This window comes from Aulonocara stuartgranti, assembly GCF_965226115.1.
Source record: "Aulonocara stuartgranti genome assembly, chromosome: 18".
NCBI classification, from domain to species: Eukaryota; Metazoa; Chordata; class Actinopteri; order Cichliformes; family Cichlidae; genus Aulonocara; species Aulonocara stuartgranti.
Genome location: NC_138954.1, coordinates 35,480,528 through 35,552,616, shown reverse-complemented (window position 1 = coordinate 35,552,616; position 72,089 = coordinate 35,480,528). Strand labels below are relative to the sequence as shown.

General features: G+C 42.1%; 2 protein-coding genes across 4 annotated transcripts in view; one reads left to right on the top strand and one right to left on the bottom strand.

Annotated features, from left to right (window-relative positions):
• The window catches only part of LOC309694162 (protein NLRC3-like), a 24,328-nt gene extending 23,927 nt beyond the window's left edge, over window positions 1-401 (top strand). For both annotated transcript variants that reach the window (XM_082513994.1, XM_082513993.1), the window contains one exon: window positions 1-401. This exon is cut by the window's left edge and continues 934 nt beyond it. The gene's annotated coding sequence lies outside the window, so the exon portion shown is untranslated.
• Window positions 402-25,948: 25,547 nt separating this feature from the next.
• On the bottom strand, window positions 25,949-62,738 carry LOC309694170 (cadherin-12-like). Of its 2 annotated transcripts, XM_082514012.1 has the most exons (14): window positions 62,630-62,738; window positions 55,747-55,816; window positions 54,983-55,573; window positions 47,616-47,740; window positions 45,978-46,147; window positions 42,704-42,823; window positions 40,255-40,422; window positions 39,934-40,121; window positions 35,640-35,893; window positions 35,047-35,183; window positions 33,524-33,645; window positions 33,001-33,115; window positions 29,422-29,673; window positions 25,949-27,638 (listed from the first exon to the last, which is right to left on the bottom strand). In XM_082514012.1, exons 3-14 carry the CDS (start codon window positions 55,289-55,291, stop codon window positions 27,046-27,048), a joined length of 2,553 nt encoding a protein of 850 aa, XP_082370138.1. In that variant the 5' UTR covers window positions 55,292-55,573; window positions 55,747-55,816; window positions 62,630-62,738; the 3' UTR covers window positions 25,949-27,045. The 2 variants fall into 2 exon arrangements, with proteins under 2 accessions (XP_082370138.1, XP_082370139.1); XM_082514013.1 differs by lacking the exons at window positions 47,616-47,740; window positions 55,747-55,816; window positions 62,630-62,738 and having other exon boundaries at window positions 54,983-55,037.
• Between the last annotated feature and the right edge of the window lie 9,351 nt (window positions 62,739-72,089).

Sequence of the window (72,089 nt, the reverse complement as noted above, 5' to 3'; positions counted from 1 at the left end):
AACATCTTAGTGGTGTGGCAGCCATGGAGTGAGCCAGCCCTGCAAACCTTGTGGATGGACGATGCAGTGGACAGTGGGAGGAAGCATGCTAAAGTTCTTTGCAGACAACCCTGTGAGATTCTACAATCACCGACCAGAAAAGACAAACCGCAGGTCTCAGTTGCAGCACCCCATCTATTTCTGATTTTGCTCCAGCAGATTCAGCAACACTGCCAGAGACTTCCTGTAATCTATTACAGTTGTTACAGAAATGATCCAGGAACAGGTCACTCAGGTTAATCCTGTGTAAACAATGGTAAATATTGTTTTTTCATCTTTACATACTGTGTATTTGAAATATTCTGGTTTAATTGTTGTTATTTATTTTATTGCTATCAAATAAATATCCATGTAATATTGTTCATAGTTAGCGTTATGTTCATCATGTTAAAAATGCCTGTAAATCAAATTGAGTTCAGTATCAATTATTGTTTGTGTTAATCAATTTATTAATAACATAAAACCTTTAAACTAATGCAACACATATAACAATGTAACAAATATATTCAAATACAATACAATACAATACAACTTTATTTGTATAGCACGTTTAAAAGACCGGCGGTACACCAAAGTGCTTTACAATAAAAACAGGAAAATTAATACATTAAATAAAAGACAATTAACAAAGTACCACATATGTCATCAGGTAAAGGACACTAATTATACGGCAATAGAAGGAAATATAAGAACAAAGTACTAAGAACAGATATAGCTGAAAGATAAAGTACATAACTAGGAAATTGAACCAAATATAAAATAGGGACACTAACTAGATGGAAAGGCTATGTTGAATAAATGCGTTTTTAAACGGGATTTAAGAGATAAAACGGAGTCTGACGCACAGGTAGTGATAGGAAGGTTGTTCCACAGATTCGGTGCAACCAGGGCAAAAGCACGGTCACCCCTAGATTTACGTCTAGATCTAGGCTGAGCCAGGAGTAATTGGGCTGAAGAACTGAGGGCTCGCCCAGGGACATATAGACTAAGAAGACTGACAAGATAACGAGGGGCTAAATTATTTATAATTTTAAAGGTGAGCAACAATATTTTAAATTCAATATGATATTTTATGGATAACCAATACAAATCAGCAAGAACAGGGGTGATAGAGGTATGCTTTCTAGTACCAGTCAGGAGGCGAGCCGCAGCATTCTGGACAAGCTGAAGTCTGTGAAGGAGAGCAGAGTGAAGACCAAATTAGAGAGAATTACAGTAACCCAATCTAAAAGTTATAAAAGCATGAATGAGTTTACAAGATCTTTATGAGGGACATAGTGCTTAGCCTTAGCAATAAGGCGCAGTTGATTTGATTACTGAAGACACTTGTTTGTTAAATTTGAAAGAGCTATCCAGCAGGACACCTAGGTCACTAACCGAGTCAGAGAAAGAAGTGGCAAAGGAACCAAAGGTATCAGTTAATAGGCCCCTAGGGATATGGTTGCCAAACACTACAATCTCCGTTTTCTTTTCATTCAGGATAAGGGAATTGCCTGAAAGCCATTCTCTAACTTCTCTCGTGCACTCAAGGAAGCAGTGCAACGAAGGAGCAATGTCGTGATAATGATGTATATGTATGATGTAATGTATACTTTATTGAGGGGCCGATGGCGCAATATGGCAGCCTCGCCTCTGTCAGTCTGCCCCAGGGCAGCTGTGGCTACAACTGTAGCTTGCCTTCACCAGTATATGAATGTGAGAGTGAATGAATAGTGGAATTGTAAAGCGCTTTGAGGGTCCCGAAAAGCGCTATATAAATGCAATCCATTATTATTATTATTATTGATCCCCGTGGGGAAATTCTTCTCTGCATTTAACCCATTTACTCAGTGAAGCAGTGGGCAGCCACCAGCGCGGTGCCCGGGGAGCAGTGTGTGGGGACGGTACCTTGCTCACGGGTACCTCAGGTTAGCCGTTCAGGGGATTCGAACCCCCGACCTTCCGATCATGGGTCGTCATCATCTAATTGAAAATATGGCCTTTGAAGTGGGTTGGCCCACTAACCCACTGAACAAGGTTAAAAGAGTCAGTTAAGGTAAGAAAGTCTGTGGCTAAAAGGTCATCCTTACAGCAAATATGAATGTTAAAATCACCAGTAATAAGAACACAGTCCTATTCAACAAAAATAGATCCTAACAGATCAGTAAAATCATGAATAAAGAATTTATTATACTTCGGCGGTCGATAAACCATGGCACACAAGGTTTTAGAAGAATTGACCAGTTCCACTAATTGAACTTCAAAGCTACCATAGGTAGGAGAAGGCTGCTGCCAAGCTTTATGTATATTTTAAAAAAATGAGGCTAAGCCACCACCTCCACCCGTAGCCCGTGAGCTAAAGAAGGAACAGTCAGGAGGAAGAAGTTCCGAGAAGGAGAAGGAGTCATCAGGGCAAATCCATGTCTTTGTCAGGAACAAGATGTCAAGCCCCGAAGAGAGGAAAAAGTAATTTAAAATAAAAGTCTTGTTCACCTGTGACCTTACATTTGGTAGAGCCATCCGCGTCATAGTTGTGTCTCTGCTCGTAGCACGGTGCAGATGACTTAGATTGTTGCGGCACACACCACCTCTGGAAGACGATATCCAGGTCCGAATAGGTAGGCATGCCTCTGGGAGGGAGGGGTAGTCTAAATTATTAAACTACCCCATTTTGGAACTAATCTTTCAAGAAGTGAAAACAGTCTGTCCATCCTCTCCCTGTTCTCCTGCGCTCTCCTCTCCTCAGCCTCTCTTTTCTGCCTCATGTACTCTTTGATGAGGTCTGGCAGTTCATTATTCCTGTCTCTTCTTCTGTTCCTCCCTGTCGTTGGTGGCTGTTTCACTTCCTCATCATTTTCATTTTGGTCACCCACTGCTGCGCTTGGCCCTGGAGTGTCCTCATGGAGAGAGAAAATTAGGACAGGAGGCCTAATGGAAGGCCTTCTTCCCGTGTTGCAATTGTGAGTCTTATTTTGAAAGAAATATTTACACGTTACCATAGCAACCGGGGCGCATTAAGAGGCAGAGAGGAGGATGTTACTCTGATGGCTTATTTTCAGGAGGACGCTTCTAATCAAGTTACACAATTACACAGTGAATTCGCGTTTATTAATATAATTTCAAAATACCAGTTTTTGTCTTGGTCAGATCATTTTATTTTGTTGTATTTTTCAGCGACACCTTAAATAATTTAGATTCTGATCAAGAATCCAATTCAAACTATAATGTAGAACAACATCGTTACAATTTCCAGCCTTCCAGGAAATGAATAATACTGTTAACAATACTTAAAAAAATAAACAGTCTGTTGACATAATTCCACAGATCTGTGAAGCGCTTTCCACCTGACAGCACTGCTACTAGCATCCAGGTCATAAGCGGTCACTGAGCCAGTGATGGTTCCTGGGGGAGTGTCCTCGTACACGTCCAAAGAATAGTAAGGCGTGGTGAAGACAGGAGGCTCGTCCACATCCAGTACGTTAATTTCGACTGTCACAGAGTCCTTGAAGGGCCCCAGATGGAGGAAACGGGGATCTAGCTCTGCATTAAATGCTTCCACCTTGAAAGTATAGGACGCTTGGGTTTCATAGTCAAGAGTCTGGAAAACATGGGAAGAAATCCACTGAGATGAAGCAAAAAATTCAGAGCAATCCTTATATTACCTCATGTCTGCAGAGAGAGGACGCCCACAGGCCGTCTACAGTGATTTTAACTAAAATACTTTCTGAAGTATAATTTTAGGACCATCTGGGAACTTTTTAAAAAGATAACTACGGAAATTTTTGTTTTTGCGGTCCAAACAAAAATATCAATCCAGCGCAAAGAAGACTATTACAAAGCAATGCTTCTGTCCTGACATTTGTATGGAATCATTCTGGAGACGATGTCTTATCCGTGTTATTGGTTTTGAACATACCACAGCAAAATTAAATAAAGCTCGACCCACGACTGTTGACGCTTGGAAAACCTTCTCATCCAGAGTTATCTCCTGGAAGAGGCAATAATTGGTTTTAACTTTGTGTTGTTGTGTCTTTTCTTTGCTGTCCCTATGCCTTGTTTGCTAATGTATGCTTTGCTACTGCAGTTTACAGTTGTACTGTATATGTCTGTACCCCCCCCCCCCCAAACCCCGTTTTAAATCAATAAAATGTTGATCACAAAAAAAATATCAATCCAGTGTGAAAGTTAAATAAAAATGACATTTTATTCATGTATGTGACTGTGATTGTTTAAAAGGTATTCTGCATGCTTTATTTCACAGTAATTGTGTTGTAAAATGAAACTATATGCCATTAAGAAAATGTTTTTACTTCCCTTTTGCAATGTGAAGTTTTTTATTACGTGTGCTCAAATATGGGAGCACTGAACTTCATTTTGATGGCATCAAAGACGAGTGAAAATCTCTGGCATTTATCTTTAAAATTTAAATTTAACAGTCCAATCAAATTCCTGTATTTTAAACCACAGTATATGTAGAATTAGTCAGTCGGCTGACATGTTTATCATCTCATTGTACAGGACCCCCATCAAGAGACTTATTGGGCTGGACCAGGTGACCCTGAATCCTCCCTTAGTGATGCTGCAACAGCTGTAGGCTGCTGGGGGATTCCCATGATGCATTGAGTGTTTCTTCTTCACTCACTATGTATTAACAGACCTCTCTGCATTGAATCATATCTGTTATTAACCTCTGTCTCTCTTCCACAGCATGTCTATATCCTGTCTTCCTTCTCTCACCCCAACCAATCACAGCAGATGGCCCCGCCCCTCCCTGAGCCTGGTTCTGCCGGAGGTTTCTTCCTGTTAAAAGGGAGTTTTTCCTTTCCACTGTCGCCAAAGTGCTTGTTCATAGGGGGTCACATGATTGTTGAGTTTTTCTCTGGATGTATTATTGTAGGGTCAACCTTACAGTATAAAGCTCCTTGAGGCGACTGATGTTGCGATTTGATGCTGTATAAATGTCTTTTTCTCTTTAAGACTCTCCTGTAGTTTAATTTAACTGGTACATGTTATTTTAGAATTTAGAACCACTAATTAGCCAAAAACCCACTAACTGCATATCTTTGGATTGTGGAAGGAAGCCAAAGTACTGGGAGAGATCCCAAACAACCGCAGGCATCACATTCAGGCTCCACACAGAAAGACCTTGGCCAGGTAGTAGAGCAGATCAGCTACTGATTGGAAGGTTGGAGGTTCGATCCTTGGCTTCCCCAGTCTGCATGCCAAATATCCTTACTAACCCCAAGTTGCTCTCCGATGCATCCATCAGAGTGTGAATGTTGGTTAGTTTACACTTGAGTTTAGAAGTGGGTGTAAATGAGGCTATACAGCGCTTTGAGTACTCCGGGAGAATAGAAAATGGCTATATAAAAATCAATTCATTTACCAAACGTGGTTCATAGTTCTAAATGCTTTAAATTGTCAGTGAGAATAGAGAAACGCTTTTGGCTGACACGAGTATTTGACCAGTCCACACACACCGTTGGCTGCTGCGGCTGCCTGCGTTTACCTGGGAGTACAAAAGGCTGAGGATTCTTCACTCATGTTCGACTCTCTTGAACAGACGTAGGCTGTCCCTCCTGCCTCTGCCTTTGTGCCGCTGCCTTTTGAGCCTCTGTTTTTTGAGTTGTGGCCTTTGAGATGACTCGTGTTCTATTAGTGTTCTTGTGTTATTTGAAAATTTGAGAGTTGTTTTTTTGTTTGAATTGCCTCAGTGCCTAGTGAGTCGTTTCACTATGTGTTTTCAGTTGTGGTAATAAACCTTGTGTTTTTTTAATCTGCCCCCCCTCGTCTCTGGGCTCATTTATGTTACCTCCCCTTGAAAAAGAGCCGAACACAAGCGCTCTGACATTTCCTGTGAGAGATAAAGAAATGGAGGCGTAGACGAAGTCAAAGAAACCAAATTAGAAATGATGCATCTGAGAGGGTAGTTGTTTTTTATGAACACCTGCCTTGACTGGTTGTGGAATAAATACAATGAACACAATGTGAAGAGCTTACAGATAGCTTTTAGGACTTAGGATTATTTAAAAGGGAATCAAAATGGTTCCATCCATAAATGCATGAACAATTTTTTTCAATATCACTCTTAGACACCGTGTTTTTAATTTTAGCAATATTATGCAGATCAAAAATGCAGTCTTAGACACAAAACAACTTCAAGGTTTCTAATGGTACTATAGATCCAGGTAATGACAACTATGATAAATTGACTGGTTCTTATATACACTAGCACTTCTCTGCTCTACTTAACCACTTTACACACAAGTGTATGTAACCCAGTAGCTTTTGTTGTTATTCTTTCTTGCTTTCTCTTTATTTGTATAAATGTATTTCCACTCTCTTATTTTGAAAAGACAAATTTATTTTGAAAGAAGTGTGATCCTCTATCAAACTTTATTTTTCTTTTTACGGATCACATTGGGTAATGGCCATTTCATTTGTTGGAAGCGGTTTCAGTCCCGCCTTCCAAGCACCGGACCACCATTACACACGAGCTTGGTTTTTCGCACGTGGAAGGTAGACGAGACAGGCTTCGGATGGTCTGTGCGGAATTTTCTATCATTTTGGCTAGGTGTTCTGTTCGTGTGATAAAGCAACTAAGATTTTGGATTCTCTCCGGATAGAGGTAGCGAGCCTGTGCCCAGACTAAACTAATCTCTCCCTCAAGAGAGGCATAAAAGTGGTAACACACAAACCACAAAACCAAGGAAAAAAGAACTAGACTAGTAAGAAACCCTGACTAGACTAATAAGGAATCCAGACCTGACAAATGACCAGAAATTGAAATATTGAGCTCAGTAGGTTATTTTTGTTATGCCGGCTTATCATTACTATTACTGCTGTTATTGTGGAATTTGTGTCTGATTTACTGGGGCGATCGTGGCTCAAGAGTTGGGAGTTCGCCTTGTAATCGGAAGGTTGCCGGTTTAAGCCCCGGCTTGGACAGTCTCGGTCGTTGTGTCCTTGGGCAAGACACTTCACCCGTTGCCTACTGGTGGTGGTCAGAGGGCCCGGTGGCGCCAGTGTCCAGCAGCCTCACCTCTGTCAGTGCGCCCCAGGGTGGCTGTGGCTACAATGTAGCTGCCATCACCAGTGTGTGAATGGGTGGATGACTGGATGTGTAAAGCGCTTTGGGGTCCTTAGGGACTAGTAAAGTGCTATACAAATACAGGCCATTTACCATTTAATTTTCAATTCTGTACAAAATAATAACCATTGTTGCTCATTTCCTGTCTCCAGCCATTTCACTCCACGGTCACCTCATTTCCTATTGTAATCCTGCTAAACCTAGTCTGTAGTTTTGGCTGTTCTAAACTATTTAAAGTGAGTCAGGGGTTACATATAATTGCTTTCTATCTAATGTTTTCAATCCATTTCATGTACACATCCATGTCTTTATCTCTCAAAGGAAAGTCAGAGAGTTTGTCCTGCACTCATCACTGTGAGGATTGTCCTGGTCAAATACTCGTGTCAGCCAAATGTGTCTTTTATTCAACAAAATAACAAAATTGTCACCAGAGCACAAAGTACGAAGGAATGAATACAGTACAAAGTACAATAGTCCCTTACATGGTATTACCCCAGTGACAGCAATTACAATGGACCAGCAATTACAATGGACCAGACAGTCAGTTAGTGTTTCTCTGTTCTCACTGACAATTTAACACATTTAGAACTATGAACCACATTTAACAATGTGGCTGTGAAGCAGTCTCAGGCTACGTTCACACTGCAGGCGAAAGCGCATCAAATCCGACTTTTTTGACCCTATGCGACCCATCTATCCGATCATGGCACAAATCCAATATTTTCAAATCTGACCTGGGTCACTTTCGTATGTGGTACTGAATCTGACACATATCCGAGGTTGTAGAAAGCGACTGCTGTTTGATGGTCACGTCGCATTAAATCCGTCTTTTACGTCACTGACACAAGACAGACGCCAATTATCAGAAGACAAACGAGAAAGCATGGCGGCCATTGTTAAAGCAAAGGCTCTTTTTTTTCTCAGTGTCTTTTCTTTAATTAATTTGTCAAAATTCTGTCGGTTACGACTGTGCAGAAATTGATCGACTGCTTCAACAACACCTACTAGCTCTGTAGCCGCCATTTTTACTTCTGTAAACAGAGCGTGTTGTGTGTGACGTCTTCTTTTGCGCACGTGTGACGCTTTGAGGGCCGTGAACCGTTCACACTGGAGCGCGTTTGCTGTCACATTTTATTCGTAGTGTGAAAAACAGACAAAAATTTTTTGGATTTGATCAAAAAATCAGAATTGAGCATTAAGACCTGCAGTGTGAACGTGGCCTAATTCATATGATTTAAAGAACTTTGCATCAGCATAAAACAATCTTTCCATCATCATCTTGAAGACATAAAATAAAGTGCTGTGTGAATGGATCAATGCTTTGCAGCAGGAAGCACTTAGAAAGCAACTAACGTGCACTAAAGGGTGAATTGACCTTTTTCAGAACAATTATCCCTTCTTGACTTTGACCATTACAGATGATGTCAAACATGTTGCCCTCATCTCCTGGAACAATGGCATACTCCACCCGTGCGTTGCTGCCTACATCCAAATCCTGGGCTTGAATTCGTCCCACAGCTGCACCCAATGATGCTGACTCTGGTACATGAAGATTAAAAATACCTTAAAGAGTAAGAAAGATCAGTAAAAAGGGACAACCAATTAAACACATAAAGAGAGTAAAAACAAACCAACAAACGAAAAACAGCACTTTTCGTTATGTATTTAAAAAGTTTAAAAAAATTCCTTTCTAGGAAAATGCTTCCTAGAAAGTAGGTAGTGGTTATTATCCAATTCAAGCTACACTTATACTTTTCCAGCCAAAGGTTAATTATCATTTCTTTAGAATGATCATTATTTTAACTTCTAATTAGAGTTGATTGGGATAAAGTGATCGATAGAGGAAATTCTACTTCAGTGGTTAAACAAAGTGGAGGAAAGGCGTTACACTCAGTAACTATCCAGCAGGTAAATAAAAGAAAATAAGATTTAATGTATAGACTATGGAGCAGTTATCCTGCACAGGTCAAATTATTATGGTGAAGTATTCACAGGGTGATCTACTAGCAGTGTGGTGTAATTTAGACGCAAAGACCCAGCAAGTTCACGTCAGTAATGTACAGTGTTCTGCCAGGAGGAGCCCAAACTAACATCTCAAAACAATGAGCAGACCAGGTAAGGTCGCTGAGGGAGCAAGTAATAACCTATTAACAAAAAAAGGTTTAATTCAATTTGATTCAATTTTTTTATACAGCACCAAACCACAACGACAGTCATCTCAAGGCACTTTATATTGTAAGATCGACCCTACAATAATATAACACAGAAAACCTCAACAATCATATGACGCTATGAGCAAGCGCTTTGGCAACAGTGGGAAGGAAAAATTCGCTTTTAACAGGAAAAATCCTCCAGCAGAACCACGCTCTGCCGTCTGCTGCATTTAGTCGGGGATGAGAGGAGGAATTCAGGACAAGACCCAAGGACCATGACAACATTTTTTGTGTGTGCATGCATTTTTTATTTGTTTGTTGAGGTCTTTTTGCCCAGCTGTCATATTGTAATATTCAGACTTTATTATGTAGCACATTAACACGGTTTCATTAATATTTGTATTTTGGTTTTTCATGCATGAATATGGAGAAACGGTTTGCTGAAAAGACAAGTTAGTTCAATAAAATTACTCTGTTTCAAAACGGTATTTCTGAAGAACAGAAATGAGTGGGGCTTGGGTATAAACACTCAGCGTAAGGATCAAGTGAAGAATTTTAGGATAGAGCTAACGTTTTGACATCACAGGCATAACTTAATTTTACCTAGAAGCAGCTATCTTAATGACATCAGGCATAAAACATACGCTGCTTTTTTGTCATTGAATTTAGACATTAATTTAACTGTGTATCGCCAGCTTTGTAAACGACATTCTCAGTTACATTGCCTGCCTAAAATATAACAATAAGGACATGGGATAAAGTAAGATGTGTATTTTGTTGTCCTTCTTTTGCACATTATAGTTTCAATTAGGCAGGCATCTGACATTAAATTGTTTGAAGGCTTGTGTAATATCATTCGTAGAACCCTCCTCTTTTTTCCCCTAAGTCCTTAATGATTCCCCTACCCAACCTTGAAGATTTGTCAGGTAAAGGTCAGGTTAGGAAAAGGAGGTACTTCTAAATGCACTCTGTGTGTTAAAACAAAAATGCCAAGGAGGAAAGACATAAGCCATATTATGCCACTCCAGCTTATTAATCTGTTAGGTGTGGCTGTGTGCAGGCAGGAATAGGACCCAAGGTGCAGACGTGAACTCAAAAAAGGCTTTAATTTAATACTCAAAATATAACATAACTGAAAAAACTCAAAACAAACTTAAACTAGAGAAATGACAGAACACACAGCTAGGAAAACGGTAGATCGCGACACGGACACAGAGAAACACAGGGCTTAAATACACAGAGGGAGCAATCAGGGAATGGGTAACAGGAGGGAAACACAGCTGGGGCAAATCAGAACTGACGAGACCAAAGAAGCGTAAACTGAACACACTGAGAAAAGACGGAGACCTTCAAAGTAAAACAGGAAACACATAACGCAGACTGAACAAAGACACAGACTCACATGCAGGCACTACAAAGGGAACAGAGACGTGGGAACAGGGCAGACACAAACACTGACTGAACACGGGGATATAGGAACTTAAGATACACATAGACGCGAACTAGACAAGGGGATGCAGGTGATAGGGGAGACAGAGCAACTAAAGAAGACAGAGACATAAGCCATAAGACAGAACTCAAAGAAACCAAAAACTAGACAGTATAAATAATATCGTAAACTCAAAAACCCTGGGACAACGACCCAGGCATCCTAACAGTAACCCCCCCTTAAGGGCTGGCTTCCAGACAGCCCAAACCAAAACATCAAAACCAAAAAAAACAAAAACAACCCAACCAGGGTGGGCGGCGGGGGAAACAGGATGGAGGGCCCGAAACCAAACAAGGAGCCAGAAACAACAAAAAAAAAAAAAATGCAAACACTGGAGCCCGGAAAGCAACAGAACAAAAAAACAGGAACAAAGTCCAAAACAACAGCACCAAGGCCCAGGCAAAGTCCAAAAGCAAACAAACAAAAGAGCTCACGAAAAGCGCAGAGGCCCAGGCAATAGTCTCAAAAAAGTTCAGGGGGCCGGCCCGGAGGCTGACGGCACAACAGTCCAAACCCGGGTAGGTCAGGGGGGCGGCCCGGAGGCTGATGGTCCAAGAGCCCAGAAAACAGTTCAGGAGGCCGGCCGGGCGGGAGGCAGCGACGGCGGCGTAATTCAGGGGGCTGTCCATGACGGCAATGACGTCCAGTCATCGGCCGGACAGGACGTGCAGGACGAGCAGGCCGGACAGGACGTGCAGGACGAGCAGGACGGACAGGACGGACAGGACGGACAGGACGTGCAGGAACAGACAGCATGGAGACCTCAGGCGCAGACGAAGCTGAACACTCGGAAACTGGACCAGGCGGAGCTGCAGAGGCCGAAGCCGGACCAGGCGAAGCACAGGCTGAGGCAAAAGTTGGACCAGGCGTAGCAGAGGCAGAGGCAGAAGCTGGACCAGGCGTAGCAGAGGCAGAGGCTGGACCAGGCGTAGCAGAGGCAGAGGCTAATGGCAGCTGGACGGGCTCCTCAGGCCCTCCAGCTGACGTGGCAGAAGGCTGAACAGGCTCCTCGGGCCCTCCAGCTGACGCGGCAGAAGGCTGAACAGGCTCCTCAGGCCCTCCAGCTGACGTGGCAGAAGGCTGAACAGGCTCCTCGGGCCCTCCAGCTGACGCGGCAGAAGGCTGAACAGGCTCCTCGGGCCCTCCAGCTGACGCGGCAGAAGGCTGAACAGGCTCCTCGGGCCCTCCAGCTGACGCAGCAGAAGGCTGAACAGGCTCCTCGGGCCCTCCAGCTGACGTGGCGTGAGGCTGAACAGGCTCCTCGGGCCCTCCAGCTGACGTGGCGTGAGGCTGAACAGGCTCCTCGGGCCCTCCAGCTGACGTGGCGTGAGGCTGAACAGGCTCCTCGGGCCCTCCAGCTGACGTGGCGTGAGGCTGAACAGGCTCCTCGGGCCCTCCAGCTGACGTGGCGTGAGACTGAACAGGCTCCTCGGGCCCTCCAGCTGATGAGGCGTGAGGCTGAACAGGCTCCTCGGGCCCTCCAGGAACATCCAAGCAGTTTACAAGATTAGGTAACTACATGAGCATCACACCAAAAACATAACTAAGTTTTCTCTCAAAGCATTATCAGGAAACCAGATATCTGTCAGCATATATGTAGAGAAAATAGATCAATGAGCGTGATACAGCCAATTAAAAACAAAGAAACCCAAGAGGCTCTGAGAAAGATATGCCATACATTTTGTTTTAGTTTATAAATTCTGTTTCTGAATCTGTTTGGCAAACTGATGTTTGAATAATGATAATAAAGATAACAAATAACAAAAAACTAAAGTATTAATATTAAGAGAATTTGAGACAGTTGTTCAGAATTTACAGTTTGGTATTTAAAGTTGTGCAAAAAGTATGCAGTGAGGATATAAAGTGGCAGTGTGTAAAGTCTAGTAATTGTAGGGAGTGTGTAATGGTCAGAATCAGAAACTTTATTGTCATGGTCACAGGTACAATGAAATTAAAAATGGTTCCCAATCAATGCATCATCCCTAACAATATCAAAATATAAATAAAACAATAAAATTCAATAATAAAATAAATAGAATACTTAAAGTACTAATAAGAAGTATCAACAAACATTCACATACATTCCCACATACATGCTTCAGTCAGCGCATAGATTAATACAAGAGTGGCGTGATGGACATTTTTTTTGTAGCAGTATTCAGACATGTTATTGCAGTTGGATAAAAGCTGTTTGAGTCTATTAGTCCTTACACTGATTGCTCTGTACCGTCTGCCTGGGGGCAACAGTTCAAACAGGGAGTGGCCAGGATGTGAGGTGTCTTTTATGATGTTTTGGGCTTTTTTAAGACAGCGGGTGCAGATCTTCCAGTGTGGGGAGAGGGCAGCCAGTGATCTTTTAGGCGGTGTTAATGATCCCTTGGAGTGCTTTCCTCTGAGCCACTGTGCAGCTAGTGTACCAGATGCATATGCAGTAAGTTAGAACACTCTCAATGGTGGCTCTGTAGAAGGACACCAGCAGTCTCTGTGTGATGTTATTCCTCCTGAGAATTCTCTGGAAGTACAGTCTCTGTTGGGCCTTTCTCAGCAGCTCGGAGGTGTTCACACTCCAGGAAAGGTTCTCCTCTATGTTGACTCCCAGGAAGCGGAAGCTTGCCACCCTTTCTACACAGTCCCCATTAATGAATAGTGGTTGGGTCTCCGCCTTTTTCCTTCTGAAGTCTATTATGAGTTCGTTGGTTGTTGTTGAGGAGGAGGTTATTGGCCTTACACCATGACGACAGCTGGTGTAAGAATGTCAGCAGTTCAAAAGCCTGGTGGCTTGTGGGTAAAAACTATCCCTGCTATCTGCTAGTGTGGTTCTGAATGCTCCTGAACCATCTGCCGGACAGCAGGAGTGTGAAAAGGCTGGGGTGCTTGGGATCAGAGAGTATCCGCTGCGTCTTCCTCATGCAGGGCTATCTATTTAGATCCTGCAAAGCATGCAGCTCAGTCCTCAACCTCAACCACAACAACAGCTGCTCCAACCACAACAACAGCTGCTCCAACCACAACAACAGCTGCTCCAACAACAACATCAGCTGCTCAAACCACTACAACTGTGGCACAAACCACAACAACAGCTGCTGCAACCATAACAACAGCTGCTCCAACCACAACAACAGTTGCTCCAACCACTACAACTGCTGCTCCAACCACAACAACAGTTGCTCCAACAACAACAGCTGCTCCAACCACAACAACTGTGGCACAAACCACAACAACTGTGGCACCACCCACAACAACAGCTGCTCCAACAACAACAACAGCTGCTCAAACCACTACAACTGCTGCTCGTACAACAACAACAGTTGCTGCAACCACAACAACAGCTGCTCCAACCACAACAACAGCTGCTCCAACCACTACAAATGCCGCTCCAACCACAACAACAGCTGCTCCAACAACAACAACAACTGCTCCAACCACAACAACAGCTGCTCCAACCACAACAACTTTGGCACAAACCACAACAACTGTGGCACCAACCACAACAACAGCTGCTGCAACCACAACAACAGCTGCTCCAACCACAACAACTGCTGCTCCAACAACAACAGTTGCTCCAACCACAACAACTGCTGCTCCAACAACAACAACAACTGCTCCAACCACAACAACAGTTGCTCCAACCACAACAACTGTGGAACAAACCACAACAACTGTGGCACAAACCACAACAACAGCTGCTGCAACCACAACAACAACTGATCCAACCACAACAACAGTTGCTCCAACCACTACAACTGCTGCTCCAACAACAACTGCTGCTCAAACAACAACCACAGCTGCTCCAACCACAACAACAGCTGCGCCAACAACAACACCAGCTGCTCAAACCACTACAACTGCTGCTCCAACCACAACAACAGTTGCTCCAACCACAACAACAGCTGCTCCAACAACAACACCAGCTGCTCCAACCACTACAACTGCATCTCAAACCACAACAACAGTTGCTCCAACAACAACACCAGCTGCTCCAACCACTACAACTGCTGCTCCAAAAACAACAACAGCTGCTCAAACCACAACAACAGCTGCTCAAACCACAACAACAGCTGCTCAAGCCACTACAACAGCTGCTCAAACCACAACAACTACAGCTGCTCCAACCACTGCTGCTCAAACCACAACAACAGCTTCTCCAACAACAACACCAGATGCTCCAACCACTACAACCGCTGCTCCAACCACAACAACAGTTGCTCCAACCACAACAACTGCTGCTCCAACAACAACAACAGCTGCTCAAAGCACAACAACAACTGCTCCAACGACAACAACTGTGGCACAAACCACAACAACTGTGGCACAAACCACAACAACAGCTGCTGCAACCACAACAACAGCTTCTCCAACCACTACAACTGCTGCTCCAACAACAACTGCTGCTCAAACAACAACAACAGTTACTCCAACCACTACAACTGCTGCTCCACCAACAACAACAGCTGCTCCAACCACAACAACAGCTGCTCAAGCCACTACAACAGCTGCTCAAACCACAACAACAGCTTCTCCAACAACAACACCAGATGCTCCAACCACTACAACCGCTGCTCCAACCACAACAACAGCTGCTCCAACCACAACAACTTTGGCACAAACCACAACAACTGTGGCACCAACCACAACAACAGCTGCTGCAACCACAACAACAGCTGCTCCAACCACAACAACTGCTGCTCCAACAACAACAGTTGCTCCAACCACAACAACTGCTGCTCCAACAACAACAACAACTGCTCCAACCACAACAACAGTTGCTCCAACCACAACAACTGTGGAACAAACCACAACAACTGTGGCACAAACCACAACAACAGCTGCTGCAACCACAACAACAACTGATCCAACCACAACAACAGTTGCTCCAACCACTACAACTGCTGCTCCAACAACAACTGCTGCTCAAACAACAACCACAGCTGCTCCAACCACAACAACAGCTGCGCCAACAACAACACCAGCTGCTCAAACCACTACAACTGCTGCTCCAACCACAACAACAGTTGCTCCAACCACAACAACAGCTGCTCCAACAACAACACCAGCTGCTCCAACCACTACAACTGCATCTCAAACCACAACACCAGATGCTCCAACCACTACAACCGCTGCTCCAACCACAACAACAGCTGCTCCAACCACAACAACTTTGGCACAAACCACAACAACTGTGGCACCAACCACAACAACAGCTGCTGCAACCACAACAACAGCTGCTCCAACCACAACAACTGCTGCTCCAACAACAACAGTTGCTCCAACCACAACAACTGCTGCTCCAACAACAACAACAACTGCTCCAACCACAACAACAGTTGCTCCAACCACAACAACTGTGGAACAAACCACAACAACTGTGGCACAAACCACAACAACAGCTGCTGCAACCACAACAACAACTGATCCAACCACAACAACAGTTGCTCCAACCACTACAACTGCTGCTCCAACAACAACTGCTGCTCAAACAACAACCACAGCTGCTCCAACCACAACAACAGCTGCGCCAACAACAACACCAGCTGCTCAAACCACTACAACTGCTGCTCCAACCACAACAACAGTTGCTCCAACCACAACAACAGCTGCTCCAACAACAACACCAGCTGCTCCAACCACTACAACTGCATCTCAAACCACAACAACAGTTGCTCCAACCACTACAACTGCTGCTCCAAAAACAACAACAGGGCCCTATTTCAGGAAGCCGGTTTAGAAAACTCAGAGTGAAAAACGATACTCAGGGTTGAGTAACCCCGAACTGTCCAACTCGGAATATTCGGTTTCAGAAAGGCTGATAACAATTAGTTCAATCAACGCGGAGTTGCTTTAACCCCAAGTGAAGCGCGCGGACGAGGATACATAAAGCCCTGATAAGCGGAGCACAGATTAAGCGAGTCACCATGGAGACGGAGGGAAAGAAGGCGCGGTCAATGTATTTCACAGCGCTTGAGGCCGAAATTCTGATGGCAGCATATGCCGATAACATGCAAATTTTGCAGAAAAAAGTAACACAGCCACAGCTGCAAAAGAAAGGGAGCATGCATGGCAAAACATAGCCGACAGAGTCAATGCGTGAGTGTTAATATAAACATTGATCTAGGGATTTCCACCCATTTAACACGTTATTTTATCATATGTTATTTTATTTGTTATTTTATACATTTTATTTTGTGATGTGATGTGAGCGCAGGTGCAACCCAACAGGCCCCAAACGTGCCTGGCAGCAAGTAAAAATGAAATATAAAAATATAGTCCAAACAGGTAAGGTGTAATTGTATTATGAGCCATAGTGCTTGGTCTGTTTGTCCCATGTAAATCAATTGCAGTTAGAGGCTACATTAATTTTCTTTCTGTAAGCACTTATTGAAATTATCTGAGCACATTACAAGTACATATTTGCTTACTCTGTATGCTCAAATGTGGCCCGTTATAGCCAACAGAAAAAAAGCGGAGGCCCGAAAAACAGGTGGGGGTCCTCCACCACCACCACTCACAGAGGCTGAGCAGTTGGCCCTCAGCCAAAACAGTGGGCGCCCTGTGGCCGAAGGCATCTCTGCGGGGACATCCTCTGAGTCAATAACCCCGCAAGACACAAGTGCCTACATAGGGGGTAAATTCAAAATAATACATGATGTGCATACATCCTTTCTTCACAGTCACCTTTGCAGTGCGACACATTCATTTGATAAACTCTTTACCATAATGAATTATTTTGTAGTGAAGTTATTTTCCTACTGATTTTGCCTTGCCTCAGTCTTGGTTGTCTTTGAGAGCATAATGACAATGAAGTGTAAGGTGCTTGGTATGTTTGTTAATTGCCATTTGGTCCCTTGTAAGTTATAAGTGACCTGTATAAACCTCATATTCTATCAGTTGATGGTGATGGTGTACTGCATCTGGTGCAGCCTCCTGTTGAGCCAGACCAACATGCAGTTGTGAGTAATACTCCACAGATTATATGAGTTTACAGTAGAACAGCAATGTTGTTTATTTCTTTACTACAGGAAAATAATGAAGAAACATTGACAGCTGTTACAGAGGAGGAAGCAACAGAGACACTTTATGAGGTTTACATCTTTTAATAGAATAGAATAGAATAGAATAGAATAGAATTCAACTTTATTGTCATTGCACATGCACAGGTACAGGGCAACGAAATGCAGTACTAGTAATACTTTGTGTACAGGAAACACAGGCGACCAATAAAGCCAGTTGAACAAAAAATCTGTTTATTCTTCTTTCAACATGTTGAGGTGATGGGTCAAAAGAAATGATTGTGACATATGGTGTCTCTGACTGCTCTTCCATCTTGTATGTCCGTGGGAGGGTCAGGATGTTCATGGTTTGGATCACTGCTGATGTTTGGTTCAGAAGGACAGTGTTCTCCTCTAATTGTGGCAATGTTGTGAAGAATCACACATGCCACAATAATGTCACATGCCCTTTCTGGGGTGACCCTGAGTCTTTGCAGGCACTGGAACCGGGCCTTAAGCATTCCGATAGTCATTTCAATTCTGGCTCTTGTCCTGCAATTAGCCAGATTATATCGCTGCTGTGGGCCCGGTTCAGGGTCAGGGTAAGGGGTAAGCAAATAGGGTAAACATGGATACCCCCTATCACCAAGCAAGTAGCCAGTGAACTCTCCTAAGACAGAAGGGTACACTTCAGTTCAAATGTCCCTGAAGCAATTGGTCTTTATATATTTTAAAGTATTCTCAACTCACCATGTCCAAATTTTGTGCTCAGTGTACATTCACGGAATATTTGTGAGTCATGGACAGAGCCTGGCCACTTGGCTTCCACATTTGTGATAATGTTGGCAGCATCACATATGATCTTCACAGTGCAGAGAACACAAATTAGCATCCATTACTATAATGAAATAATTTGTTAGTTTGACATGCTACAGGGAACTATGTACCTGTACATTAATGCTGTGGAAAGACTTCCTGTTCACATAGTCTCCTTCATTTACTGAAGGAGCAATGATTGGAATGTGAGTGCCATCTGTACAGCCAATCACGCCTGGGAACCCTGAAAATAAATGTGCAATTTAAGTAGTAGTCCAAGTATCACCACATCATACATTAAGTTTTGGTCATCCTGATACCTGCAATTTTGTGGCATCCCTCTTTGATAAATCTTGTGGGTCTGTGACCGGGGAACACCACAGACGAGTACAGGAGACGTTTCAGTGCAACTGTAACATTCCTGACTGCCCGACAGACGGTAGCCTTGGAAACGTGCTCAGCGTCACCAATATTATACAGAAAGCTCCCGTTTGCAAGAAACCGAAGTGCAATACAAATAATATGCAATGAACTGAGAGCATGTCCGCGATGTGTCACATGCGTAATATATGGCCTGAGGATGTTATCCAAATAAATTATAGATTGTGCTGAGAAACGGTAACGTTCGCACAGAAAATCATCAGGAAATGATAAAATGTCCAAACGCGCTCTAATCACTCTCTCCCGGCGGAGAGCTCTGCGGAGAATTTGGGCTTCACGATCTACTGGCTCTTCAAGGAAGTGGCACGCCATGTCCGACACTTCCTACTGTCAGGTTTCCGACAAAGGGGCGGAGACAGTCAGGGTTAGTTGTAGTAAACCTGCTAGGGGGCAGGTTAGCTTCACGGAGTGTGTCGTCATAGTGACTCACTCAGGCTGCAGCTGAACTCGCTTTGTGAAACCGAAAACCCAGAGTTTTCGTTAACTCAGGGTATACTTACTCAGTTTTTCCACTAAACCGGCTTCCTGAAACAGGGCCCAGCTGTGGCACCAACCACGACAACAGCTGCTCCAACAACAACAACAGCAGCTGCTCCAACAATAACAACAACAGCTGGTCCAACCACAACAACAGCTGTGGCACCAACCACGACAACAGCTGCTCCAACCACAGCAACAGTGGCAACAACAACAACATCAGCGGCAACTCCAACAACAACAGCTACTCCAACCACTACAACTGATGCTACAACAACATCAGTTGGTCAAACCACAACAACTGCTGCTCCAACAACAACCACAGCTGCTCCAACGACTACAACTGCTGCTCCAACAACAACCACAGCTGCTCCAACAACAGCAGCTGCTCCAACCACAACTACAGTGGCAACAACAACAACCACTGCTGCTCCAACAACAACAGCTGCTCCAACCACAACAACTGTGGCACCAACCACAACCACAGCTGCTCCAACCACAACAGCAGCTGCTCCAACAACAACAACAGCAGCTGCTCCAACCATAACAACAACAGCTGCTTCAACCACCACAACAACAGCTGCTCCAACCACAACAACAGCTGCTCCAACCACAACAACTGCTTTTACAACCACAACAACAGCTGCTCAGAAAACAACAACGGTTGCTCCAACTACAACAGCAGCAACTCCAACCACAACCACAGCTGCTCCAACCACAACCACTGCTGCTCCAACCACAACAACTGTGGCACCAACCACAACCACAGCTGCTCCAACCACAACAGCAGCTGCTCCAACAACAACAACAGCAGCTGCTCCAACCATAACAACAACAGCTGGTCCAACCACAACAACAGCTGTGGCACCAACCACGACAACAGCTGCTCCAACCACAGCAACAGTGGCAACAACAACAACATCAGCGGCAACTCCAACAACAACAGCTACTCCAACCACTACAACTGATGCTACAACAACATCAGCTGCAGCTCCAGCCACAACAACTGCTACTCCAACCACAACAACTGTGGCACCAACCACAACAACAGCTGCTCCAATCACAACTACAGTGGCAACAACAACAACATCAGCAGCAACTCCAACAGCAACAGCTACTCCAACCTCTACAACTGATGCTACAACAACATCAGCTGCAGCTCCAGCCACAACAACTGCTACTCCAACCACAACAACTCTGACACCAACCACCACAACAGTTGCTACAACAACAACTGTTCCAACCACAACAACTGCTGCTACAACAACATCAGCTGCTGCTCCAACAGCAACAGCAGCAACTCCAACCACAACCACAGCTGCTCCAACCACAACCACTGCTGCTCCAACCACAACAACTGTGGCACCAACCACTACAACTGATGCTCCAACAACAACAATAGCTGCTCAAGCCACAACAACTGCAGGTCCAACAACAACAACAGCTGCTACAACAACAGCAGCTGCTCCAACCACAACAGCAGCTGCTCCAACCACAACTACAGTGGCAACAACAACAACCACTGCTGCTCCAACAACAACAGCTGCTCCAACCACAACAACAGTGGCACCAACCACAACCACAGCTGCTCCAACCACAACAGCAGCTGCTCCAACAACAACAACAGCAGCTGCTCCAACCATAACAACAACAGCTGCTTCAACCACCACAACAACAGCTGCTCCAACCACAACAACAGCTGCTCCAACCACAACAACTGCTGTTACAACCACAACAACAGCTGCTCCAACCACAACAGCAGCTGCTCCAACAATAACAACAACAGCTGGTCCAACCACAACAACAGCTGTGGCACCAACCACGACAACAGCTGCTCCAACCACAGCAACAGTGGCAACAACAACAACATCAGCGGCAACTCCAACAACAACAGCTACTCCAACCACTACAACTGATGCTACAACAACATCAGCTGCAGCTCCAGCCACAACAACTGCTACTCCAACCACAACAACTGTGGCACCAACCACAACAACAGCTGCTCCAATCACAACTACAGTGGCAACAACAACAACATCAGCAGCAACTCCAACAGCAACAGCTACTCCAACCTCTACAACTGATGCTACAACAACATCAGCTGCAGCTCCAGCCACAACAACTGCTACTCCAACCACAACAACTCTGACACCAACCACAACAACAGTTGCTACAACAACAACTGTTCCAACCACAACAACTGCTGCTACAACAACATCAGCTGCTGCTCCAACAACAACAGCTTCTCCAACCACAATAACAACAGTTGGTCCAACCACAACGACTGCTTCTACAACAACATCAGCTGCAGCTCCAACAACAACAACAACAACAACAACAGCTACTTCAACCACAACAACAACTCCTCCAATCACAACTACCGTGGCAACAACCACAACAACAGCTGCTCCAATCACAACTACCGTAGCAACAACCACAACAACTGCTGCTCCAACAACAATAACAACAGTTGCTCCAACCACTACAACTGCTACTACAACAAAAAACACAGCTGCTCCAACCACAACAACTGTGGCACCAACCACAACCACAGCTGCTCCAACCACAACAGCAGCTGCTCCAACAACAACAACAGCAGCTGCTCCAACCATAACAACAACAGCTGGTCCAACCACAACAACAGCTGTGGCACCAACCACGACAACAGCTGTTCCACCAACCACGACAACAGCTGCTCCAACCACAACAACAGTGGCAACAACAACAACGTCAGCGGCTGCTCCAACAACAACAGCTACTCCAACCACAACAACTGTGGCACCAACCACGACAACAGCTGCTCCAATCACAACTACAGTGGCAACAACAACAACATCAGCGGCAGCTCCAACAACAACAGCTACTCCAACCACTACAACTGATGCTACAACAACATCAGCTGCAGCTCCAACCACAACAACTGTGACACCAACCACAACAACTGTGACACCAACCACAACAACAGTTGCTACAACAACAACTGCTCCAACCACTACAACTGCTGCTCCAATCACAATAACAGTTGTTCCAACAACTATAACTGCTGCTCAAACAACAACCTTTCCAACCACAACAACTGCTGCTACAACAACATCAGCTGCTGCTCCAACAACAACAGCTTCTCCAACCACAACAACAACAGTTGGTCCAACCACAACGACTGCTTCTACAACAACATCAGCTGCAGCTCCAACAACAACAGCAACAACAGCTACTTCAACCACAACAACAACTCCTCCAATCACAACTACCGTGGCAACAACCACGACAACAGTTGCTCCAATCACAACTACAGTGGCAACAACAACAACATCAGCTGCAGCTCCAACAACAACAACAGCTACTTCAACCACAACAACAACTGCTCCAATCACAACTACCGTGGCAACAACCACAACAACTGCTCGAACCACTACAACTGCTGGTACAACAGCAACAACAACAACAGTTGCTCCAACCACAACAACTGCTGCCACAACAACAATAACTGCAGCTCCACCACCACCAACAGCTGCTCCAACCATGACAACAGCTGCAACAACAACCACTAAAATGCCTTCAACAGCTATATCATCCACGACAACAACAAGTCACGCATCTTCTGTCAGAATGAATGTAATCCCTCTATTAGTCGCACTCTTTGTCTTTACCATCTATTAAATGGTAAATCATGGAAACCCCATAAAAACACTACAACTGTGAAAGGATTTTTTTTTATGTTACTGTTTACTTCTTCTTTTCTTTTTTAGTTGGGATTTAAGTTAAAAAGTGTAATATCTATTTAATATTTACCCACAAATATATTTATCTATTTATTAAACTCATTATGCAAATGTCTTGAAAAAATGTACTTGGGATTTTTGTTATATGTGATTCAATGACAGCATTTCTTAAACTAGTAACTGTAATTACACCAGAAAAAAAAGCCAAAGGATTACAACTATGACCATGACAAAGTTTTCAACAGACAGTATGACGGGATTTGTTTTTTTGCTTTGGAAATATCCCATTGATGGCAAGGGGAATAAAGAAAGCTATGGCAGTATATTTGTTTTGTATAATGTTATGATTGTCCCGACTGTCACTATTTTCATCATATTGATGGTAACACATGGCCCTACTTTTAACATTTATAAAATTACAGAATATTAACCATATGTTATTTAAGATGAGATACTCTGGTGTCCCCTGAATGTAGACTTTTACTCTCTTCACCCTAATAAAACTATTAATGCAACCAATTGTTTTTCTACATGAATTACCGTACCTATACGATATTTCAAAGTTTCTTTAATGAAGTGATATATTTCACACTATTCAACAATATTTTATTATTAAGAAAGCTAATGTTTTTTGCTGGCTTTTCTAACTACCAGTACATTTCCCTCATAGATATACAAATTTTGATAATTGAAAAGGAAGGGGGATGTGTTGAATTATATATTCTTTTTAAACAAATGTAATCTCTGTTTCTAGTTATCAGGTTTCAATTATAATGTCGTCCTCGGATCTTTAGTGGTTCTAACAGGCACTAACTATTTGTTTCTTTTTATAAAGTCTAAATGGCTTGGAGTGGTTGGTAAGATTGGAAATAAGCTTCCTAAATGCTTATCGATCACATAGTAGTACATATCATGTCACAAGTGTCATGGTTGGCTGTGTGGCAGGCAAGCAGAAGTGGTGGACCCAAAATTGCAGGACTCTTGGAGATGGGAATAAGCTGAAAACGCAGCTTTATTCCTGGAGGAATGATTCACGAAATAAAACTTACAAAAACAAAACTCTACACCGAGGTGCTGGCGGACAGGACATTACAAACACACAGCAAGTTGAGGGTACAACGCGACACTGACACAGAGAAACACAGGGCTTAAATACACAGATGGCAGTAATCAAGGGATGAGAGACAGGAGGGGAACACACCTGGGAGAAATCACAGCTGATGAGACAGGGGAAACGTAAACTGAGCACACTCACATACGACACAGACCTTCACAATAAAACAGGAAACTCAGACACATGGAACCAGACAAGACATTGAACTAAACAGACAGATTCACAAACAGACGGGGTGACACCATAGACCAGGGGTGCTCAGTCCCGGTCCTCGAGAGCTACCGTCCTGCAGCTTTTAGATGCATCCTTGTTCCCACACACCCGAATCAAATGAATGGTTTGTTATCAGGCCTTTGCCAAACACGATGGCATGCTGAAGAGGTAATCAAACCATTTGATTCAGCTGTGTTGGAGTAGGGATGCATCTAAAAGCTGCAGGATAGTAGCTCTCAAGGACTGGGATTGGGCAGCCCTGCCATAGACAGACAGATACAGACGCAGACTCAGAGGCAGACCGAATATAACACGTAGAACTCAAACAATAATAATCATGATAATAAATTGGAAAATGATAATAATAAACTTAAAGCGCTGGGTCACCGACCCAGGACGATGACAACAAGAACCAAAATTAATTGTTGTAATGGAAGTAATAACTAATATGAATTTAGGCAGGTTTGCAACCAAGCAGAAAAGTCTTTCAAAATCCCAGATAATAAATATGAAATCACCACACTTGGAGAATGTTCATTTAGCTTTTTTTACTTCAGAATTTGAATGGCTTTCCCCTTTTTAAAATTAAGTACAGAAAACTTTATGTAATGTTACGATATAAATATATATTCTTAATGCTTATTTTCTGATTATATTGTCTTTTGTACTTTGCAATAGAGGCATAAGAAACAACTAGGTCAGAGGGTGACAGGTCGATCTGGCAACAGACTTTAGAAAGGGGAAGTTTAGTGCAGAGCTGCACAGGAAACCAGACACAAAAAAGAGGAACTAAGTAAACGGTGTGTCGGTGTGACGTAGTGCAGAAATATATATATATATATATATATATATATATATATATATATATATATATATATATATATATATGGATTTAGCTGCAGAAAATTCAGACCTGAGCATGTGTGTTCAGTCTCCATTTCCAGAAATGTAAAATAAAGATTTTTTGAGCTTTACCACTCTGAGTTCAGTCTTTCTCTGAAGGGAGGTCAGCAGCTGATGGATGGATGGCTTTGACAAAGAAAAGGTCATTAGCAATAGGCCACAAAGGAGGTGGAACTCTTCTGAATCTGGAGAAGGAAAATTCAGTGATGCAAGCTCTGACAAAGTGTCTGGTGACTTAGGGGCAGACTCCCTAAAAACATTCATAAAACATACAATTTAATGTTAGTAGCTCTTGAAAGGTGTGAGGGACCTAAAACACAGGAAAAAAAATACAATCCTGTCTTTGTGTTTGAAAGGCAAGCACAATCATAGCCCCTCTCATTTGCTGTCATGTTATTAACTGTTATTTTTAACTGCAATTTTTGTTTTATGTTATTTTAAACCAGTAGTTTTGTAAATAAATCACATTTTTCAAATAATAATGAGCACATAGAAGTGGCTTTGGTGGCTGTGGTTCTGACTTTATTTAGGCGCACGATTGAACATTTCATAAAACAATGAAACAAATTAATATGAGTTAATAACACATTTACCTTCCAGTCTGGATTTTTAGCTTACAGGTCACACACATGAACTCATTAGCACTAACCCACTGAGATGCATCTGGAGTTAGATTCAAAGCAACATTTAGCTCTTTTTATAAAATAAATCACCAATCTGGAACATTGTTAAATGGAAAAACATTACTGCTCATTGACGTATGACACTTGAAAGTAACACAAATGGTCGTTTTATAGTAGCTAAAACAAAACCCCACTCTAAACCTGTATGGGTCCTTACTGACCAGTTAAGAGGTTTACTTATATTCACTTTTGCAACCTACTTGCCAGCTTGTCCAAACTAAGGTGAATCCAAAGATGAACCAAATCAGGTTCCACTGGGAGAATGCTTGAAAGCTGAGACTTGAGAGAAGACAGAAGACAGACCCTTGGATGATGTGGAAGCATATAAATACTACCGACGTGAACAAGTTTGGTTTTATCATTCTGACAATTCTTACATCGTTCTAGTGTCTGTCACGTTTAAAAATGTATATTTCAGGCATCTGACGCCTCCTTATTGAGGTTTGCAGGCATGTCCCACAGGGAAGAGCCAGGAAACGCTGGAGAGATCATTGTTCTCAGCTGATCTGGGAACACCCTGGTGTTCCCCTGGACACGCTAGAAGAAGTTGCTGGAGAGAGGGAGGTCTGGGCTTCTCTGCTGGGGCTGAGGCCCCAGATAAGTGGAAGAAACTGGATGGTTGAATATTATGCACACATACACACACATCACCAATTGTTTAACTAAATATATTTCTCAAGGTGCCGTTGACTTGAAATTCCCACCAGATTGCAGCAACAACCCATCCAGTCCACACATGCAGAGAAACAGACGTAATAATGAGAAAATGACATGGGAAAAAAAACTACTTACTGAAATGTAACAACAAGCCTCTGTTGAGATCACAGCTTCAAGACACCTTTTGTATGAAAACGTCAGCAGCACCTTTAGAAATACATTGACAAGTGACATGTTCAATAATATTTGGCTTAACTGAACTAATATTCAGTTCAATTTCCTCTCAGCTCTCGTTAAAGAGAGACGGTGGCTGCTTGTCAAGGATGCTAGCCAGTGTTTTAAATGGCTGCCCCCAGTCGCCAAGCGAGCTAAAATCCCCTAAACTGTCAAGTACAAAAGAGTCCTCTATGGATGAGAGAGAACGCGCCTCTGAGCCATCCCCCTCGTATGCGTAGGTTGCCAGTGAATCAGCAGGTAGGGCCGCGTACCCCTGCTGGCTCTCCTTCAGTCGGTGTTCAATGACCTCTCTGATCAATTCAGCATCGCCTTGGGTCGCCCTGCCGCGGCAGAAGAGTGGAGGCTTGTTCCCGGTGGCGATGAAGCTGGCTGTTTGCAGATGGATGTCAGGTGACCTGACATTGTCACAGTGGGTGCTGAGATGCATCAGAATGCCGTCGCCATAGCCATTTTTCTTCTTGTTGGAGATGCTGCTGTGGTCTGTTTTGCACAAGGTGCCCATGTGAAACGCGTCAGTGTCAGCCTCGCCACCTCCCTCGTCGTCATAGTGAATGACATTATCACGGATGTCTTCTTTTGATCTCATCAGCGTGTCTTTCACTTTCTGGGGCCTCTGACTCATGTATAACACTGACATACCTGCAAGGCAGAAAACAGAGAGAAGCACTGGTTACCATGGTGACCACACATACATGATCCTTAAAAATATAAATGTATAAAACATTACATGGTGCAATCAAATCTGCTGGATTTTAGATCAATGTTTGGACAATACTTTAGGAACGTGTTGCAATGCAGTATACCCCACTGAGGTTCAAACACCAGGATGGGCAAGACAGGCACCATAAGGGGTCATCCACCCAGTGTTTTGTCATTTTTCTGCATTTATTGAGTCGTTTACTGTATTGTATCTAGTTTCAGTTTATTGCTTGTGTCCTGTTGTATTCATGCCTCCTATTGTTGTTTATCTTGGTCTCTGTGTTTTGTCCTTTAGTCTCGTGTGTGAAGTAAGTCTTGTGTTTGTTCACGGACCTTCGATCTGGTGTTTCCTGTGGTTGTCGTCCCTCTGTGCCTTTGTGTCTCATTTTCCCTGATTTGTTCTCTTGTGTCCCTGATCTCATCCGTCTCTCTGTGCTGTCCTGTCTGGTCCTCCTGTTAAACTAACCATGGTTCCTTGTTCAGACTAGTGGTGTGTTTATTGCGTGTCTCATCATGTTATAGTTTCCAGCTGTATCCCACCCTTTGCATCTTTTGTTGTTATTCTTTCCAGTTTGGATTCAGGAGACAGACACTATCTCTACTTTCAAGATTAGGCTTCAAACTTTCCTTTTTGCTAAAGCATATAGTTAGGGCTGGACCAGGTGACCCTGAATCCTCCCTTAGTTATGATGCAATAGACGTAGGCTGCTGGGGGATTCCCATGATGCACTGGGTGTTTCTTCTTCACTCACTGTGTGTTAACAGACCTCTCTGCATTGAATCATATCTGTTATTAACCTCTGTCTCTCTTCCACAGCATGTCTTTATCCTGTCTTCCCTGAGTCTGGTTCTGTCGGAGGTTTCTTCCTGTTAAAAGGGAGTTTTTTCTTCCCACTGTCGCCAAAGTGCTGCTCATAGGGGGTCATATGATTGTTGGGTTTTTCTCTGTATCTATGAAGCGCCTTGAGGCGACTTTTGTTGTGATTTGGCGCTATATAAATAAAATTGAATTGAATTGAATTCTGGTAAGTATATATTGTTCGAGTCGCCCCTTGCTCTCTGTCGTGTGGTCCCTCACACCTTCATGCTGTGTGTCCTGTATGGATCACTGCAGCCCTCCATCCATCATTACATCAAAACTCTTCCACATCCTGCAGGTTTTCTAAACAATGTTTCTTTGCTTTTCAATAACAGTCTTGTAAAAGCAACATTGTATTCAAAGCCATCCAGTTCTGTGTACGCAGTAAAAGTGATGAAGTTCTTTATTTATTCATTTATCTACTTCAGGTTTATTATCAGCCCTAATTTAAAACATCAGATTACCTGAACAGGCTGAGAACCAGAGTAATATGCTCAGGTTCAGCATCAGTTTGTCATCATCAAGCTCAAAACCTTAGAGCTCCTTATATTCATATGGAATTTGCACATTGTATTTTCACCTGTATGTCCAATATAAACAGAATGTTTATAACAAAAAATAAATACATAAATTGATTTGCTTGTGACCTGGTGGGAGGTTAATAAAATATTAACTGGTCTGTTGTGCCAAGAATGATTTTCTTCATTAAACAACATTAAGAAAGATTTTTAGGCTACCTAATGTCAACAGTGCAAAAAGTAAAATTCAGTCAGAACACACTGCACATAAGACTGCAGTTTGCAGTGCTAACCCCAGAGTTTGAGTGTTTATACATGACACAACATTATAGCGAGACTAGCTTACCAATCAGCAGAGCAATGCTCAGAAGAATAGCCAACAAAGCTTGAGCACTGAGCTCAGCGGGCAGGAACATGGCCACTGGTGAGCAGGTCAGAGGTGAGCCCACAGTCTCACAGGAACACACTCTGATGGTCAGGGTAGCTGTGCTGCTCTGAGCGGGGTAACCGCTGTCCTCAACTACAACAGGAAGGATGTAGACATCCTGCAGCCGCCGCTGGAAAGCTGAATGTCGAGTCACAATCCCAGCAGTGTTGTCTGTAAGATCAACAGGGATGCTGCGTTATTATTACATTACATACAACAACTATGTACAACATCATGCATAGTAACATAATAATTACTGCTAATTAATAATTGGACTGGTCAGGTAATAATTGGTATGTAAGCCAGGTATAAACACTCTCAGGCTTGCTTTCATTGAAATGAAACAAGTAAGTTGGCAGTTTGGCTTAAATTAGTCCTAAAAGCAAAGCATAAGAGGGACCAGAGGGACAACTGGGACCTCTGGTATCATTTAGCATTTATACAGACAGTAGATAAAATGTTATACTGTTATACTGCATGCTGGTCGACATGCAGAATTTACAATAAGTAACAGTACGCAGCAGTAACAGCAGATGGAGATTTGTGATTTCAAGGCAACATTAAATAATCACAGGACAGCATTACAACTGATATTATTCATACATTTTTAATGTAAATACATATTAGCCGTCAATTTTAATCCTTCTGGTGATTACAGACTCTGGAATGTAGTTCATATGTTTTTTTGCTCATTACCAACTTCTTGCCTTTTATACAAGTTGGTAATATAATTTGAAGTAACGCAACTTCTGTATGTGTGTCCACTTCACACTTTGAAGAGGCACACGGTGGACAGGCATGTTTTCCTGTGAGACGGGGCTACTGTCCTTAACATCAGTTTCAATGTGGTCTCATGCACCATTATTCACAGGGCCCATGATTTGACACACTGTATTTCTGTAACACAAGTTTTATTTTTAGACATTAAAGAAGCTTCTTCAGTTCTAAGAGTCAAATGGTGGAGAGTCCCAGATTTAAAACGCAGTGGGACTTTCCCCCCAAAGAGGGACAAAGGACCCCCTGATGATCACATGAGCTAAGGTGTGAAAATGGGTGTGGGTCCCAATCAGGCAGGATTTCAGGTGAGCTCATTGTGAAACCTGGCCCCACCCTGTTTGGTCTCTCCGATGTAGAGGTCTGGGCATTCCTCGCTACACTGTACAGCATACACCACATTGTTAAGTCTGTGTCTTGGAGTTTTGTCTTTCGGGTGAACCAGTTTCTGTCTGAGCGTGTTGCTGGGTCTGAAGTACACCGGGATGTCGTGCTTGGCGAAAACTCCTGAGTTTCTCTGATACACCGGCTACATAGGGGATGACAATGTTGTTGGGTCTGTCTTTCTTATTCTCCCTCGCTGGTGTCTGGTCTTCTTTTCTGTGCCTCTTTGCTGACTTTATAAACTCTCAGTTAGGATAACTACATGTTTTGAGTGCTTCCTTTACATGTGTGTGTTCCTTCTTTCTCCCTTCAGGCTTAGAGGGAACATGTTCAGGGAACTGAAGAAGCTTCTTGGATGAGAGGTGAAACGTCTTCAAGCAACTCAAAGAAGTCCAGACGCTTTTTTTTCCAAGCTCCTTAGACTACGATGACCTGGATGACTGAGAACCTTCACAGACATATTTAGACATTAAAGTGTTATTTAGGTTGACACGCGTTTTGTTCCAAACCACACTGGTATCTCACTAAGGGGGAAGTGCCCTCTGGCGTGAACAATCACAGAAGCTCAACTACCACCATGCCTGTCCAAGACAGACCAATCACTTCACAGACACAGGGTCCCTCCTTTTCCAGGAGTGGGAGTGGTGTTTGCGAGTGGTGGTGGGCCCAAAAATCGATTCTTTCCTTTCCCATCGATGTAGGAAAATCCCAGTGGCTAATTCGGCAAAGCCACTGCTTGCTAGGGGGAAATGGTCAAGGACCTGGAGGCGGAGTTTACTCCTCTCTTCAATCTGCCCCTTGACTTTAAATATCTGGTTGAAGAGAGGAGAAAACCTCTTGAACTGGAAAAAAAGAATTAAGATGAGGAAGAGGATGTTAATATGGATATCCTTGGAGATGAAAACAAGCAGGACAAAGTTAATGCCGTTCTGCCTTCTACCCAGGCATCGCAGCCTGGCAGCTCCACCGGTGGGGAAACTGAGGTCGATTTACATGAGATAGGTGTCATGGTCCTGGGCCATGTGGGCCCAGTATTCTTAGTTTCTTGTATTTTTGTATTTCATTCCTTATTTAGGCCATGTTTCCTAAGTTGTCCTGTTGTGTTGTTCCTTATTTGACTTCCCCTTGTGACTTTTATCCCCTGTGTGCCCCTCTATGTATCTGTGAGCCCTCATCTCCCCTCCTTGTTTCATTCCATGTTTCCCCAGCCCACTATGCCCGCGCTCTCTCTCTCCTCCTGTTTGCACCTGTGTACTTCCTGTTTTACTTTGACAGTCTCCCGTCAGTGTTGTTTACTCCTGCCATGTCTTGTTATGTTTATCTGTGTCAGCTGTGTTCCCATGTGTGGCCACTTCCCCTGATCATCCCTCTTGTGTATTTAGTCTCTGTGTTTCATGTAGTCTGTGTCGCGTCGTCTGTGTTCTCACCCCCATGTTTTCACGATCAGTCTTTTGTGATCATCTTCGTCTCAGAGTTCTCTTAGTTTGTCACAGTATTAGTTTTCCCAGTTTAGTTATAGTTTAGCCACGCTATCCCTGCTGTGTTTGTATTCCTGGTCTTCAGTCATATTAAAGGCTCGCTTTCTGTTAAACTCACTCCCGTCTACTCACTTGTGTACGCTCCTGGGTCCATTACACACACCACCGCACGACCTGCCTCTGCAGACCGTGACAATAGGTAATCGTGCAGCAGCCACGCTGTCCATTAGACGGCCTGCAGCGCAGAATGACAGGGGGGAGGAGAGGGATCTGTCTGACAGGAAAATATTGCCTGCTTGTCAGACACTCTCCAGTCCTCCACCAAGCGGCTGATTCCTGCTGTCGTGGCATGTATGCAGGAAATGAGGGGTTACTGGGATAAAACCTTTCACCACAGAGTTTCCATCAAGTCTTACTCTGGTCTGGAGATCGCTGACGGTAAAATTTTGGGGCTCGCTGAACTCCCGGCGGTGGAGCAGCTCGTGCATTTCATCCCCACCAAACCACCCACACTCACCTGGGTGGGTCTAACCCTCCCAGGTGAGACGGAGCCTTTCACAGCCTCCATGTATCAAAATGTTTATAAATCAGCAGCTCAGTCAATAAAAATTCTGACACGGTCACACTGGACATGAGCCATCTGCTTGATAAGGTACCCTGAGTCCTACTGTTTGCAAGGAGAAGTGTATCATCGCTGATATATCTGACTGAAGACTCTCTGCACCATAAACATGTCACAGGTACAAAGAGCACTACAAATGGGAAAAACTCTGTTTATGGTTGATCTCAGAGATGCATGTGCATCTCCCACACAACACAAAAGCTGTAGTTACTCTTTAGTAGCCGCTACTCTTTGACTTACTTCCATAATCTCTAACAGTGAAGTTTCTGTTTCGGAGCTCCTTGGAGGACTTGAAGAAGAACCTCTGGCCTACAGGGGGCTGGTCCTCGTCCACAGCGCCAACTGTCTGGATCACCTGCTCAGCAAAACAGGAAGATTGTGTGCTAAACACACTCAAGAAAAACACAGAACAACTTGTGAACTGAAAATATCTGGATTCACCACACGGGTTTAGTCTGTGCTGATGCAGTGCACACCTACTCCCGATGACAACCTCACACTACCCCCACGAAACAGAAATATTCTCAGTTGAGTAAAAACAATTGTTGTCATCACGTAGTTACAGGACAAGGTTGCTGAGTGCTGAAGCCGGTGCTCAGTTCCAAACCTCCTCTTACACCAACATCAGCACAAACACTGCATGGGGAGCTTCATGTCAAGGATTTCCATGGCTGAGCTATGGAAATCCTTGACTATTGCCCAGTTAATGTATTTAACAAATACCTGTGATGAAGATCTTTGTATGTGCTGTAGCTCAGCATACCTGTCCAGCTCTGGAGTTCTCACAGACGAATGTATCTGAAGGAGCAGTGAGCTGAGGAGGGAACTCATTCACATCCAGGACGTTGACCTTCACTAACACTTCTGCAGACAGCGAAGGATTATCTGTGAGGGTCAGCATGAAGCCGTGTATAATTAGTGTGACAGCCAAATATATTCATCACAGCCAGTGTGACCCGAACATCCTGTGGGCTTCAAACTACCATTAGCTTGGCTCTGATTTTTGAGTAGGTCACCTGCAAAGAATACATTAGGTAACAATTGTGGGCATGTCCTGCAAACGTTTCTTTACTTCCAGCTCCACATTTTTTACTCAACTCTAATCAAGTAACTCTGCATGAATCACAATGTTGCATATATGTGCAACAGCACAGGGAACCGCAGAGAAAAGGCAAACATCGAAAAGCTATTCACTGATTTGATAAAGATTATCGAGTAGCAGCCCACTTTAATGATATGAAACATGATGCAGCATCATCACAGTTTTGTGCCATTGAACATGTTCCAGTGCCTCCAACAGTGGAAACCATGACTTATCATTGAAGAGAGGCATTCTGGGTATTCACCTTACAGACGCTGTCATCTAAAGGACTGAATCATGAACTTGTTCTCAGTGTTATGTTCTAGTTTCTACATGATCTTATTTTTTTCAATACATGACAGTGATTTTTATAAGCTGTGATGACTGCGGTTTTTAATAAGTAGTAATTTATGGATGTTTTCGATGGTCCGGTTCTATACAAAAATACACAAAAAGAGAAAATGAGGAACCCTTTTCCCACATCACTGTATGTAAAGTGTGAATCGTGAGGGGATAGTGTTCTGTTTTGTTCACACTGCATTTGTTTCTTGTCACTTAATACAGTGAAGACAAATATATAACACGCAAAACACTTATTGGCTAGAAGAAACAATTATTGGTACATTTCTGTTGCAGGGCTAACTCAGTGAGAAATACCAAGAATCTAGAATAACCAATGAACCCATCTCCACTAACTGCATGTCTTTGGAGTGCAGAGTCAAAGTGAACCCATGCAGCCACACGGAGAACATGCAGACGATACATTAAACGTCCCGATGGTGGATTTAAACCTGGGACCTTATAGCTGTGAGGCAGCAGTGCTAAGAACAAGCTTTGAAAAAAGAAAAAAGGAAGGATTCATGTTTTTTACGTTTGTGAGGTCTGAAAAGTAAATTAAATTTGTATATTATACTAAATCCCTCATTCTAAATCGACTCCTGGGTCCTCGCAAAGCAGGATTTTCTATATAAGAAAATGCAGTCTTGGTGAATAGTGTGCCCCCTGATAAGAACACTTTTCTTATACGAGTTTTCTCCCATTGATAACTTATCACTCAACATTTATGTTGGAATTTCTAACTAACATTTGTTTAGTTGATGAGATGGTTATGAGATGACCTGTTTGCACAGTTAGTGTCTGTACAGTTTCTGACACACAAGTATACTGTTGGTGGTTGTGTGTAGTTATTGGTGTGGAATACTTACTAAGTTTGGTTGCCACCACAGTGATATTGTGCTGAACAGCTGTCTCTCTGTCCAAGTATTCATTAGTGGATATGATTCCTTCCACCGTCTCAATGTCAAAAAAGCTGTCAGAGCCAGTCTGCCACTCCAGAGAATACCTGCACACATCAGACAGTCCATGGACTTTAACTTCATTTTACATTTTTATAGAAATTTAATTTGGTCAACCAGACATAAAAACTAATTGCATGTATAAACTCATCAGTCAAATAAAAAAGAACTTTTAAAAATATTACTGACTGGTTTTAAAAGCTTTTTCTGCCTGAAAGTTATACGTCTGCAGTGATCTGTCAGTTCGTGGTAATTAATCAATAGTTTCACTTCAGAGTTCTTAACGTGCTTTTTATATGGAATCATATTTGATTATTTAACAAATTAACTCTCTTAATTGGTTAAACTGTTACTTGGTGAACAAGAATCCAATTCAAACTATGATGTAGAACAACATCGTTACAATTTCCAGCCTTCCAGGAAATGAATAATACTGTTAACAATACTTAAAAAAATAAACAGTCTGTTGACATAATTCCACAGATCTGTGAAGCGCTTTCCACCTGACAGCACTGCTACTAGCATCCAGGTCATAAGCGGTCACTGAGCCAATGATGGTTCCTGGGGGAGTGTCCTCGTACACGTCCAAAGAATAGTAAGGCGTGGTGAAGACAGGAGGCTCGTCCACATCCAGTACGTTAATTTCGACTGTCACAGAGTCCTTGAAGGGCCCCAGATGGAGGAAACGGGGATCTAGCTCTGCATTAAATGCTTCCACCTTGAAAGTATAGGACGCCTGGGTTTCATAGTCAAGAGTCTGGAAAACATGGGAAGAAATCCACTGAGATGAAGCAAAAAATTCAGAGCAATCCTTATATTACCTCATGTCTGCAGAGAGAGGACGCCCACAGGCCGTCTACAGTGATTTTAACTAAAATACTTTCTGAAGTATAATTTTAGGACCATCTGGGAACTTTTTAAAAAGATAACTACGGAAATTTTTGTTTTTGCGGTCCAAACAAAAATATCAATCCAGCGCAAAGAAGACTATTACAAAGCAATGCTTCTGTCCTGACATTTGTATGGAATCATTCTGGAGACGATGTCTTATCCGTGTTATTGGTTTTGAACATACCACAGCAAAATTAAATAAAGCTCGACCCACGACTGTTGACGCTTGGAAAACCTTCTCATCCAGAGTTATCTCCTGGAAGAGGCAATAATTGGTTTTAACTTTGTGTTGTTGTGTCTTTTCTTTGCTGTCCCTATGCCTTGTTTGCTAATGTTTGCTTTGCTACTGCAGTTTACAGTTGTACTGTATATGTCTGTACCCCCCCCCCCCCCCAACCCCGTTTTAAATCAATAAAATGTTGATCACAAAAAAAAAATCAATCCAGTATGAAAGTTAAATAAAAATGACATTTTATTCATGTATGTGACTGTGATTGTTTAAAAGGTATTCTGCATGCTTTATTTCACAGTAATTGTGTTGTAAAATGAAACTATATGCCATTAAGAAAATGTTTTTACTTCCCTTTTGCAATGTGAAGTTTTTTATTACGTGTGCTCAAATATGGGAGCACTGAACTTCATTTTGATGGCATCAAAGACGAGTGAAAATCTCTGGCATTTATCTTTAAAATTTGAATTTAACAGTCCAATCAAATTCCTGTATTTTAAACCACAGTATATGTAGAATTAGTCAGTCGGCTGACATGTTTATCATCTCATTGTACAGGACAGAAAAATGCCCCCCCCCCCAGAGTGTGAATGTTGGTTAGTTTACACTTGAGTTTAGAAGTGGGTGTAAATGAGGCTATACAGCGCTTTGAGTACTCCGGGAGAATAGAAAATGGCTATATAAAAATCAATTCATTTACCAAACGTGGTTCATAGTTCTAAATGCTTTAAATTGTCAGTGAGAATAGAGAAACGCTTTTGGCTGACACGAGTATTTGACCAGTCCACACACACCGTTGGCTGCTGCGGCTGCCTGCGTTTACCTGGGAGTACAAAAGGCTGAGGATTCTTCACTCATGTTCGACTCTCTTGAACAGACGTAGGCTGTCCCTCCTGCCTCTGCCTTTGTGCCGCTGCCTTTTGAGCCTCTGTTTTTTGAGTTGTGGCCTTTGAGATGACTCGTGTTCTATTAGTGTTCTTGTGTTATTTGAAAATTTGAGAGTTGTTTTTTTGTTTGAATTGCCTCAGTGCCTAGTGAGTCGTTTCACTATGTGTTTTCAGTTGTGGTAATAAACCTTGTGTTTTTTTAATCTGCCCCCCCCCCCCCCCGTCTCTGGGCTCATTTATGTTACCTCCCCTTGAAAAAGAGCCGAACACAAGCGCTCTGACATTTCCTGTGAGAGATAAAGAAATGGAGGCGTAGACGAAGTCAAAGAAACCAAATTAGAAATGATGCATCTGAGAGGGTAGTTGTTTTTTATGAACACCTGCCTTGACTGGTTGTGGAATAAATACAATGAACACAATGTGAAGAGCTTACAGATAGCTTTTAGGACTTAGGATTATTTAAAAGGGAATCAAAATGGTTCCATCCATAAATGCATGAACAATTTTTTCAATATCACTCTTAGACACCGTGTTTTTAATTTTAGCAATATTATGCAGATCAAAAATGCAGTCTTAGACACAAAACAACTTCAAGGTTTCTAATGGTACTATAGATCCAGGTAATGACAACTATGATAAATTGACTGGTTCTTATATACACTAGCACTTCTCTGCTCTACTTAACCACTTTACACACAAGTGTATGTAACCCAGTAGCTTTTGTTGTTATTCTTTCTTGCTTTCTCTTTATTTGTATAAATGTATTTCCACTCTCTTATTTTGAAAAGACAAATTTATTTTGAAAGAAGTGTGATCCTCTATCAAACTTTATTTTTCTTTTTACGGATCACATTGGGTAATGGCCATTTCATTTGTTGGAAGCGGTTTCAGTCCCGCCTTCCAAGCACCGGACCACCATTACACACGAGCTTGGTTTTTTGCACGTGGAAGGTAGACGAGACAGGCTTCGGATGGTCTGTGCGGAATTTTCTGTCATTTTGGCTAGGTGTTCTGTTCGTGTGATAAAGCAACTAAGATTTTGGATTCTCTCCGGATAGAGGTAGCGAGCCTGTGCCCAGACTAAACTAATCTCTCCCTCAAGAGAGGCATAAAAGTGGTAACACACAAACCACAAAACCAAGGAAAAAAGAACTAGACTAGTAAGAAACCCTGACTAGACTAATAAGGAATCCAGACCTGACAAATGACCAGAAATTGAAATATTGAGCTCAGTAGGTTATTTTTGTTATGCCGGCTTATCATTACTATTACTGCTGTTATTGTGGAATTTGTGTCTGATTTACTGGGGCGATCGTGGCTCAAGAGTTGGGAGTTCGCCTTGTAATCGGAGGGTTGCCGGTTCGAGCCCCGGCTTGGACAGTCTCGGTCGTTGTGTCCTTGGGCAAGACACTTCACCCGTTGCCTACTGGTGGTGGTCAGAGGGCCTGGTGGCGCCAGTGTCCGGCAGCCTCGCCTCTGTCAGTGCGCCCCAGGGTGGCTGTGGCTACTTAGGGACTAGTAAAGTGCTATGCAAATACAGGCCATTTAATTTTCAATTCTGTACAAAATAATAACCATTGTTGCTCATTTCCTGTCTCCAGCCATTTCACTCCACGGTCACCTCATTTCCTATTGTAATCCTGCTAAACCTAGTCTGTAGTTTTGGCTGTTCTAAACTATTTAGAGTGAGTCAGGGGTCACATATAATTGCTTTCTATCTAATGTTTTCAATCCATTTCATGTACACATCCATGTCTTTATCTCTCAAAGGAAAGTCAGAGAGTTTGTCCTGCACTCATCACTGTGTAGTCCTGGTCAAATACTCGTGTCAGCCAAATATGTCTTTTATTCAACAAAATAACAAAATTGTCACCAGAGCACAAAGTATGAAGGAATGAATACAGTACAAAGTACAATAGTCCCTTACATGGTATTACCCCAGTGACAGCAATTACAATGGACCAGACAGTCAGTTAGTGTTTCTCTGTTCTCACTGACAATTTAACACATTTAGAACTATGAACCACATTTAACAATGTGGCTGTGAAGCAGTCTCAGGCTACGTTCACACTGCAGGCGAAAGCGCATCAAATCCGACTTTTTTGACCCTATGCGACCCATCTATCCGATCATGGCACAAATCCAATATTTTCAAATCTGACCTGGGTCACTTTCGTATGTGGTACTGAATCTGATACATATCTGATGTTGTAGAAAGCGACTGCTGTTTGATGGTCACGTCGCATTAAATCCGTCTTTTACGTCACTGACACAAGACAGACGCCAATTATCAGAAGACAAACGAGAAAGCATGGCGGCCATTGTTAAAGCAAAGGCTCTTTTTTTTCTCAGTGTCTTTTCTTTAATTAATTTTTCAAAATTCTGTCGGTTACGACTGTGCAGAAATTGATCGACTGCTGCAACAACACCTACTAGCTCTGTAGCCGCCATTTTTACTTCTGTTGTGTGTGACGTCTTCTTTTGCGCACGTGTGACGCTTTGAGGGCCGTGAACCGTTCACACTGGAGCGCGTTTGCTGTCACATTTTATTCGTAGTGTGAAAAACAGACAAAAATTTTTTGGATTTGATCAAAAAATCAGAATTGAGCATTAAGACCTGCAGTGTGAACGTGGCCTAATTCATATGATTTAAAGAACTTTGCATCAGCATAAAACAATCTTTCCATCATCAGCTTGAAGACATAAAATAAAGTGCTGTGTGAATGGATCAATGCTTTGCAGCAGGAAGCACTTAGAAAGCAACTAACGTGCACTAAAGGGTGAATTGACCTTTTTCAGAACAATTATCCCTTCTTGACTTTGACCATTACAGATGATGTCAAACACGTTGCCCTCATCTCCTGGAACAATGGCATACTCCACCCGTGCGTTGCTGCCTACATCCAAATCCTGGGCTTGAATTCGTCCCACAGCTGCACCCAATGATGCTGACTCTGGTACATGAAGATTAAAAATACCTTAAAGAGTAAGAAAGATCAGTAAAAAGAGACAACCAATTAAACACTATTATTAGTCCAACGTAACTGAATGAATGAATGAGTAGATTTTTTTAAACAATGAGCAAATTAGATATTGCTAAGAGTTTGTTACTCTTAGTGAAGCGTGGAGGGTTGTCATTGACATCAGTCAGGGTGATATTGATGATGGTGGTGGAGGCCAGTCCCCCCAGTTGACCACCCATATCCTTGGCCTGGAGAAGAACCTGGTATTCCTCTTTCACCTCACGGTCCATGTTGGCCAGAGCTGTCCGAATTATACCTGAAAGGATTTGATTTAACATTTTAGACCTCACTATAACAAAGAAGAAAGACAAAGATGAATCTGGCTTTAGTCTACACACGCTGTATGCCTATGCCTAATTTTGCCTCAGTGTATCTAAGTGCTTCCCACATTTGAATATTTTTTGTATATTTGTCACAAAAAATGTAAATATTAGACAGAGATGATGCAAGTAAACACAAAATGCAGTTTCTAAATGAAGGTGTTTATTATTAAGGGGGGAAAAAGCCAAAATGGCCCTGTGTGAAAAAGTGATCCCCCTCCCCCATAAAACTGCTACAGGCATCCCCAGACGAGTTACAAACAACAGTGACGTCTCTAACTGGTGAAAAGTTTGAATGGTTGACTGCAGCCAAATCCACCATTACAAGACCAAAACCAGTTGCTCCTGCACTGAACGATGACCTTGAAAACCGCTCACAGAGAGTTAATCTCTGTATACTAAACATTCCTGAAGGGAGCAAACATGGCAGGGACCCTCTAAAGTTTATGTTGGAGGTATCAATGCAGGCAATGGGCCCCAGTCTTCCCTACGTCATCTGAACTGGAAAGAGTCCAACAAACCCCGACCGACCTCCAGATCCAGTGAAAGGTCATAACCCCCACACTATCCTGGTCAGCTTCTCCGTATTCCCACAGAAAGAAGCTGCACTGCGCTGGGCCACAAACTACAAGCTTAAACATCAAGGTACCACTAAAAGGGTCTATCAAGACATCAGTGCACTGTTCAAAGCAAGCCCTGTATCAGAGAAATGTTAGACTCCACCCAGCATGGCTGCGTGTGATGTGACCTGATAGGCTCAGATGTTTCATGACCAGAGGATCAGTAAATAGTAAGACTACATGTATGGCACTCTGATTTAAACAGCCTGAAGATGATTAATCATCTAAGCTTGAGTATGTGCTCATTTTCATCCTTTCATAGTAATCAGTGAAACTCAAGATCCGGACACTCATTAACGTTATTGTTGGGTTATTCAGCATCATCCTACATGCAGGTGCGTACATAATATAATAAGGTTGTATACCTTATTATATTTGACTTTTGATCTAAAACAAGGCAAAACATAAAATTATATATAATTATATATACAAATACTCTGTCTACTTGGAAGGCTTTCTTAAATTAATAGAAGGCAAGAAGAGTGCTGGCTATGAGTGATTTTGTGAGCTATCTAATTTAAAGTTAACAGTTCATGTGTATAATGTCTGTTTCTTTACAGTAGATGTTTGCTGTGGTGGATGAAGCAGCTACAAAGTTTGCTTTTCTTCACACATGAGTTTAACCTGGACCAGGTGACCCTGAATCCTCCCTTAGTTATGCTGCAATAGACGTAGGCTGCTGGGGATTCCCATGATGCATTGAGTTTTTCCTTTCCAGTCACCTTTCTCACTCACTGTGTGTTAACAGACCTCTCTGCACTGAATCATATCTGTTATTAACCTCTGTCTCTCTTCCACAGCATGTCTTTATCCTGTCTTCCTTCTCTCACCCCAACCAATCACAGCAGATGGCCCCGCCCCTCCCTGAGCCTGGTTCTGCTGGAGGTTTCTTCCTGTTAAAAGGGAGTTTTTCCTTCCCACTGTCGCCAAAGTGCTGCTCATAGGGGGTCATATGATTGTTGGGTTTTTCTCTGGATGTATTATTGTAGGGTCTACCTTACAGTATAAAGCTCCTTGAGGCGACTGATGTTGCAATTTGATGCTGTATAAATGTCTTTTTCTCTTTAAGACTCTCCTGTAATTTAATTTAACTGGTACGTGTTATGTTAGAATTTAGAATCAGTGCTTGCTCATAGGGGGTCATATGATTGTTGGGTTTTTCTCTGTATCTACTGCACAATATAAAGCGCCTTGAGGTGACTTTTGTTGTGATTTGGCGCTATATAAATAAAATTGAATTGAAATTGAATTGAATGAGTTTAACGTGCGGTTTGATGAAGGACGCCCGGCAGCTTTTTCCCAATAAAGGTCTTTACAGGAACAAAAGCTGCTGTTTTTTCACTATATGTGTGCTCCTATGTTTCTATTGCAGGTCTATATTTACATTGACCTGCAATAGAAACAGTCACAACGTAAAGCTCATGTTTCCATGGTAACTTGTCTTTGTGGTGCTTGTTTTATCAGGGGTAGGACTGGGGAGTAACTCGTGAGGTATCATGAAGTGAACTGAATTCATGCGACGTCTGAGTTCTGTTAGTACAACTGTATCAATTATTCTTGCTTTGTAACAGAAACGTTCCAGCTGCTGTCCTGTCACCTGTTTTGGGGTCCACAGAGAAGTAGGGCTGGCCGTGAAGGATGCTGTAGACAACGCGAGCACTGTTGCCATACGTGGGGTCATCTGCATCTGTGGCAGTCACCTGTGTCACGTAGGTTCCTAAACAAACACAAACATGTTTGCACAGATTATGTTAATACAGATTACGTTTCTCTCTAGAAACTGAAAAGCAGCGACGTCTGCGTGCTACACACCTGCTGACCGTGCTCTGTGACTTTACTTGGCCTGTCACTTTGTGGCTGAGCTGTTGTCACTCCTACTCTCTTCCACATCGTTATAATACCACTAATCACTAACTGTGGAATATTAAGTGGTGATAAAATTTCACAGCTTAACTTGTTGCACAGATGGCATCCTATCATGGTACCTCGCTGGAATTCACTGAGCTCCAGAGAATGACCCAATATTTCACAAATGTTTGCAGCCTGTTTGATTTTATGCGTCTGTGGCCGTGGAAGTGAACCACTACTGAGGTTCACCATATGTAAGAGGACAATACTGACATTTTTTTTAAAATTCTCCTATAAAGGAAACAGAATGTGGGAAAAATGGGCACAACTTTGCCATCACTGAGTTCACTGACGTAGTTCAATAATGCAGTAATTCCTTGGTGGCCCCAGGGGTGGGTGACATTTGCCACGAGTTCCTGAATATTGTAAGGCTGTTCTGGTTCACACACTTCTGCAACATCACATGGAGATCTAAACACTCCTTAGCCTCCCTGGGAAGGTCTGCCCTTTGTCACTGATTCGGTTCATAATCTTTACAGACAGGATCCAACCAAGTGGTGGAAGGCTTCCAACTTGGTAGCCTCAGAATGTTATATCTGCTTTTTGCAGATGATGCGCCCTGTAGGCGTCATCATGCTGTGGCCTCCAGCTTGCAGTGAAGTGATGTGATTGAAAATTAGCATCTCCATGTCTGAGGCCATGGTCCTCAGCTGGAAAAGGGTGAAGTGTCCTCCCAGGGTCAGGGTAGAGTTGCTGCCCCAGTTGTTAGAGGAATTTTACAGGGAGATTGTAAGATGGGGTCGTGGGTACAGTGAGGAGGACAGTATACCATTGTAGTCATTTGAGATGGGCTCAAAGTAGAGCCACTACTCCTCCACATCAAAAGGAGCCAGAGTTGGTTTGAGCATCTGACTAGGATGCCTTCTGGGTGACCTCTGGCTAAGGTGTTCTTGGCATGTCTCCACGAGGCCCCAGGATAGGAATGGAGAGATCATATCACTCTGCTGGCCTGGGAACACCCCAGTGTTCTCCCAGATATACTGAATGTGATGGCTGGGGAGCAGAGGGTTTTCTGGGTTAAGCTGCCCATGACCTGGTTCGGATAAGCAGAAGAAAATAGATGGATGGATGGATGGATGGATGGAGGATGGATGGATGTATGCCAAGACTTTGGAGAACAAAAAAAGAAAGATCAGATAATTTGATCTTGTAAACACACCCTAAGAAAGCAGTCTTACATATTTGCTTAATATGTGCGTTGAAGGACATGTCCTGGTCAAAAATGACTCCAAGGTTCCTCACAGCGTTACTGGAGGCCAAGGTAATGCCATCCAGAGTAAGAATCTGGTTAGAGACCATATTTCTTAGATTTTCAGGGCCGAGTACAATAACCTCAGTTTTATCTGAATTAAGAAGCAGAAAGTTAGCGGCCATCCAGGTCTTTATGTCTTTAAGACATTCCTGCAGTTTAACTCATTGGTGTGTGTTATCTGGCTTCATGGACAGATAGAGCTGGGTGTCATCTGCATAGCAGTGAAAATGTATGCTATGTCTTCTAATGATGCTGCCTAAGGGAAGCATGTATAATGTAAACAGAATTGGTCCTAGCACTGAACCCTGTGGAACTCCATAATTAACCTCAGTGTGTGAAGAGGACTCTCCATTTACATGCACAAACTGGAGTCTATTAGATAGATATGATACAAACCACTGCAGTGCAGTACCTGTAATACCTACAGCATGTTCTAATCGCTCTAATAGGATATTATGGTCGACAGTATCGAACGCTGCACTGAGGTCTAGCAGGACAAGCACAGAGATGAGTCCACTGTCAGAGGCCATAAGAAGATCATTTGTAACCTTCACTAAAGCTGTTTCTGTGCTGTGATGAGCTCTGAAACCTAAAATCTGATAAATAGGTTGATCATAGCCTGAAGAAGTAATTAATTTTAGGACGTCTTATAAGAATGGGTTCTAAAAGACACAATGATGGTTTGGGGGAAGTAATTACTGAAGTTAATTTAGAAAGATGGAGAAAAAGAGTCTAAATGAATATCAATGGTGCTGAAAGTAGCTAAACATAAATCTAAGTCTGTGAGATGGTTATGAATGGTTCAAATTTTATTTGTGAAGACTGTTACTAGATAAGGTTAAATGAATGCTTGGTTCAACAGAGGTCTGACTTTTTGCGAGCCCTGCTACAGTGCTGAAGAGGAACCTGGGGTTGTTCTTATTTTCTTCGATCAGTGATGGATACTAAAACGTTCTAGCTTTGCAGAAGTTTTTTTCTGTAGAGCAGCAAACTGTTTTTTTCAGGCTAAATGATGATCTTCTAAATAAGATCCCAGTTTCTCTCCAGTTTACAAGTTTTCTGTGTTAAGGTGCATGTTTGACGGTTACACCAGGGAATCAAGAATTTCTGATTTCGGGCTTTCTTTTTCAGAGGAGCTACAGTAGTGGTACGCAGGGAAGATGTAGAATTATTAAGCTCTGTGGGAGTAGGTAACCGCTCTGCATTGTTTTGGCACATGGCACTGAAGAAGAAAACAGTAGAGAGACAGTGGCGCTGTCACTTGGTGTTTGCTCTCTGCAGCAGAGTATTGCTTCCTGTTCCACAGTGTGTAGCTTATCTGTGGAGCCAGTTGATTTAAAAACTTCACCTGCTAATTACATTCACAGTATTCACTATCCCCTACCTTATCGGACCAGGGGTGACATATTCAGCTGCACCTGAGCCAGCCAGCAATCTAAGGAGATCTCCTTAGATTGCTGGCTGGCTCAGTTGTGTCTAAAACACAATGTAGATAACTGGAAAGGTTTCTGGGAAAACCTGGTCTTGTTACGAGAGACTGTCCTGTCTAAAAAATTGGTTTCATTTTTAATATATTTTTGTGCACTGTGTATTTTTTTATACCTAAAATATATTTTCCTTGATAAGGAGTGTACACTTTCATTTATCTTTATGAGTTCTGCTATCTAAATTCTTCATCCACCTACTGCATCCGAGCCTGTAGCTGTCTTACCTGTTGGGGACATCTCTGGGACGCTGGCGCTGTAGGGTCCATCTGGGAACTGAGGTTCATTGTCATTAATATCCTGCACCTTGATGATAAACTCAGACTCTGGCTCAAGAGGGATGCCTGTATGAACGTCAACAGCCTGGGCCTTCAGCGTATAGTACGATTTTTTCTCCCTGCAAAACATCAAGTATTAAATTTACACACACTGAATTCACTGGCACATACTCAACTGATATGATTATGTGTTCAGGCTATGAGTCTCATGGTGTCTCAGCATTGATTCCATGTCAGGCTGCACTCATGCTGCCAAACAGACTGTTAAAGAAAATGGAAATATTAGATGTGCTGTAGATCAAGTAGTGACTCAATTTTGGGACAGGAAAGTGTTTTGTCCATAGAAATGCTCGTCTATTGATGCAAATGCATGAATAAAGGTAGACTTTTATTGGCATAGTCACAGTTTTATACTTACGGGGGTTGTTCATGTGCAAAGCTTAGTTTATCATTTTAGTTAGTTTATCATCATATCAAAGAGGAACTTTCTTTTATGATATGATTTTCTGAATTTTAATGTGACATTAAGATATCCAACAATATCTTATTTATTTAATTGTGGAGGGGTGTGGTTTATGGCTCAGCTGCAGGGGAGGGGTGGAGCAGTGGGTTCAGGGTGTGGTGTCGGGGGAAGCGGACCTGCCCATGCCTTTCCTATTTCAGTCAGATGCGGGGACCTGACGAGAGAGCTGCGTGTGGTGCAGAGCCGATGAGGACAGCTGGAAAGCTGCCCCACTGTTAATAAAAGATCACTGCACTAGCAACGCAGCTACAAAAGTAAACATGTGATAAAAACCTGCAATTGCAAAAAAGCAACAACAACAAAACAACTGCCACTGTTGAATGTGTCCTGTTTAGGTGGAATGGGTTCTCTCTCTTACACACACACACACACACACACACACACACGCACACACACACACGTGCACGCTCGCACGCACACACACACTCTTTAGAGCGTGCTGATTTTGTATAGAATCAATTTATAAATTTGACAGTTTTACTGTGTATTGTATGCAACGAATGACTGCAACACAATGTGATAGCAGCATGTGAATATTATCAAGCCCTCGAGCCGCAACGGTAGAAACTCTGAAGGCAGATGCTACTCATGATTGGTCTTTTTTTCAACGACTCCCAAAGTCTCCAAACAACAGGGCTGGCCGCCCGCAGTGACAGTTCAAGAGAAAGCTGTAATAACACATCTGCAGTTTTAAAGGTAATGCATATGTTCAGTGATGTTTTCTGAGGTCAGCAGCTGTTTCAGGTCTTGAACATCAAACATTCTTGCTCAGGTGACTCAGCTGAAGTTGATCAAGCCTCAGCCTGTTTTGTGGAAAAAAAAAATCGCCTTGAATCTTTTGTGCGTTTTTAAAAAAATCTCAGCCAAAGTCAGCATCTCTGTGGACACAATCATCTCTCTGACAGAAAAAGGTTGATTCTGATTTGTCCAAGTCTCACTTCCCCGTCCATTGCAACTCCTGAGAAAAACAGTTTGGGAGGATGTGCCTTCTCTAGGTTCCTACTTAGATATTACTGTTTTCAGGTGCTTAGTCAGTTTAGACAATATTATTGGGAGGTACTGACCTGTCAAGCACCACCTGTGCATGTATATCTCCTGTCATTTGGTCAATGGTGAAGACAGACCCCACTCCCTCTCCTGAGAGTGTATATTTCACTGCATTATCTCCCTGGTCCATCTCAGTGTGGAGCTGCAGAGGAAATTATGTGTCAGAAAAGCATCACAAATACAAGTATTGTTTTCTTATTTAGGAGATGATATGCACATTAACTGCATCAGTCTTCATTTGTTGTCTATGAGAACGATATGAATACACTGACTAGCTCCTGCATTCGGTACACCTGTTCAGCTGCTTGTTAATGCAAGTATCTAATCAGCATGACATAGTGTGTAATGTGTATCTGTTTGTAAGCATGTAGACTTGGTCAGTATAAGCTGCTGAAGTGGAACAAGAGTGATCTAAGTGACTATGAAGGTGGCATAGTTTGGGAGTGAGGTGGGCTGGGCTTATTTCAGAAGCAGCTATCTGCTGCAGGCCTCGAGGGCCGGAGTTTGAAACCCTGATCTGCTGGGAGTTTCCTGCACACGTTGATGCCAGAGGTCAGTGTAGAATAGTCAGACTGCTCTAACTTTGGTTAATGTTTTTTGTTTGCAAATGAAATCATCATTTAAAACAGTTTTTTTTTTCATTTTTTTGGGTTTATTTGGGTCATCTTTGTCAAATATACATTTTTCACTAACATGCCATTTTTAGTCCAAATCCCATGCTAACTAGAAACATTTGGGTTTAACACTGTAACAGATGAATGAGTTCAGTGTTAACAAGCGTTAACTGTGATTAATTAATTTGAAAAATATAACGCATAAAAAAATAACGCATTTAATAACACTGGCTTGACATATTTGCATTCCAAGCAAAGAGGAACGTTTGTCAATGCACCATTTCCTGGTAGACCGATTACACTGATGCACACATCAGAGCTACAAAGAATAGTGATGGGATTTCCGGCTCTTTCAGCTCCGAACCGGCTCTTCAGGTTGTTTTGTTGCTTTAACTAATTTATTTTTAACAATAATATAAAATTATGCAAAAAAGGAATTACTAATGTAAAAAAAGTCTTTTTATTTATATATGTTTATATATAAATATATACGGTGGCCCCTAGAGACAAAGCACGTACAAACTCCAAAACACATTTCTAGCATGAACTGAACTTCCAAAACAGAGCTACCTAGATCACTTAAATTACACAATTGAAAGCATATTCAATTATCTTGTTTGTGTATTTATACACAAGCACTCACATATATTCAAATAATTAAAAAAAAATGTTTATTTACCTGTTACTACCACACACCAAATCCGGTCGTTGGTACTTGCTGGCTTGTGTAGCCACCAGGTAACACTGCGCCTAGCGTCCTGGAGCACTTCTGTTGTGTTTTGTACGTGCTTTGAAGTTTATGTGCTTTGTCTCTAGCGGCCACCGTAAATATACTTTTATTTATTCACTCCACATAAAATGTAATAAATAAATCATATAATACAAAAACCAACTATTCACATTTGAACTTTTAACTATTTCAATTTTCAGCTTTTTCCTTTTAAACAAATTTAAAGTGAAACAACACAAAACACTGCAAACCACAACACAATTAAATATAAATTATAATATGAAAACAAAAAGAACATGCACATTCTCTGTCATATGGACCTGCATGAATAAACTTTCTGAATCCTTCATCATCTGCAACTGAAAATAGTTGTGGATGATTACTATACCTTTCTAATGTGATGTTGTTGTCCCTGGCTCTCTCTCTCTCTCCCTCCCGCTCTGTTCCTGTGCTACTGAGTGTAACTACCGCCCCTCCCCCCTCTGCCCAGCACAAAGCACAAGGCTCACGTGCGGAGTGAAGCGGAAAAAAGTGCGAGAGAGAGAGGCTGAGAGAGAGAGAGAGAGAGAGAGAGAGAGAAAGGAAAAAAAACCCATGGCTCCCAATAAGGAGCCGGCTCATGTCACCTCAGACTGATCAGAGGCTAATTTGATTTCTAAAGACTATCCAATGGAACCTTGATAAAAGCGTGGTTATGTGCAAACTGTGCAAAAAGGAGTTTGCATACCACCGAAGCACTTCAACCTTACGGCATCATCTAAATGCAAAACATGTTGCAGTGAGTACAGAAACTGTGGGAGCTGTTAGCGCTAGCAGTCCCAGTAACAAGAAAAGGTGTCAGCAGCCTTGAGGTCCTGCTGCAGGAACAGTGTGAAGATGGCACCACAAAGGAGCCAGCAGAGACAAAGAGCCTCCTCCTCCCCTCTGATGAGGAAGAGTTTGCACAGAGCAGAATCCACCATCAGCCAGACAGACTGCCCGCTGCAGTGGTGGTCCAGTCGAGCAGGGACCCACCCACAGCTGTCTGTGATTGGTCCTGCCACTTCTGTCCCATGTGACAGACTGTTCTCACCTGCAGGTCACATAGTAACAAAAAGCTGCTCTGAACACGTGAACAGGCTAGTTTGTAACTGGCTGAAAGAGACGGACAGTAAATAAGCATGGAGGTACTGTGAGTAAATGGACTGGTTCTTATTTAGTGGTTTTCTACTCTGAGCATCAAAGCGCTTTATACAACTAATTCATTCACCCAATCACACAAGCACTTTTTCTAAGCTGTTAGTGCCTATCTAACATTAACATACAATGGATGAGCAACAGGGGGTTAGTATCTTTCCCAAGGATATTTGGCATGAAGACTAGGAGGAAGCCAGGAATCGAACCACCAACCTTCCAATCATTAGATGCTCTACCGCCGGAGCTACATGTTTTATGTTCACTGTTTTAGCCTAATGTACAAAATAATGTTGGCTCAGGTTACTCAGAGTTTAAAGGTGAAGCTGCTCAAATAACCTTTTATGTTTATTTTTTTAAGAAGATTAAACTTCACTCATGTTGAAATTATTATTATTATTTAAAAACAAAGCCATTTTGAAAATATACTTAAAGTACTTAAAACAGCGCTTCATTTTTAAGCCTGCCCAGGGATTTTTTTTCCAGAAATGTAAAGAGCTCGAGTTTCCAATATTCATGTCCATGTTTATTATTTGATTCTGTCGCCCACTAAAACCCTTTTAAATTAAAAAAAAACATTTGCACTTTGAGGAATATTTTCTTGTGCGATTAAATGTGATTAACCGAGATGATTAATTACAAAGCCTCTAATTAATTAGATTATTTGTTTTAATTGAGTCCCACGCCTAATAATAATACAATGTATTAATCAAACAACATAATTTCTCATTCAACAGAATAATCTCTTGTTTGTAGAATATATACTACAATTACTATACTAACTAACACTATTTCCAAATAAATCATCCATAATAAATATAAAGTCAACAAATATTTTCAAAACAAGCTCTACTGTGCAGGGCATTACACTTATCTAAAAGGGGTTCAATATATGAAATATGAAAGTCAACAACTAACTGACCAGTGGGCTCCAAACATTGCAATGAGGATCTATTTAGACCTTTTGTAGTTTAATTAATAACCAGTCGGCTAAGATGTTGGCGTAATAAACTGTAATAAGTTGCAACCATTGCAACAAGTCAGTTTGTGAAATGAAGTCCCTCCTAGATATTCAACGATCAGCTGCAGGTGATTTTTAGCAGTAGAAATGTGACGATGTTACAGAGCGGGGGTAGACCAGTACTGAGGCACACGTTCCAAACACTGATCACTGTGTCAGACAAAAACAGTTCATGCATGAAACTCAGAGCAACACGAGCTAATAAACCAACCACTTACAACCACATGTCCAAAAAAGTTGTAAAATGTAAATCAACCGAATGCAATGATAAAAACATGATATGTTTATCTGTGAATTGTTTCTTCTCTCAACAGGAAAACATATACAATATTTATAATGAGACAATTATAAGAAATCATAAGTAATGATGGACAGAAGTGAACCAATCTGAAATAATTCTGCCTAAAAGTTATTTTTGAATCATTTAAAATAGACATCAAAGACGTTAAAAATCTCATCATCTACCGTACAAAATGACATAAAGAGTCCAAGAATCTTGACGAGGCTAAAAACCAATACTGAAAGCCGTCAGGCCATCAGCACGATTCCAGCATCAGTTATGAACACAGTTTGCTGTTTAAAGCTCTGCTGTGGTATCAAGAAGTCAGAGATCAACATTATCCAGAAATACCATCGTCTGCTCTGGTACAAAGCTTATGTGGAAAATAGTTCAGTGATCAGACAAATTCAAATTCTCTTTGGAAAACTACAAAGGAGAGGGACTATTCGGCTTAATACCCAGTGGTGGTGTTGATGGGGGGGCGGGGGGAGCTGGTGCGCATCAACGCCTATGTAACTGACAACTATAAGTGCTGACAGGTATATACAAGAGCAAAGAACACTACTTTTTCAGGGAAGGCCTCACATTTTCTCCTCTTACAGGAGCCTGGATTTTTAGAGGAGAGCTCCAAATCAGTGCTCACCAATTTCGAACATTTGATGCACTGAAATGAAGAATATGACCAAAAATCCGTAGAACAACTAGAATCCAGTTGTTTTTTGTTTTTTAGGCAAGGCCTTGTGTATTTCAGCAAGGACAATTAAATTAATATTAACTCAGGTTTGTATAACCCCTGTCAAGAACCTCAAAGATGCTTCACAAAAAAGTATAAATAAATGAAAGTATGTAAATAAACACAAAGGTAAACAACTCCAAAGGAAAGCAGAGTAATACAAACTGATGACCAGAGTCCACTGACATCTGCTGCTAAACAACACACTTAGTGCACACCCTCCCCAATGGGAGTAACACGACAATCAGTAGTGTTCTTACACACACACACACACACACAGTGTGAACACTGCCCAACAGCTCTATTTGCTCCCCTCTTCTTCTTCTTTAAAACCCGCAAAGCTGATTATGAGGGGAGACACCTGCTGTCACTGGGAGGAGCACAAATCCTCCAGAAGAAGGAATGCGCGCACACACACACACACACAGACACACACACAGCACTACAGCTTTAACTACATATCAGCCAATAGCTGGTTAGCCAGAACTGTAATCTAAACAATCTGTATTCAAATCCTATGTGCGAAGTGGCTGGATTTATCTTGATGAATAAATACATAAAAGTATGTGTGTGTGTATATATATATATATATATATATATATATATATATATATATATACACGCACACACATATATATACACACACACACACACACACATATATATATATACACACACATATATATATATATATATATATATATATATATGGTAAATGGCCTGTATTTGTATAGCACTTTACTTAGTCCCTATAGACCCCAAAGCGCTTTACACTACATCCAGTCATCCACCCACTCACACACACTCACACACTGGTGATGAAGTTACATTTAGCCACAGCCACTCTGGGGCTCACTGACAGAGGCGAGGCTGCCGGACACTGGCGCCACCAGGCCCTCTGACCACCACCAGTAGGCAACGGGTGAAGTGTCTTGCCCAAGGACACAACGACCGAGACTGTCCGAGCCGGGGCTCGAACCGGCAACCTTGCGATTACAAGGCGAACTCCCAACTCTTGAGCCACAATTAACAGGCTGATGTGAAAGATTGCTGCCACACCTCCCCCTCGGCCTGTGCTTCGAGGTTTCTGGTAGTTAGAATGACTCGGGGGTGTTGATTCATTTAAACTAACATAATCATCCTGCTGCAACCAGGTTTCTGTACGGCAGAGTAAATCAATTTGTTGATCAATTATTAAGTCATGTACTAACAGAGACTTGGAGGAGAGAGACCTAATATTTAATAATCCACATCTCACTGTTTTACTCTTTGGTTCAGATGTGGATACTGTATTGTTCTTTCTTTGTAATTGTTTATGTTTAAGTTGTTTGTTGCTGGTTTTTAGTTTGTTTTTTGTCTGTTTGGAAGCTGACACAGTCTCTATGGAGATGGGTTTTTGGGGGGGTAGCAGGAGGAGAGAAGCTGCAGAGAGGCATGTAAGACTGCAACTCTGCTTCCTGGTCCCAACTCTGGATAGTCATATTTTGGGAGGGTTAATAAATTTGTCCATGCTTCTAGAAATGAGAGCTGCTCCATCCAAAGTGGGATGGATGCCGTCTCTCCTAACAAGACCAGGTTTCCTCCAGAAGGTTTCACATGTCTGAGAACAGAATCACCAATTACCAGAGTTTGACCCCCGGCGGGTGTGTCACCGAGTGGGGAAAAACAGACACATGGTTGGTGGTGTACCTGGGGCTTCTGTTTAAGACTACGCTTCCTCCTCACCATCACCCAGCCGCCCTCTTTCCCCAGCTGCTCAGGACAGTCTGCCGGGGAACAGCTAGCGGGGCCTACGCTGTCTTCAGCTGCACCGTTACCAAACAAGGCTTAGAAATGGGCAAATTTCATTTAGACAAGAAATGGTGCAACCTTTTGATACTATTATGTTGTAATGAAGCAATGTGTTAAAATCAGCTTATTCTATTGGTAACCAGAGTGATGCACTCAGCCACAGAGGACCATCTCCATTAAAGGAAAGAAAAAGACAGAGAGATGGAGATCATCTGTCATAATGTTCTGTGTAAGTAAAGTTGGGCTGCCCAGCTCTGTAGTAGTAGTTATAAAGTAGCAGGAGTACAACAAATCTCCAAATACATGGTTTAATTATCTTCTTGGTTTTTCACACGTTTACCCCTGATGTGGACTTCAAGTCAACAAGGAAGGGTGTTCATCATCTGTACTGGCTTCTATTGTGCATCACCAGGTTGTCTTCATTATGTTTAAATACTTACATGTATTCCGTTTCTTCCATGTGATTTGCTGATTAGATAGAATTTGAACAGGTGCAACAGCAAAGAGTTTTTTGGTATTTGTTTTTTTTTTTTAGTAGTACTGGAGTAGTAGCATAGCTTATCTTAGCTTAGCTTAGCCATCTGCTCTCATTTTTAAGTATCTTACTGTGTTATACTACAAAGTTTGGGAGTTTGTACACTTTAGTTTTATCTGATTTGATAGTTTTCCTCTGATATTTTTAGAGTTCTGTGAGATTTTTTAGTTTTCATGCCTTTTTGTTTTCTTCTTATTTCAAATAAAACATCTCAAAGCATTTGAAATGAAAGCATATATTTTAGCCTTATCTGGATATTTTCTAAAGATTTCATCCAAATCCACTTCCTGGTACAAGCGAGCTCCAAGCAGAAAAATGTAAAAATGAAGCAACATGGACGAGCTAAAAACATCAGGTCTTTTCTGTTAAAATTAACAGAAGGTAAAGAGTCAGTAATGTTGGTAAAGTTGCTGTTTAAAGACAAGTACAGAGTACACACAAGCTCTCTCAAAATAATCTGGTAACAGCATATATAACGATCGTATATAACGATTTTGTTTCGCTTACCTTTCCAACATACTGAGGTTCAGATCCCATGTACTCCTCCAGGACAAAGAACTGGTTCCACACCCATCCTCTCTTAATCCGGTGAGTTCCCAACCTACCCTGCCTCCGCCATCTCCTCTTGCCCTCCACTGATGGAACTTCCCCCAAAGAAGGCCTCAAACTCAGATTTTTCCTCCCTCCACCAGAAAATGTAATGGCACCCCTGCTAGTTCTGTTGTGGAGGGAAGTCTGCAAAGGGATTTGGGAGGAGTGGTCCAATAACAAGCAGGATCCCACCAGGAATATAGTGACATATCTCTTTGTTATCATCAGTGAATGTGTTTGTCAAAAAAAGGGAAAGCAATGTTAAAAACAAACTGGGTTAGTTTGAGGTTGAGAATGAACGTCCAAAGCTGGATTTGACCTGCTGGCACGGACTGGGCAAGAATTCCACTGTATTCCCAGATAATTCATATACTGTCATTGCTCAATCAGGCAAATCTCTGAAGGTCATTGTTGGTTGGCCTGGGTTTGTTGGACCATGAGTTTCGTCCTGTTCTGTGACTGCAGAAGAACCACCTCGTGTTCTCCTCAGTTCCTCAGCAGAGACACCTGGAAGAACAGGTTTAAATAGCAGCATTATAATGTAGACTTGAACAAAACAGTTCAGCTACAAAGTCTCACTTTTGTTACTTACATTTACTTATAAACTTTAAATCTATTAATGCTTTATTACATTTGAAGCTTTAGTGGAGACAAAGTCAGAGAACAAACTATTATCCCACCTGTAATCCTGACACTGCTCTGCAGCGCTGATTGGACAGGTAGTGGAGTACCTGCTGTGACACAGATCCACTGGCACAAGGACATACAGGAAATCTTAATCACACATCAGGATCACTGGTACTGTCATTTTAATGTTTTATTGCCAATTTAAATTGTGTTTGCTTTGTTTTGCATTAAAAGAAGAAAATGGATAGATGGGTGGTCTCAGCATACATTTTTACTTATCTTATTAAAACTTAAGTACTATTACTTAAGTGGGATTATGAACTTTTTTTTATGTAAGCATAATTTTTTTCCCTTCCTTCCTGTCTCAATGGTTTTCTAAAGCAGTTCATTTTGCCTTGTTTGAACCATTAAATACAAGCGGGAGGTGATGTTAATACCTGATTAGTCTTGTCATGCACCTGCTTCACAGACTTACAGTGAATACATAACAACACCTACGCTCACATTGTTGTACTCTCCGTCAGAGGGGCAGTGTCTGAACGGCTGCCATCACTGTGACATAGGGCCAAGGACCTGGTATGGACCCCCCCATGATTCAGTGACTGAATCATCGTTGTTCTTATGATGGGGTTGATGATTTTCTCTCACGTGTTTTTAAATAATTCTTACTGAACTTTTTTGTCTACACACTGTCAGACTGCACGTGTAAAGGCTTCCACAAAAATCACTCACAATCTTCTGGCAGTGCTCTGTCATTTTGATTATTATTATAATAATCTGGGCAATGAGAAAAATGATGAGTACTGAATTACTAAAAGAAACAGCTGACTACTGAAAACTGGGGCATGCTTGATTTTGAAAGTTGCTTATACGAATATAAGTTACGTCATATCTAAAGTTGAATGACGTTTCATTATGAGGGCGACTCATCCTTAACTGTTGTGCTGAGCACAGCAACTAAATATCTCCAAACATTTGTACTTCTGATGCCCGAGCTGGACTAAGTTTTTGGTTGTTTATTATTTGTTTTTCTTAAATTTATTACAAGAAACAGTCAAATAAAGGTTCCATTTAAAAAAAAGAAATCACTTTTAAGTAATTGTAGAACGACCCTCTTTCATCTTTAATTATTCATTTATTTTTTCTTGTTCAGTGACAGAAATCGAATTCATTTTGGGCTGAACGCAGTGTCTTAAAGTCCCATTCAGTCACTGAGAGAGGATCTGCATCCAGACTCTTCTTCATCACAGAGGATGTTTGTTCACACACAGTCCCGATCAAACGTTTAAACCAAAGTTAACTTTCGAACATTTGTTGCCACCATAAAAAAGTCAAACCCATCTATATCTTGTTCAGGCAATTGATTAGGTTTTTTTCATGATGTTGTTTATGTTTTCATTAATTGAATTCATTTATCCACTTGATGGCTGCTCGTTCTCGTCAGAATGCTGTTTTTTGGTAAACAAACACACACTGAGGTTTTAGTCATTGTACCTCATGTAACACAACTATAACCAGTAACAATCTAACATTAGCATTTAATATTTTAGTGTATCAGAACTGCAACAGTGATGCCACCATCACAGTACACCAGTATTTAAGTTCAAATGTGAAAGCTGTCCAACCCTTTTTAACTGAATATTGTGGCAGAATAATCCACTCATAAAACCAGTCGGTGTTATAACTCTGATTGGAGCACTCTCCAGCACCCCACCCTGTGACTAACAACACTTGGCACTCTGTCATTTGGCCCATAGGCACAAATAACAGCCAGAGCCTGTTCCAACCTGAAGATGCAGGGAAGCAACTCTTTTGTCCACTGGGGAAAGCCAAGGGGCTGCAGGTATACCTAACCCTGGACAACTGCACAGTGCAAGAGAGTCTAACTGCTCTCCACCAAACTGGAGCTTTGTGTTGAGGTGAGCCAGACTATATCTAGTCAGCATCTTCCAACCTTGTGCACCAGCTCGAGCTCCTTCTGCACCAGGGGACACTACATGTACCATAAGCTAGTTTTGAGAGTGCCAGAACCTCTGCCTCTGACTGCTAAGTCTAGTAAGCACCAAACTACGGCCTCTTCTGTGGGTGGTGGGCCCACAGGAGGACAGAGCTGTGCCACTTTTTTGCACCCGGCCCCGTGGGCTACGGCCGGCCACCAGAAGCTGAGACTCTACCCTCGGCTAAGTTACCCTTTTGTCTGAGTCCTGGTTTTGTGTCCTCATCCTCACCATGACACACCACAAACATACAGTTTGCAAACTCCCCCTGTTTTGCTGCGGTCATTGCTGATATATAAAACAATATATTAATGTAAAGCTGATGTTTAGTCACTCAATACCATTCTTCAGATTTGTCTATTTAAACTGAATTCAACAGATGCCTCATCAAGATAAATCAAAGCAAAAAGATGATAAAGGGACGAGGAACACTGTAAACAGCTGACCAGCCAGTTCTGTTATTCTCCGGGGAATCTCAGACAGTTTGCATGGAGCTGACTGTGAGCTATGGCTGGGTTTGTTCGCTTCCTCCTTGCATGAAGGCATTGGCCCCGAGGCACAGTCGATGCCTTTCCACAGTCCTGTTCTGCTTTCCTCATGTCATAGCCTATCCCCTGGTATCTCTACCGCACTCTTGAGGCAGTGCTTGGAGACAGACCAAACCTTCTTGCAACTGCATCTATGGACGTGCCGTCCTGGTAGAGCCAGACTACCTGTGCACCGTTTCACAGTTAACCTAAACTTTACCTGAAATTAACTGCACTCAGATTCAAACATATCTTTGCTGTTCAAGCATCTCTAGGTGCCTGAATCATCAGGGAAACTTGCCACATTCAGTGTGACTCTAAATTTAGGGTTTAATGTTTTTAATTTTCATTTCTGTTTTTAATGGCTCATTAAAAACCTTTTTGAATAAGTTATTCTTTTTTAATATCAAATTGTTAGGGTTTGTTTTTTGTTGTGGTCTATTTGTTAGTAATAATTAAAAAATTAGGGCACAGTAATTTAGTGTCCTAATTGCTTAGGAGTTGTCACTATAAAGTAAAATCTCACCATTCTCTAATATATACTACTGGTCAAGTTTTAGAACATCCTAATTTTTCCAGTTATTTGTTGCATTTTAAGTCCTATGAATAGCTTGAAATTGTACAAATTTAAGTGGTGAAATGCCAGAGGTTAAAAACAAAGAATAAATAAGGTACATTTCAGAATTAGACAAAAAGCCTTTTTCGGGGAACACAGCGTGGGTTAACAACCTAAAGCTGTTCTGCAGCGATGGAGGCTGAGCAAGCCTTGAAAGCTGGTGCTACTCAATCCTACAGCTGTTTCAACTTCTCTGGATTTTCTGCATTACTTCCAACCCCCTCTGTCTGCATGAAGCAGTGTTGGAACACACTGTGGTACCCTCGTCAGCATCAGTTGAACAGTACTGTACTGCTGAGAGTAGTGTGTTGGTACAAAATCGTGAGATTAACAGTGGAAGAGAGACAGACCAACATAACACTTATAAATGTCGGTCTGTCCTACAGAGAAACTGCAAAGAAAGTCAAAGTGTCAGTGAGTCCAGTTTCCTTCAGCATCCAAAGGCTCACAAACTGTGACAGGAAGACGTCTGCAGACCCAAAGACACGACTGAATCAGAGGACAAGTTTCTGAGAGGTAACAGCTGTGTGATGGCGGCTCACAGGACAACAGCTTCAAGCAGCTTCATAGTGGTCGTAGTGAGAAAGTCTCAGTTCCAGCTGTGAAGAGAAAACGTTGAGCTGCAGGTTTGACAGGACGAGTTGCAGAAAGAAAGCCAGACGTCAGAATAAGACAGAGGTTTGTCTGGGCCATGAAACACCGACACGGGACGACTGAAGACTGGAAGAAGGTATTATGGACCAGAGATGGACAGTAATGCAATCGGATTACTTATTTCATGTAATGAGTGATGTAAGGGATTACTATTGCAAAAAAAAAAGTAATTCGATTACTGTTACTTTCCTGTAGTCACGCTGCGTTACTGCGTTACTAAACCGTGATTTTGTTTGTGAGAGTGTCTCATGACAATGACGTACGAGTGTGCGACATCCGTGGCAACAGCTGTGTGGAGATCAACAATGGATCATATGGAGTGATGGAGAGAGTACGACCATGCAGCGTTTAAAGTGTGGAAGTAATCACATTACTTTGAGTTTGATTCTGTAAAAAGTGACAAAAACATTAGTGTCCGGTGTTCACTCTGCGTGGGAAGAAAACTTCTTTTTACAGCGAAAAATGAAACTTGAAATCTGAGCGAGCAGCGAGCGCGCTGCCACAGGAACGTGACATTCACCAAGAAACCCCCGGATCCTCCCACTGACATGACCACTGTGGGCAAACCTCCACCCGCCCCACTCCTGATAAACACAGACAATAGATTTAAGAGCTGCTGAGTCTTTGATTTGATTTTATTTTTTTTACTTGCATCTACTTAAAACATGATTTGACTTTATCTGCTGGAATGTGCAGAAAATAGCTTTAAATGTTGAACACAAGTCAGAGAATGTTGCATATGATTAAATTCTTGCTCGATGCAATGTGCTCAAAGTTCAAAGATTAAAACTAATAAAACATTTTTTAGGAAGAGGCTTTCTGTTGGATTACATCTTATATGATGGATTATGCAGAAAAGTAGAATTGGGCTGAAAGGTCTGTTGCTTTACTACATATTCAGGTTGTGCATCATGTTTTTAAAAGTAACTATTACGTTTGAAAATAAGTAATCAGCAATGTAATGGGATTACTTTTTTGGAGAATAAGTAACTAATTACTTTTTTGAAGTAACTTGAAGAACACTGTTATGGACTGATAAATCAAAATTTGATATCTTCGGGTCATCAGACAGGATCTTTGTACACCGTCGAGTGGGTGAAAGGACGGTTCCATAGTGTGTGGACTGTCAAACACGGAGGAGGAAGTGTGATGGTCTGGAGTCAGCTCTTTCAATATTCACACCATTAGTATCTACTTGATGTGATCTGTAACAAACTATATTATAATTACAATACCGTTTTCTGGCTACTGTAAAAGGCTGAATCCATCTTAGAATACATGGAAAAATTATACACGTCATATGCACAAAGATGAACATTAGATTACTGTCATTTCTAAACCCAGTTACTAGTTTAATAAAAGTATTTTGACTTAAATTATGGAATAAAAGTACAAGATTTTGTTTTACATTAAATTTCATAATAAAACCCAATAACAGCGCATTTCTGCAATATTAGGTTTATGTAAATGTAAAGAACTGTGTTTGACCATATTATTAGTCATTTCATTGTTTCAACTTTATTTACTATATAAAATCTCTTAAAATACACAATATTTTGTGTAAATTTAAAACTAAAACAACCATATTTAAATTATTATGACATGAGGACATTTACTGTAATTTAATTATGGAAACTTTCTTTACTTTGATGTGATGGTACATTTCTGGCACTTGAATATTACTGTTTTTGTTTGTCTGTTTGCTTTTTGGTTTTCTGATGGGGGGGGGGGGGGGGTCTTTGGGGGGGGGGGGTCTTTGCATTATTGCATGGTCTTTATTTTACAATATGAAGTATCTTGAGGTGACCGCTGCTGTGATTTGGCACTACATAAACCTGATTGAAATGAAAAACGCTGCTCGGGTTTGTGTGCGTTCAGTTGTCCACAGCTTACCTGAGGTCCTGACACATCATGCCAGCTGGGTTGAAGTTTAGACTTTGGCTTGATTCTTTTCTCTTTTTAGCCATTTGCTGTAGATTTGCAGGCATGCTTGGGATCATTGTCCTACTGCATGACCCGATTTGGGAAAAGCTTAAGCTGACGGACAGATGGCCGCAGAATTAACTCCAGAATACTTTGATACACAGAGGAGCTCCTTGACAAACTAATACTAATTAAAGGTTCAGGACGAAGCTTTTACACTAATAAGGCTATGGCAGTACAGTGGTGCAGCGGTTAGCATCATCGCCTCACAGGAGAACGGTCCTGGGTTTGAAGCTACTCTGTGTTCTCCCAGTGTCTTATGGATTCTCTCTGAGTGAACACATTTTTTTAAATAAAAGGGACATAAATGGAGGGCTGCCTTGGACATTACAACAATTGTGTAACTTTTCAACATTTAAATGAGATTTAAAGTGCAGCTCAAGTTGCTTTCATTTTTAATGCCCTGAATTTTTCAAATATGACATCTACTAATTGGAAGGTTGTTGGTTTGATCCCTGTTCAGTCCATGCTCCAGTCTGCATGCCTAATATCCTTGGGCATGATACTAAACCCAAGCTGCTGTCCGATGGACCCATCGGGGTGTGAATGTGTGTGAGTTTTAGATAGACAGTAGAACAAACATCCTGTGTAAATGAGGGAAGCAGTCTGAGTGCTCAGGTATAATGAAAAAGCTCTTTAGAAGAACCAGGCCAAATAAATATCATGTCAGGTGAAAGAGGTTAATCACACAGATGCTGTTAGCTGCTGGGAATGTGGTTCACAGGGTTTTTGTGTGTCTATTATTATTGTTTTACTCTTAATGCCACAATTGAAGCTTCTTTTTTAACAGTCCACATTTGGCAAACGAGTCATGTTGAAAGAATATGATGCACTCTCAAACTATTATAACGTGTATGAATGCAACAGTGCAACAATGCTTGCAGTGCAGTGCAGAAAGTGAACATGTGTTCCTGTGTGGGAAAGCACAACAGGGCCTTGTTGCAGCTCCCGTTACTGCAGCTGACACTTCTTGAACTGATTTAAGACAGAGCCTGGAAGCTCCCCCCCCCCGACTTACTGCTTACCTCTCACGCTAAAGCTTGCTAACCTTGATGCTTGTTGACACATAGAAATAAAAGCTTTGTTAAGAAATCACAGAAACTTCCATTTAATTTCCGTGTGCAGAGTCAGCACCCCGTGGTACTTGCAGTGCATTTACCTCACAGAAGCCTTCCAGTGTCCCTCCACGCTGCTGGAAGTTAAGTCCAAATATTTCTCCCTCTGTGGCGAGCTCCTCTGTCAGTTCACTCCACTGAACTAAAACCATGCTCTATGTGCACTCACCCCCTGCCTCCCTCTGTATCCTCCAATCTCTCTGTCTCTTTCCTTCTAAATCCCTCCCTCCTTCTCATCGTACTCTTGACCCGCTCGCTTTCTCTTGCTTTTGTTTCAGTTCAGTTCAGTTGTTCCATATTGATATAATAGTTTTTTAAACCATAATGCCATAGCATGAAAATACAATTTAATTAACCCTTTTACACCTAACATAGAACAAATCCACCAGAGTTTCTTTCACATTTTTACATGCTGTTGTGGCATTTTTGGAACATTTCAAGTTTCAAACACTATGCATCAGTACAAGCATTATATCCCAAATTTTAAAAAACTGTATAATATGTATGTATTCAGTCCACATGTAAGTATTAAGTGTCACAATTTTCTAGTTACAGAAATGTCAAACATACATCCCTCAAAAAAGCTGTTATATTAATTTTTATAAACTGCAGCAAAAATGAAAATAGATATTACTGTGCACCATTTTCAAAAAAGGGAAATGTATCTGTCATTTATGCTGACGTGACATAACATATACGATGGTAACGTCAGGTTTGTAGTGCTTTGTTGCTTGGTCTAAGTATTTGTTGATGTTGATATTGTTAGTGTTGTTTTAAAGAGATGAAACACTGCAGCACAGGCTGACTTACATCATGTAGCTGGCACAGAAGTAACTCTGTATATGTATAGATTCAATGAATTCATTAAAAACTGCATTAAATCATTAATTAAATGTTCCATTAATTAATTAGGATTGGAATTAATTGATTAAATAAATATTTCAATAATTCATTGAATGTCCATTCGTTTCATTTAAAAAATGAATAAGTGATTTCTTTATTTCCAATTGTATTTAATTAATAACACATTTAATTAATTATTTAATGGCGTATTTATTTAATTCATTCTGGCACTCCTGGCGCTGCGGCTGTGGTAATTAATTAATGTTATCAAAGTCAGGTGGGCGGGGTTAACGCTGCCACTGCAGCTTGTCTAACACCTGATTGGTTACCGTGCAAACTAAGCCAAGACAGTTGATCCCGGATAATCGATGGCTTTGAACTGTTGGTGGTGTGGACCAGTGTGGATAAAATCAGATTAGCATCAGATTTGTGTGGGGTGTTGGTGTTTCGGTCATGTTACGTTTAACCATGAAACACATCGTGCAGACTTCTGGATGTTAGAAGAAAACTAATGAGTCCTTCATAACTAAACGTGTTAATAGCACCTTTAGATTTATATCATAGTTTGCTTGTATTTCAGTAATAACCTATTTATTTCAGTAGTGGTGCACAGTTCTTACCTGTTTGTCCTGTTCGGCTGTCAGTGAAGGCTGATCGCAGATCTCATTAAATCAGTAAACTGTGTAAAATGGTCTGTATTTGTATAGCGCTTTACACATCCAGTCATCCACCCATTCACACACACATTCACACACTGGTGATGGCAGCTACGTTGCAGCCACAGCCACCCTGGGGCGCACTGACAGAGGAGAGGCTGCCGGACACTGGCGCCACCGGGCCCTCTGACCACCACCAGTAGGCAACGGGTCAAGTGTCTCGCCCAAGGACACAACGACCGAGACTGTGACTGGGGCTCGAACCGGCAACCTTCCGATTACAACCCTTTCGCCCATGTATGATCTTCAGTTTCTGTCCCTGTCAGGCTATCTGAATAATTAGGTTGTGCTTTGAACAGAAACCGGCCTTTTTCACAGAAATAATGAGAGGAACTGGGAGTAATTTCTTTGATGGAGAAGGACAAAAAGGCAAAAGCCACTAAGTACAGTATCTGTGACCACCAGGAGAACAATTTCAACTGTGACAGTGAGTCACAAACCATAAGAAACTGTTCTGATGCAACATTTGACATGCTTACAAAAAGTCCAACAATACCTTTTCTTTCATTCTTTTTTAATTGTTTGCTTGTTTTACAAAAGCAGTCATAAAGCATCAATAAATATTTGGTCTTCATTCAGAATGAATTAAAGTATTATCTCCTCCCTGTCTTAGTGCCATGACATTGCATGCACTGGTGCGGCTGATCCCAACACTCAGGGACTAAAGCTCTGTGGTTTACAAGAGCCAGCAGCTCTTCGTTCCCGGACATTCAAAGGTTGTAAGTAAAGTTGTAAACAAGGTTGTAAAAAAGATATATTTTTACTAATGGTATCTGTTTCTTATGGACTCAGGAACCCCACATTTATTGTGTGAGCATCACTGCATCAGTTAATTTGGTTATTTGCATTGTTAATGTTATTGTAAACCATGTTGTATTTAATGCATTTGCAGGTGGATGCAGACGTCCTGCTGTTTGTGCTGGGCCCTGACTTCAGTGAAGGAAGGCTGACAGACGACAGCGGGAGATGCGTGTCATCAGTTTTCTTCTTACAGAAGTTGGAAGATGACGGTAACAGTACTCCATACCACAACTGTTTCACAATCTTGAACACCTTTACCTGACATTTTATACAGTTTATTTATTTCTACTTGGTGTGTCCTTTGGTTAAAAAATGCAGGGATGGTCAGATCAGCTTGTTTCTTGCAACAATTTTTAAATAAGTTCAAACTGTTTAGACAAGGAAGAATGGCTGCCAGAACAGGATAAAAATCAGTCATTATATATACACACATTTTGTTTTCTTTGAAGAGCATCCTCACACAAAACATCACATCCTGGTATACGGATATCTGTGTTCAGGACCAAAAAGCTCTTCAGAGAGTGATCTGTGTGTCAAGACGCTGCTGCAGGTCTGTTCTCCCGTTCCTACAGGACATTTACACCAGGAGATGCTGGTCCAGAGCAGCTCAGATGTTAAAGGACTCGTCCCATCCAGGTAACAAACTGCTTCAGCTTCTGCAATCAGGCAGAAGGTTCCACACTATCAGGGTCAAATCAGAAACGCTATGTACGTGACAAATAAAGTATCTTGAAAATATATATTAATTAATATTTTCTTTTTAAACTTCCCAACCTTTGATTCCACCCATCACTTGTTTTAATGTGTAAGCTGACTAAAGAAAATCACAAAGAACTGCAGTAAGTTGAAGGCATTTTTACAGTACGACAATATTTTAAATTTCTATTAAACGTTCTGGTGACAAACTAAGATAAGATAAGATAAGATAAGATAGAACTTTATTAATCCCTCGGGTGGGTTCCTCTGGGAAATTCGACTTCCAAAAAAAGCACAGCAACGACCGAAGTTACAGTTACAGAACTGTTATATATATATACACACACACACACACACACACACACACACACACACACACACACACACACACACACACACACATATATAAATACAGAGACAAATATAAATAAAATATACAAAGGGGATAAATAGAATAAATAGGAATAAAAAATAAAAATACAAGTGAATTGCACATTTCAAGTATTGAGTCTATTGCACTGTTGACTATTTACAAAAAGTATTGCACAAGGTATTGTACAGTGAGGTGAAGAGGCACTACAGCTTAGTTGTTCCCCCCTCCTTTGTCCTCCTGTTTCCCCTCCCTCTCCCCTCCAGAGAGGAGTTAAACAGTCTGATGGCGTGTGGGACAAAGGAGTTTTTAAGTCTGTTAGTTCTTGTCTTGGGGAGAAGCAACCTGTCACTGAACAGACTCTGGCAACCTGTCCAGGGTTACCAACAAGCTGCTGCTGAGTGCGCCAAAAGAATTAAGAGGAAAATATCAGACTTAAGAGAAGAGTGGTTCATCTAAAAAAGCATTTTATTTCTAGAGTCGAGTGTTTGCAACGGAGATTACAGTCATGGCCACATTTATTTTGTCAGTGAGACAAATTGTTTTATGCACTTTGTTTCTTCAATTTTTATTTTTGGTAAAGAATCATAAGTCAATCATAAATATTTCCAAAGTTTTGAAGCCAAACATTGGCAAACTATTTTAATGTTTGACAGTTGTGGCACTCCCAACCTCTGGATGTGTGTTACATGTTTTCATGGACAAAAGTGACCCCAACAACGAATTACCGTCATTTGAGAACTTCCTTCCAGCAGTGACTGTTGAAATCATGCATAGAGATGTTTAAGCACCAGGCACTGATGTAAAAAAAACAAAACAAAAAACGCTACTGCCATCTACTGGCAAAAACACTGACATCTTTATGAGCTTGGTGAGAAGAGTTTGACCTTTGATTATAAACACTTTTTCCAGACATAAACCTTCCTCGCTCTGTTCCACGGGCAGTAAACATGTATTTAAACATGTATCAGGCTATTTGAACATTCTCCCTGATGCCCTCTGACCCTCTCGTGCACACACAGTCCAAAGGATAAAACGTCGACTTTCTCACAGTTTGTCTGACTTCAGTCATGGCCAAAGGTTTCTGCATGAATTTTGTGTTTCATACACTTTGCCACTTCATTTTTATTGAGATTATTATTCACGTTTGTATTTAGTGATGATCTATCGTCAGTATGTCGCACAGTTCAAAGACTTAGATGCTAGTGGTGATACTGCCAAAACCTTTGTGCATGACTGTAAATGCTTACAAAATGTACAAATGCCAATACAATCATGTAGAATTATATTTTTAAGGTGAACTTGTGCAAACTAAGTATATCTTTAACAGAAGACTTCAAGCTGAGCAGTTAGAAGAAAGGTGGTGTGATTGCAGTGTTGTAAATGACAGGTGGTGCAATCCAGGACGTGTTAGCGTGAAGGAAGGACTCAGCTCGTCAGACACTGGACTTTTAGCTGTGAGTGTGCGCCCATGTTATTTACCACAGGTATTCTCCACTATATTAACTAGTGTTTACTTCCACCATCAGCATTTCAGCTAAACTTTGTATTTTGATGTTAGTCTGGAGAGTTTGCCGTATGACCAGCTTCTGAGGTTGATGTCTTCTGCAGCAGATTCAAAGCTATGCGTCAGAAGAACTGCAAAGAATATTACAGATAGGGTGGATGCAAGGGTGTAGCCCTGACATAGCCAAACACAACACTACCCTTCATGTCTTCATAAGAAGACCTGATGATGCTGAAGAGCCTTGGAGGACATTCAATCTTCTTTCATATCTGTAAGAGCTATGAAGGCTATGAACAGGCACCATTGTTCCCTGCCTTTTGTCCCTGTTCTCCTGCAGCTGTCACCATGTGGACCTGTTGGCACAGAGTCCAAACGGCAGCTGTGGGTAGACTCTCTCTGCCAACACAATTATGGCTTTTCAGAGAAACTTGTGTAAAGAGATGGTGAGGAGAGAAATATTGCAGTTGCTCCCGTCATCTTTGTTATGTCAGAGTGTGACTATGTTGGCATTTATCATATCTTGCAGCACAGAACCGTCCCTCCAACAGAGGCAAAGGATTTCACGCAGTTTGATGATGATAGTCCCTTTGCAGCACTCTCAGACCTCAGCAGGAATGTCATGTTTCCCAGGTTCTCTGCCAGACACGAGACAGTCCAGGGTTTTGCTGAGTTCTTTTAGATGAGGGTTTGTCCAGCTGCTTTAGCACATGCAGTCAGTGGTGTTCAGGGCTTCTTCAGTTACAACGTTCTCCCTGACATACAGCTCAGAGTAGTGCTCTACTCAGCCTCCATCTGTTGTGCTTAATCCTGGATTAACTTGCCTGTTGTGAACTTTAGAGGTGTGGTTCTCTTCTGTATGGAGCCCACAGCCTGCCTGATTCAGTCCTAGCCTGTGTCAGCTGTATGTCAGAGCAGAGCTAGAACCAGTACTCGTTGTCACCTGGCAATCTGCTGCAGGTTGCTCAGAGGACCAGAAGTGGCTGGTTTTGTGTGGGTGGGGTTTTCTCTTCTCCTCCATGACAGGTGTCATTTTCTCAGAGTATTCCTCAAACCACACTGCAGACCTGCTGGTCTTCTCATAATATACATTCCGCAAAAACGAGCAATAAGGATAATATATAAAACCACTGGTTTGGTTGACGTCAGAACTGCACTAAGACTGTGCAAAGCAGCAAATAAATCTGTGTGGGCTACCAGCAGCCTTTGATTAGATGATCTCAGGCTGCAAAGAGGGAACGTGGGGTTCTAAAAGATCACAGACTCAGACAGGAGCGTCCCGAGTCAGAGCTTTAAAAGTCAGTAATACGATTTCAAAATGAATTCTATAATGTTCAGATTACAGCTTGGTGATAAAGTGGTAAAAGTAGGGTAACAAGGAGGGAAACAAGAACGTAATAATTCTAAGTTTCTAAGTACCACTCAATTACCTATGGTAGTTCTGTGTAATCAGGGGATTACCACAAACCCCAGCCCCAGACAGGGTGCAGGAAATGGGCGTGTAAGACCACTTCCCCGCTTGTCTGTGTTAAAAGTAACCCATTGGGTGCATGTGTTGGTGTATATGGGTGTATGGGGTGTAAATAGTGAGAATGACTGGGTGAAAACTAAAATGCTATTAAAATTGAAAGGACAGATATGACACAAGCACAGTATATATATGGCTAAATACAGGGAGTGCAGAATTATTAGGCAAGTTGTATTTTTGAGGAATAATGTTATTATTGAACAACAACCATGTTCTCAATGAACCCAAAAAACTCATTAATATCAAAGCTGAATGTTTCTGGAAGTAGTTTTTAGTTTGTTTTTAGTATTAGCTATTTTAGGGGGATATCTGTGTGTGCAGGTGACTATTACTGTGCATAATTATTAGGCAACTTAACAAAAAACAAATATATACCCATTTCAATTATTTATTTTTACCAGTGAAACCAATATAACATCTCCACATTCACAAATATACATTTCTGACATTCAAAAACAAAACAAAAACAAATCAGCGACCAATATAGCCACCTTTCTTTGCAAGGACACTCAAAAGCCTGCCATCCATGGATCCTGTCAGTGTTTTGATCTGTTCACCATCAACATTGCGTGCAGCAGCAACCACAGCCTCCCAGACACTGTTCAGAGAGGTGTACTGTTTTCCCTCCTTGTAAATCTCACATTTGATGATGGACCACAGGTTCTCAATGGGGTTCAGATCAGGTGAACAAGGAGGCCATGTCATTAGTTTTTCTTCTTTTAGACCCTTTCTTGCCAGCCACGCTGTGGAGTACTTGGACGCGTGTGATGGAGCATTGTCCTGCATGAAAATCATGTTTTTCTTGAAGGATGCAGACTTCTTCCTGTACCACTGCTTGAAGAAGGTGTCTTCCAGAAACTGGCAGTAGGACTGGGAGTTGAGCTTGACTCCATCCTCAACCCGAAAAGGCCCCACAAGCTCATCTTTGATGATACCAGCCCAAACCAGTACTCCACCTCCACCTTGCTGGCGTCTGAGTCGGACTGGAGCTCTCTGCCCTTTACCAATCCAGCCACGGGCCCATCCATCTGGCCCATCAAGACTCACTCTCATTTCATCAGTCCATAAAACCTTAGAAAAACCAGTCTTGAGATGTTTCTTGGCCCAGTCTTGACGTTTCAGCTTGTGTGTCTTGTTCAGTGGTGGTCGTCTTTCAGCCTTTCTTACCTTGGCCATGTCTCTGAGTATTGCACACCTTGTGCTTTTGGGCACTCCAGTGATGTTGCAGCTCTGAAATATGGCCAAACTGGTGGCAAGTGGCATCTTGGCAGCTGCACGCTTGACTTTTCTCAGTTCATGGGCAGTTATTTTGCGCCTTGGTTTTTCCACACGCTTCTTGCGACCCTGTTGATTATTTTGAATGAAACGCTTGATTGTTCGATGATCACGCTTCAGAAGCTTTGCAATTTTGAGACTGCTGCATCCCTCTGCAAGATATCTCACTATCTTTGACTTTTCTGAGCCTGTCAAGTCCTTCTTTTGACCCATTTTGCCAAAGGAAAGGACGTTGCCTAATAATTATGCACACCTGATATAGGGTGTTGACGTCATTAGACCACACCCCTTCTCATTACAGAGATGCACATCACCTAATATGCTTAATTGGTAGTAGGCTTTAGAGCTTATACAGCTTGGAGTAAGACAACATGCATGAAGAGGATGATGTGGACAAAATACTCATTTGCCTAATAATTCTGCACTCCCTGTATCTGTCGACTGCAAACCCAAGTCCTGAAGGTCCTTGTGTTTATATCAATGAAAAGGGGACAGAACCAGGTACTGCTGCTCTTTCCACATATGTCACCTTTTAGCCATTTACTCCTGACTGTGTAGGTCCGCTAATGTGCGCTCCCACACACTTCTCCGAGGCTATTCCACTTTCAAAATCAAAGCATTTTTTCTCAGTTTTTATTTCGCCAAAGTCCATTCAAACTGACCAAGGATTCAGATTCATATCTAAAATGTTCAGTCCTAAAAGTCACGATCATCCATCAAGCATCAACAATCCAGTGAGTCACAGAATCCATCCTGAGGCACTTGAGCATTTTTGTCAAATGCTTCAAAAGTCCATGATGAGGAAATTTTGCCTTGAGATAAGAAGAGAGTGGGATGAGGGGTTGCCAATTGTCTTCCCAATGCTGTGAGAAAGGTCCACAGGTTTCAGTGCAGCAGAGCTGGTGTTTAGACCTCTGTGGCGGGGTGTGGTTTGTGGCATAGCTACAGGGCAGGGGTGGAGCAGTGGGTTCAGGATGTGGTGTGTAGCTGAAAATCTGCTGCAAGGAGAAATTGTGCAGATAAAAGTTCATTCATCTTGCAACACTATCTGCAAGGTTCCTTGTTCTATCACAGTGGTGCCAAAACAGTGCCGTGCCATGGTATGGTGGACCCTCAACCGGCCCAGCCAGTTGAGGCGCTGGGCCAGATGGTGGCCAAGCTGTAGGCCATGCAGTGGCAGCAGGCAGTGGTCCATCACTGCCACGGCAGCTCTCCAATGGCTCATAGCAGCAAGGAGCAGCTTTGAAGATGTCCGCTGAGCAGTAGTGGACTGCTTAGACTCCGGGACGGAGGATGATCACCAGCATTGATTGAGAACTGGACGTTTGCCTATGACAAGCGGCTCTTTGACACAACAACATGGTGGCTACAACATGGCCCCACTGAAGGCTCACATCACTGGAGCAGGTGGTGAACAAACAATTCATTGGGGAACCCCCTCAGACACCACAGAGTGGGTCCACTGCCACCAATAGGCCAGCTTGGACATGATGCGGGCCATGGATTACCTGTCGGTGCGCCCAGGGAGGCATCAGAGCACCTATGACCAACGGCTGGGAGGCAGCTAGTTCCAGCTCTGTGGAGTCTGCTCCAGGACGCTTCACCACTGTGTGCCATCATCATGGAGCATCAGCCACTGGCTTTAGAGTGGGTGGAGTTGAGGTGTGTATAGGGACATGGGGATAGACAAGTACACATACACAAATATCCCATAGAGCCACTACAAATGAAATAGAATGGCAAAACGCATCAAGTACAAGCTGCAGTGAGC

Coding starts and splice junctions, on each gene's coding strand:
- LOC309694170 (XM_082514012.1), bottom strand. CDS start 55,291: ATGATAACAAAGAGATATGTCACTATATTCCTGGTGGGATCCTGCTTG. Junction 40,423..42,703: donor CTCTGTGGACCCCAAAACAG/GTGACAGGACAG, acceptor AAATCCTTTCAG/GTATAATTCGGACAGCTCTG. Junction 27,639..29,421: donor GAGCATTGCTCTGCTGATTG/GTAAGCTAGTCT, acceptor TCTGCCTTGCAG/GTATGTCAGTGTTATACATG.